General features: G+C 39.7%; 1 protein-coding gene across 1 annotated transcript; it reads left to right on the plus strand.

Annotated features, from left to right (window-relative positions):
- Window positions 1–22,161: 22,161 nt before the first annotated feature.
- Window positions 22,162–53,179, plus strand: gnaz (guanine nucleotide binding protein (G protein), alpha z polypeptide). The gene is made up of 3 exons (XM_063478653.1): window positions 22,162–22,489; window positions 37,945–39,250; window positions 51,156–53,179. The coding sequence occupies exons 2-3, from the start codon at window positions 38,528–38,530 to the stop codon at window positions 51,498–51,500; spliced, it is 1,068 nt and encodes a 355-aa protein (XP_063334723.1). The 5' UTR covers window positions 22,162–22,489; window positions 37,945–38,527; the 3' UTR covers window positions 51,501–53,179.
- Window positions 53,180–66,757: the final 13,578 nt, after the last annotated feature.

The following is a 66,757-nucleotide window of genomic DNA, read 5'->3' on the forward strand; positions in this document are numbered from 1 at the left end:
AGCAAATTAAATTGAATACCTGTGTATACTTATAAAAATAAATTCGTTTTAAGATTTTTAAAAATATTATTTTGCATAATGTGACTCCTTTGGTGATTTTTTTTAAAGGACCAAAAGCCGATAAAAGAAATGTCGTACGGTTATCAGTTTTCAGGACAATATGTTGACTGGAAATGTGAATCACCCCATAGATGCCCTTTATCAAAATATAAATAAAAGAGGGTGCAACATAGCAATATTTACTTAAATAATCAAGTCAAATATATATAAAAATATATCAGGCCTAGCTATTTGTTTATTTCTCAGTGTTTTAATTGATGATGATTACGTAAATAAAGCCATTTGTTGTGTCGCCCCCTCTGGCTCCTCGATGTAATAACCATAGTAGGGCATTCACTGTCATTCCGCTTTTAGTGGTAAAAAAACATAAACTCTATATAAGGATTAGGATTTTGCAGGTGAAATAAAGGTCAACGTGTATTGGGCTTGACCAAGTTACAAGATCTCTGCTCAAACACTCAGTGACGTTATCCATGGGCGGACTTATCCGTAGCTTAATTTATAGTTCTGTGGCCAACGCCATTTCCTGCATTTATATCAGTGCTTCTGTGTCGATGGCAACATGTAGTTACACTTCTAGGGAGGTAAATGTCCAGTTACCACATAGGGTTTGCAATTACAATGTAACTACAGCACAGACTTAACACAGAAGCATAAATCCACTGTGAATAAGCAAACAATGGAAGCATATGTTTGGTTGATGCTTGCCTGCACCACTGGAGCACTGAAAGAAAAGTTAAGACTGGCTCAGCTTTAATTTCCAAATGTTTTACGTCAGTCATGCAGCGGTAAATGTCGGGTGCCATTGTGTAACTTCATATTGCTGCCTTCTATTGTCCTTTCCTAGTAGTGATACCACAGCCTACCCACTAATAGATTATTGATTCCCTCTGTGAACATGGAATGGAGATTTTATGGGAATAAAAACACTGCAATACCCAACTGGACTAATGCCCAAGTGGCACCCAAAGACCACAAAATAATTATTATCAGTCCTGTTAAATCTATGGCTCTAGTGATGGCATTGTCTGCCGGTCTCTGACTTTGGTCCAGGCTTTATAATTGTACAGACTGCCACAAAGTCTTGTGTAAAGGATGAACATTGGGTCTTTTCTTTAACCCGTGGCTGTTATTTTTGTGTGATTTGCAGTTATTGAATTAATTTCTCTGCTTTTGTGCAGATTTTTGTGAATTTCTGGAATTTCGTTTCTGTACCTGATTTCTCCTGTAGCCAGGTTTTGCAACAGTTTATTTTTCTCATCACTCACAATTGCAGTGACACATCTATAGACTGTTTGTCCTTTTAAAGAAGCCTTATCAGTACACAACACATCTAAAAGATCAATGTATCATTAAAGCCAGGGTTTGTTGCTCTGTGAATGACACAAATGCTTTGTAAGAGTTTCTCACAGTCAATACGCCAATCTGATAAAGATGCGTTTTTGAGCAAAGGTGCACAAAAGAATGCAAATTTTACCTTTTATCCTCTGGATAGCATATATTAGTAAACTGAATGACAATCTGCCCTTTAGACTTTGAAGTCCTCAAGTGGATATTTTGGCCAGATGGTGGTAAGAGAGGAAAGGTCAGAGGGGGTCACCAAAACCATTAAGGACTCAGTCCCCAGGAGGGCCATCAAAGGCCACACAAAATGTACAAACTGATGAGATGGGGTCTTAAAGGACAGATGTCCAAAATAGAACTGGCGTATTCTTTAGGCATCATGGGTGTGGTCAGGAAATTTGATGGTAATCTGCTCAGTAGATTTCTTGTGCTACGGTGGAAATGTTGGTTTGATGGGGATGAAAGAAGAATTAGGCAATGACTCAATATATTTGACATATCTCGTGGACACTATCTTTTTTTGAGATACACTGTCACGAGCAGTCGTGCTGAAAAGTCCTGGCATTAGGCAGGGTCATGGCAGGGGTCTGATATTCACTAGGAATTTTCCATAGCTATACTTTGGATGATCAAATTGTATTCAGATGAGTGCATGGAAACAAAACTACATTATATTATAATAATAAGCATATAAACAAGGTCTTGACCTTATCTAACAAAACAAGACACATGAACGTGTAATTCACCAGATTTAATATAAGAAAATGATGGATTGATGAAAGAAAAGAAAGGGGAATGGCTCATGACCCAGATCATAAAGCAATCTGTCAAACATGTTGTTGGTTCAGTAACAGAGTGAGCATCTACAGCTGCCAATAAAACTGGCACACTGACATTAATTTCATTGATGATTTTACTGCTGACAGAAGTGTTGCGACAACAATGCCAAAGACGCAGCGAAGAATATCTTTCCAGAACAGCCCTTTCCATTTTGATGATGGGAAGAGAGGAAGGTTAACCAGACTGAGAGATAGGGAAAGAAAAAGCAGCAGAAGTACTCAGAAACTGTAACCAACCCCATAAGTGTGACAGAGAGCTCACAGACTTGTCTGAATTTTCCTGGCACACAGACAAAGAGGAAAATGAGCTGATTCCTGGAGCAATTTTGGATGAAACTACCTGTCTGACCTGCTGGGAAACAGCAGTGACCTCTTTGTCTTTGTGGGTCCTTGTTTCACGTTAATGTTTCTCATCTTCTAAACTTCTTGGGCATTAAAACCCTAACAAATACACACTTACTCTTCTCATACGAATTTCTGGAAACATTCACTGACACTCTCAAGGTCATACACAGTGTTCCCCTAATCTGAATACATTCATGCATGCAGATGTACATATTGTCTACCGAAAGCTTGAAATTTCCTTGTCTTTGATTTTATCACTAAGAATTTGCATTTGGATTTGATTTTTGTTCATTTCGAAGTGAGCAACTTTCATGTTTGACTATAATTTTTTCTATATTTTCATTTGTCTACCATTCAGTTTGACTTAAACAACATTTATTTGAAGTAAACCAAATCTGTGTGTGGCTTGTTCATTTTTAGTAGTGTGTCTTGGAAAGCTAACTTGTTGTTATCAGTATTTTTTCCTATGTGAAGAGGGAGTTGAGGATTGTGGTTATGCCAGTGTCGACACCTAATTCCATTTTGAATATTAGGTATACACGTACGTGAAGTGGCTGAATCCTAACACCTCACAACAACATAGGCTGAAAGAAGCTGCAGAGAACGCTTGAGAGAGTATGGCCTTCTGCTCATGTGTCTATAGTTTATGCATGACTGCAGACAGCTTTTAAACAAAGCACTGCAGATGATAATTTTGTTTGAGCGTCATGCAGATCAGTATAATTACTTCTGAACCTCTAAACTATGCCTTAGAAGTCTCCTATTTAGTTCTTGCTTATTTGTAACACCCACATTCAAGCTGTCAAAATACTTAGTTTTGACTGTACATATATTCATCAGAGGAAAATAAGATGCTTGAAAATAGAAGATTTTTAAGCATAGGGGTCATAAATGGGGCAGTAGGATTCCCTCTTGCCAATGAGTGCTGGGATTACCAAAGTCCATAAAGAGCTGCTTTTCTTACAGATTATGTACAATCTGTTCTCAGCACGAAAGACACATAGTCACAGAATCAGCATTAAAAAAAATCAGCTGAAATTCTAGGGCATAATCGACCAGCCTACATTCAACTGCCTCGTGAAATAAAACACGAGATTACCTCAGTCTTTCGTGAGAGCTAGTTTAGCCTTTCATTTCTTAGAAACCACTTGCTGGTTTAGTTTGAGAGGATGTTTTTTTTTTTTCTAGACACCAGCTGGAGTGGTTTCGCTTTCAGATCGGGAATGACAGAGGCAAGAAGGAACTACGTAAGACTTGTAACACTCAACCTTTCAGCGAATTAATGTTAAGTGATATTAAATAACCTTTGCAACCCCAAGCACAATAGTTACAGTAACTTTAGATTTGTCAGAACTCTTAAATTATGTATTTTGGCGCCCGTAACCATGGCGTGCTTATTTACTGAGACAGACGTCAAACAGATCTTGCTTTGTGCAGTGCTTGTGATAAAAATCTCTGTGTTCCTTGAAATCAGGAGCTGTAGTCAAAAGCTTCCTGGAACAAAAGGGTTGCTATTAGTGACAAAATACCAAGAAAATGGCTATAATTATAACAATTTCTAAGAATTACCTGCAAAGTTATTGGTAAATAATGGGCAGGTCCAGGGGCGGGGGCAATGAGAACTGAGATCTGATTGGTCCTTGAAGTGCCCCGTCCTGTCGCTAATTATTTCACAGCACTTTATTGGTCGGACCCACGATGCTGCATTGATGTCATGTGGGAATTGCAGGTTACTGATGGGAAGATCTCGTGTTTACAACTTCAAAGAACTTTATTTGTAAATGGTGAAACTGGTAATTACCTTTGGGACTTAAACGCAGCACGAGATTGCACCGGCTCACGAGAGCCGAGCAGCTGCGCTCAACCGCAAAGCTTCATGGTAATTTACCTTTCTGCAGTTTAGCTGGTGCAGTCACTGAACACGCTGTAGGATTGCTGAGCATTAGGTTTAACACTGTTGTTGCATAAACAGTTAAACTTTTGGACACCATGGGTGTGTACCAACAAGAATTGGGACTTATCAGGTACCACAAGGTTTGACTGTGGGGTTCTCAGTTTAATTAATGTGGTTCACATTTTACATCACACCTCAGATTGCCATGGTAACTTTTCCTGCAGGTCTAACCTGCTCTGGATCAGGTTATGCTCAAGATGGGAGGAATGTACAATGTCAACCCCCACTAACTGATAAATTCCCCGTATATTAGTGTCACTATTCCTAGAGGGTCCCAGGAACTGGTTGATTGAGGATGTGGTACAGTTGTATTGTTTTATAATCCTTAATATGGAGATGTGGTTTTTTGCTTGTTTGTTTAGTTTTTTTGGAAATAATTTTCTTACTCTCTGATTATTTAACACCTCCAGGTCTGCAGCTGAAAGAATAAGGCCATGAGTTTAGCACATTAAGCAACATAGACTGCTAACTTGATTAAAAACAGAATTTGGAGTCCCAGTCTCAGCTGTGTTACTTAGAGGTCTGTCAGCTTACAGTGAAGTCTCACTGACCACAGTGCTTAAAGTGCACACATTAATACAGTGCCTTTTAATAATACAATGCCAGTGTACATCACTTATCGTAGAATACACACTCACACCCGCTGCTTCTTGTCTGCAGTAGCTGTGCTGTTTTTTAACCTATATGCTTTTTATGCTTTTTTGTATGCTTTTTGTATTCTTCTAAAATTATACTTTAAGCTACTACTTTGAAATAAATATCATTCTGCTGCTAATAAACCTCTTTTATAATAACATGCTCACATCTATATTGATAAACCTCAGGCTGACTTATCAAGTTGATACCATTTGCCTGATTACCGATGTTAGAGTATAAATGAAGCCATTTAAGGTAAAGACATCCTGGCTATGTAGAACTCCCGGCTGCCTCGGAGCAGCTCCAGTCACTTTTCACCATGCAAGAAAACTTCTAGATTCATGACAAGAGATAACTAAATAGCTGTATGTCTATGAGACATCAAACAATGAGTGAGAAAATATTATGAAAATGCACTCTTCTTCTTTTTTGTTAATTACAAGGGTCAAAGAAAGAGATTATTATCAGCATGAACATCTGGTCAAAATGCAAAGAACACATCCATCAATGACTACTCCAGTATTATGGGTTTATTAAAGGTAGTTTAAACAAAGGGAACACACGCACAACACGCTGAGCTCTGACAGAGACAAAATAACTCAGCCGCCACCCCATGTGGCGGTGAAGGGAGCGCCTTTTTTGAATTATGTGTGCCGGATGAGCTCAATTAAGAAATAAAGAAACACAAGAGCCAATCAGCGATGAGAAAAATAAGGACAGGAAGTGAGGTAAGGGTGGTGAGGCATGGATAGGAAAAGGCTAAATAGAGAAGTTTATTACACTCCCATTTTTTTAGAGAGAAAAATGTTTAAAGAAACCGTAATTGGAAGTATCTTCAAGGAGGGCTGACAGGCTATAGGCCTGATAGAAATTTGATAAACTGTTCCTACAAATGATCTGCTAGTATTTGCCCATGTTGCCAGTGTCGCTGACCAAAGAGATCAGAGCCAGGATAAGACACTAAGGCAAGTGACTCACACTTCCTTTAGGACTGGATCCAGAATGTTAAAGCTGCCCATTTGTGTACGGGGAGTTTCTTATTCTGCTCTTGGGTTAAATGGAAGATTTTTACTGTTAGGAATGGAGAGATTTGGTGGTGATATCCAAGTGTTGAAACTTAGACGACTAGCAGATTTATTACTCTACAGGACTTTCCAATCCTAGAGTACACTGGATATGTGGCTAAGCTAACCCCTAAAGTGGATCACAGCACTAAAGAAGCCTAATACAGTTCTCCTCTAACCCATAATGCTGGTAAAGATAACACAAGAGACAAATCCTTGTCAAATCTTATCAGCCCAAACAGATGAACCAGTGGCCCACCACGCCTATCAAATGGCTGCTCCAAAGTTCAATCCACTGAACCTGGCAATGATGAAAAAGATTTGGACAACTGATTTATTAGTAAGTAAAGTTTAAATCACCTCCACCCATCCATTTTCTGCCACTTCTCTGGGGTTAAGTTGCGGGGGCAGCAGTCAGCAGAGAAGCCCAGATCTCCCTCAGCCCAGACAACTCCTCCAACTCATATTGAGCTGAGACATTGCTAAGCCATCCGAGAAATATATCTTCTCCAGCGAGTCCTGGGACTGCACCGCGGCATTCTCCCGGGTAGGACATACCCAGAATAGATATTCTATCCATAAAAACTATGAACAGAATCAGTGACAAAGGGCAACCCTGGCGGCTTCCAATACCCACCGAAAACAAGTCTGACCTATTGCCGGCACTATGAACCAAACTCTTGTTATGTTTATACAGGGATAGAATGACCCATAATACCTTCTGAAAGTCCACAAAGCACTTGTAGACCCCTTAGCCAAACTCCCACACACCCTCAAGTAAACCTCGGGAGGATAGAGAGCTGGTCCAGTGTTCCACAACTAGGACGAAAACTGCATTGTTCCTCCTGAATCCGAGGTTTGACTAATGAATGGACTCTCCTCTCCAGCACCCTGGCATAGACTTTCCCATGGAAGCCGAAGAGTGTGATCCCCCTGTAGCTGGAGCACATCCCGGTCCCACCTTCTTAAAGATAGGAACCACCACCCCAACCTGCCATTCCAGAGGCACTGCCGCAGACCTCCATGCAATGTTGGAGAGATGTGTCAGCCAGGACAGCTCTACAACATCCAGGAACTTAGAGCAAATCTTATCCCCAGGGGCCTTGCCAGTGTGCAGTTGTTTAACCATGTCAGTGATCAGTGGTTTAACAAAAAAGGTTTTAGCTGCTCTTTAAAAGAATCCAGTGGGAGTTTACTCTAGATCCTTGGTGCCACAGGTTGAAAGGCTCTCTCTTCACAGAGTCTGTAATTTCATACGTGGAGCAACCAAAAAATTCTGAGCATCACAAAGAGTGAGCAGCAGTGTGTTTAACCTCCTAAGACCCAAACTCTTTCATGGCATGCATTTTTAACTTCTCTTTGCTATTTGGGCTGATTGGGACCTGATGAATGTAAAGACAAAGAATTACCTGCTTTTTTTTTTTTTTTTTTTTTTACCTGATTTTTGTTTCTGAGAAAAATGAGATCCACATATTGATTGATTGATGATACTTTATTCATCCCAAGGGAAATTGGGTTAAGGCTGCCAGCCATGCCAGCGCCATCTATGAGGACATTTGTTTTAAATTTTGATAGAACAGTGACAGTATAATATCCTCGTAAGTGGATATCAGGCCCTTGTAGATCAAAACTTTGTATTTTGGTCTAGACAACCCAAACTGTGATGTCCACATATGTGGACGCCAGGTTCTAGGAGGTTAATAAGAAGATAAATAGTCTTGTCTGTTTATACTCCTTATGCGATTACAAGAATTTAAAAATCAATTCTAAAATAAATTGTGGGCCAATAAAGAGTATATAATAGGGTCGAGGTGAGCTGAGTTACTAGAACTTATTGTTAATAGTTTGGAAGGGCATTTAGTGTAGCATGGAGGTGAGAGACAGATGATTCATCTAAGCCAGTAAACAGGGCTTTGCAATTTAATTATGATCACAAAACAATGATATTTTTTTTCCCAGTCCAGTCAAAGAGACCAATTGCAATTATTGCAATTTCAAAATGTTCATTAAATAAAAGACAGAGATGTGAAATGTTTTTTTTATATGTGAGGAATCTGATAATGCATAAAGATTATGAACATTGGACAGTTGAACAAAAGGAAGTGAGCGTTTGACTGCTGTTAAGGATATAGTTCATGTGGAGATACAATCATGGCCTCAGGCTTGTTAAAATTTAAAGGTAATTGTTGGAGATCCAGTCACTAATCTAGGATAAGCAATCAACTAGGGTTCACAACAGTCTGCAGACAAGATTGCTTTGATTGGATCTACAGATAAGAGAGAGGGCATGCAGCAGTTGCACATTCTTTACGTGAGTACATATACAAATATTTGTGTTAAAAACTTTCCCCAGTAAAAGTTAAAAAACTGATTTAACTTCTTTACTCACCTAAATGTGAAAAAGTGCAGGCTCTGAAATGCACTCCAAGTAAGAAAGTAGCTCTTTGAAGCTCTTTGAAGATAGCTACCACCTATCTTTGCATAAAGCTAAATAAACCTTGTGTTATATTAATATAATAATGAAATAATATTAACACTTGAAAATTGAAAGAACTTGAAAAACTTTTTTTTTTTAAGTTTGCCTCCATGCTTACAAAGAAAAGTGAGAACAGTTGGGGCTTAAAGTGGGATTTGGCCGATCGAAAAGAATCATAACACAATAATTTCTACTGAGGGCTCATGTGAACTGTGCTGCTGCTGCTGATTTGAGGTTTATTGCTCTTTGTGGATTTACCTGATTTCCATTCCCTACATTGACAGTATGCCATTTATACTAACTTTATAATGGACCATATAACGTTGGTATAAAGGTTGAATTCAGCAAATGAATCTAAGCATCATCAGCTTAAATAAAAATTCATCTTTGCACTTGATGTAACCTAACTCAGACCATTGCATGGCTTCATGCAACCTTTAAGCAATATAAAATTTTGTTTTGCAAGACGTTTCACAAAGTGAAAAACAAAAACAAACCCATAACTTCATATCATTTAAAAAGCCAATATCTGATTTAAATAATTATGACATTACATGGAAGCTTTAAATTTTCAGTTTATCAAGCGTACCTTTAAAAATAACCTCTCTTCTTCCTCTCCTGGCCCATCTTTTTTTTAAAATCTTTCTCCATCTTTGAGTGAAGTTGTCTCTCATTCTGGAAAAAATACAGCAGCTGCACCTTTAGCTAGCAGACTGACAAACTGCACACACTTTGTGTGTTTACTGATCTTTGTTGAGCTGATCGCTCAACATTGCTCCTTTTATGCTCACTTCTCATTTGTAGCACTAGCTAGATGCCAAAGTACTGCACTACAGCTTATGGACATTTGCACCAAAAACACAGTTCCTTATTGTTCTGACCCAATTATAGAGCCCTGATTATAGAACTATAAATGCTATAAAAGTATGTGTTGTTGATAAGCCTCTGTCATCAATACACCAATAGTACTCTATTATTGTTCCCTCCATTTAGGCTCAAATTAGTTTGATGTTTCAAAGCGTGCAGCAATCAGAAATAAAAGCTTCACTCAAATGTGTTAAACCTAAAGTAACAAGCCTATTTTGAAAGTGTGAGGAGTAGAAAGTAAAGATAGTTGTGCAAAAAGGAAGGAAGTCAAAGTAACAAGTTGTCAGAAAAATACATACTCAAGTACCATAACAAAGTATTTATACTTTGTCTCTTCACATCTTTCTGGAGTTGTGACTCCTCTGAAGACTAAGGTGTGTTTATGAGGGGGGAGCTTGCTGGCCTTGCAAGGGGAGTGGCATAATGGTAACTGCCAACTTGAACCTCTAAGGCTTCTGTTGTGGGTCCTGGTTGGATTTGATAGTTTTTTCTTTAACTGCACATTGGTACTTTGTCAAGTTTATAAAACCTTTCAACACTCCCATGCAGAACTGGACGTGCACTGAACAGTTATGAGACGGGAGATCTGTGATGGGGCCTTGGAGTATCCATCCTAAATGGGTTTTGACTGCAGCAGAGACCCATAAGACATAAGATAATACATCTGACTGGAGCAATAGGAGTAATAAGGTGGGTATGGTCAAAGAAGCAGTAGAGAGGCCTTAATAGATGACAATGTGATGCTTTGAAGATGCTTTTACTTTCTATGAAGAGACAATACAAGATATGTGAGGTCTGAAAGTGCTAGTTGGCCTGCAGTTAAAGCATTCATGGTGAAAACCTTATCTAGGTGTAGGACAGGAGCGATCAGGAATCTTAAAGAACCTTGAATGGTTTCGACTTCTTGGTAAATAGAAAAGAGTGACAACTTTCAGCTTTCCCATTTAGGTGGACAAACTACAAGAACAGTACATGTTTCAAGGGTTCTTTTGCTATTATGCAGAAACATTTCACAACTTTGAGAAGTATGCTGTCACAGTCACTTTATGTATCAAAATACAATATCTGCACTATAAAGCTAGAACATTGTTAGATCTCTGATTTAACTCTCACAGGACTTGTAGGTGTTCTCTGAAGCAGCCTGGTGAGTCCTAGTACTTTTTATCTTTTCATACATCAGTGAACCCAGGACATTTACTAATGTGTTGTTCAGAGAAGCAACAATATGTACAAGTTGCTCTTTTTTGTACACATTGCAAAAGGCTCTGAAGGCTGCACTAAAACACAAAGTTTATTTGCTCTATGTAGAATTGTTTTAGGGGGAAGTATGGAGTTATAGTAACGAGGATGGTATAAATCTCTTTTCTTGATTGATACAGTTTCCAACTAAGATGAGAAAAATGGTAAGTCATATTTTATTTCGTCGTTCCCTATAGAGATGCTGTTTAAAGTGACTAGTGCATTCTGCAGGCAGGTTTTTGAAGGAGAAGAACAACATCGCAGCCATAGCGTAGTTCTGGATGTCCTTGATCACCCTTGGTGCCAAAAAGAAGAGTTTGTACACAACAAAGAAAAGTTATTAAGAGCATGGCCTTCACCTACTCTGATAAAGAATGGAGAGATAAAAGGAGATAAAGAATATCTGCCTTTAATAGTTTGAATTTATAGGGAGAAGCAATAGAAAAGGCAAGGGCTAGTCACTTAGCTTGATATTTAAAGTGCTGTCTCATTAGGGTCAAGTAAGTTACTTAGTGCCATCTGCAATATCCGGCACTGCATTTCATCTTTAGTAAAGTGTGGGAAAGAAGGGCGCTCAAGCTTGTATACACGTGCTCTACTAGTAGGTGGTCGTAGTACTGGCTGCCTTTGCAAGGCATGAGATGTAGGTGATTATGGCCTTAAAGTAGAACACTGCCTCTGCCCAGAGGAAATGGAAATAAGAGGCTGAGTGGAGCCTGCAACTAGAGAATTTGAAAGCTGATCACAACAACTCAGTAGGGGACCCTGTAATAGTGATGCAAGAAAACTAGAAGGTATCTCATCATCTTGTGCAGCAAGGATTGGTATAGTAAACTAGCTGAAGCATCGAGGACTGACAAATCATTGTAACTGGGACATGGCAGAGGAAACAGATGTAGGGTGATGGCTAACCTGCGGCGGACAAGAACTTGACTGAAAGGTTGGTGGTTTAATTACCGGGTACTGATCAGGTTGCCTTTGTATTTGGGAAACTGCTGGTTATTTACATACAGAGGGTTTGATATCTCCTGATCCAGATTTGGATATCTGAAGAATCAATGAGAATGGGGAGTGGATGAGTTAATCATAAACCAGCTTCCTTCATTGTCGCTTAAAGTTCCTTCATAAATATAATAATTAGTAAGCAGAGGATCAGGGTGTGGATCTTGTTGGCTTTGCTAGTCTTGTTTATTATCCTGCAGCCACTGTGTGTCTGTGTCAACATGCTGACATACTGTTTGGCTTCCTGTTTCACATGCAGCACCTTTAGCTCCAGGATACCAAACGTTATCATCTTGCAGGTAAGCAAAGTGTTGACTTTCGTGACCGGAACATCTGAGGGTTTCAGTTGTTCCCTGTGGATGACAGTAACATGACTCCAGCTCAAAGTACCATTTTAATTAGGGGGTTCAAATGAAAGGACTGCTGTAAAGAATACAGATGTCAATGATTCTCCAGTGTTTAAGGTTCATTTTGTTTTTAGAAGGTTAGACATTAACTTGAAGAAAAATGTATTCAGTAAACTCAAGAGAAGACCAAAATAAGCTCCCCTTCGCTGCCGTGCCATGTGAGAGTGGAAGGAAGTGCAGTCGTCTTATGTGTACCAGGTGAGTCAATTAAGGAACGTAGAAAAAACAGGAGCCAATCAGCGATGGGAAAACAAAGACAGGAAGTGAGGTAAGGGACCTGAGCCATGGACAAGCAAGGAAAGGGGTAAATAAATTATCTTTACTATAGTGATGAAGTTTAACAGCTCTGTTTTACTCGCTACGATTTTCTGTGCAGGGATATCGCCGAGGATGAATATCCTTTGCAACATAAATCCACATTACACTGAATTTAGGCTTATTCAAGGTCCTTACATGAGACTTGCCTCTACATTAATGTAGTCAAACATTTTTATTGCACTTCAGCCAACATTTAAAAGATTTATGACACAAAACTTACATTTTGACAGACAAAGTAACACAGCTGACATGACGCATTAGGAGAAAAAGAGAAACTGTTTATTTTCTCTCTTCTCTCAGAATCAGCATCTGATAATCTCATCTCCCTGAAACATAAAACACTCTGTTTAATAATAATGCATATAACACTGCAGATTTACCCCTGTGAATGTAATCAGACAGTGAAGTCTAGTTAGAGTGTAGGGATTTATTCATATATGCTGTATCTAAACCATATCATAGTTTTTAGATCAGTTACGTTAATTTATTATAAAAGTATCATGCACAGCACACCCTTTATGCAATTACTTTGCAAATTACTTTTTCCCAAGTCACAACAACAAAAAACCTTTTCTTTAAAAAAAATAACACCTTTAAGGTCAACTTAAAAGAAAGGCAGACGTGAAAAGTAAAAATGAGGTCAGAGGTCAAATATGACATGATATTTGGATCCAAACTATGATGGTATATAAAAAAAATCCCTATTCACCCATATCATTTGTTAAAAGTTGCCAAAACAAACAAAGGCAGCAGAGTTTGAAGGATAGTTTTAAAGAAATGTGACCTTATTTGACCTGGAAGAAGAGGTCAGAGGTCCAAAGTAATCTTTTATTTAAAACTGCCATATACCATGCCCTGTATTCCTATATGTTGTCAATACAAACAGTGGCAGTTTTAAATAGATCTATATTAGCATTACTATGACATTCAGATCAATTTATTAACCTTGAATGAGAGGTCAAAGGTCAATGTGACAGTTGGTTTGAAATCTTTATACAGTGCTCTCTATATGTTGACAGTGTGTACCACATCTGTAGGAATCATAGTTAAGCTAAGTCATAAGGCTTTTTGTCAATTTTTGACCAATAAATTTTTATGTCAACTTTGAAGACCTTGGTGGATGTAAGCCCAATTTTAACATGACCCCACTCTACACCCCTACAAAGTTTTATCAGAATTAATTCAAAACGTTTTGAACTATCATGTTTTAGACAGAATAACACACATGCAATCTTCTTTGTGGAGGCAATACTACTAGTACTACTACTAATAATAATAAGGAATGTTTAAAAAAAATCAAACACTATGACAATGGGCTTAAACCCTGGTACTGTCACGGCGGGGTGCGCCGGAGTGTTTTGACTTCAGGACCCAGATGCAGAGAGAGAGGCATTGCAGGAGACGTGACGTGACTTTAACCAAAAGCGAGCTTTATTTAGCTGGTTGCAGACAAAACATGAAACTAAGAAAACAAAGAGGACTATGAACACTGTGTAACTAAAAGACTATGAAACTCAGTGAAAAAACTATGAGGAAACCATGAACACTGAGTAACTATGAAACACAGTGAAGACAAGAAACCTATGACACTCTATGACTGAGAGATAACAGACGACGCGACGGTGAACACAGGAAGACTGAGGACTTAAATACACACATGAGGTGATCAGGGGAAGTGGAGACACATGAGGACACAGCTGACTAGAATCAAACATAATGGCAACACAGGGGAGAGAAAAACTAACCACATGAACCCAGAACACACGATCTACTTCAAAATAAAACAAGAAACTAGACATGGCAACACTAAGCTCACAGACCTAAAACACATGATAAATTAGACAAGAATTCAAACATTGAAACCAAGGAAACAATAAATAATGGCTGCCTTTAACCTAAACTAAATAGGAATAACACATGACCACAAAGCTAACATGAGAAAAATACAAAAATAAACTCAGAGTGCTGGGTCAGAGGCCCAGGCTGTGACAGGTACATTGTCAGTTACGTGGCTGTAACACAGTTGGCAGGTTATTCATTTTAGATCCATGTGCTTACATGTCAAATAATGCTCTTAATTAACTGATGTTTACATAAACTTTCTCTACGATTTTGTAAAAATAATATCTAGAGCAAAGACACATGAACATGTTGATCATACAATTGAAAAGCAAACGTCTCTATGTGCGGACAGTAATAGAGAGAAATATTGAAAATACTGTATTTTAAAGTCCATCCAATGGAGGAACTGAAACCATTTAGTGTTGATTATATCTCTTTGGGGCAAACTGTTGATTTATATAGCGCCAAATCACAACAACAGTCGCCTCAAGGCACTTTATATTGTACGGTAGATCGTACAACAATAGTTTCAGAGAAAACCCAACAACATATGACCCCCTATGAGCAAGCACTTTGGCGACAGTGGGAAGGAAACACTCCCTTTTAACAGGAAGAAACCTCCGGCAGAACCAGGCTCAGGGAGGGGCGGTTATCTGCTGCGACCGGTTGGGGTGAGATTACACCTTAAAAAGGATTACACAGTTTGACAGGCATAACATTTTTGAAACAACGAGGTGATTCCCAAAGAGATATTAACTAAAAATTTAGAAATGGTCTCAGTCAGTTGCGTTCCATCAGGGCAGGCAAGCCATGCAGTGCTTGTGAAATCTATCGAAGAGACGTCAGTCAAAAGCAGGTTGAAGCTGCTTGTTTGAGCAGTTGAATAGTAAATAAACATCTGTTTGTTTTCTGACAGGAGATTAGCGTGCAAGACAAGCTGTCACTGCTCTGAGATCAATTATGAGCTGCACTGTGGGAACACTAAGCACAGCTCCTAACCACCTCAGTAACCACCTCAGCCAACAAGTGTGACGCAAGAACTTGTTTAGCACATTAGTAATGAAAGCTTCTGGTCCTGCATGCAGTAACATCCAAGAATACATCACAAAAATATGAAAACCATTAAATGTTTTTTGAAACAAACACATTTCTTGAACAAAGAAAAGCTCATTAAAGGATATGTGTCTTAGCTCAAAGATACAGAGCCAACAGTAACCGATGAATAAGTGATAAAATATCTAAAAAAAACTTACTGAAAAAAGTGTTACTCCAAGATATAATCCTGTTATCTGTGAAGTTTCTTAGCCTTTAAAAGACATTTTAAAAAGCTGCCAAGTAGTAATGCAAATTTTATTTGAAAATAAAGACAACATGTAGAGCTGTGTGAGCAAACTGGAACAACACTGCTAGTTTTTTCCCTGACAAATGAGGCATTAAATGAATACAATGCCTTTAACTCATGTTTTCAAATAATCAAATCACAATTAAGCTTCACTGATATTCAAAGTTTGTTGATTAAGTCACAACTCCGACTCTGCGGCTTAATTTTTGTCCACATGGCGACAGGTGGACATGAACATATGGATCTATGAGCTGATTATGCAGTCTAACATTTAATCGTGGGATCACAATTGACTAATGTCAGTGGTTACATGGCATGAACTGATATCCCTGCGTTGGTGTTGTCTGAGCATTCAGTTAGCATTAGCCAAGAAATTAGCAAACAAACGCGACCTAAATTTAGCTAACAGCAAATCTAACTGGATAATATATTTATTATATTGTATAAATTAATAAAGAAAAAACACAAAAAAGTGCTTACCATTTGTTGTAAGAGACAGGTTAATTTATAAAAAAGTCATTTTTCTTTCTCCCCTCCTCCCCCCACATTGTAAAGCTATGAAATCACAACAATGTGATTGGGTAGCTGCAATTTTGATCCTGGACCAACATTATTACAATAACGAAGGAAGAACACCAACAGGGGAATAGCAGATACATCGGTCATATGTAGAAATGCACCATAGCCCAGTTGTGTGCATACACGATGAAGCACTTCAATGTTTACATAAAAAGTTGGTCACTGTAGCTCCAGACAGAAGGTCACAGGTTCAATCCCTGGTTCTTTCAATCCACATGTCAAAGTGTCTGTAGGCAAGGCACTGATACCCAAATGTCCATCAGTGCATCCACTGGTGCATGAGTGCGTTTGGCCTTGCAGAATTATCCCAAAAGTAAACAGAAAGCACATGCAGAATGTTTAATTAAAAAAATGAATACTATGTAGGAATCTTAAGTTAATATCTTTTTTAAACAACGGGTAGAATGAGGATAAAATGGGGAGATCTTTTGGGTGAAACACATAGTTGAAGTGGTGTTTGAAAGTCATTAAAATACCACTTTCTCCCATGGCTAAAATAATTTTATTTGGTCAGAAGCTTAAGAATAACAGCACTTAATCAAACACCACAAGAAAAATCCTCCAGATATAATGAAATGTGAAAATATGAAACAAGAAGTGCAAATTATGCCTACAAATGACACAAAAATGGGAATTATGTATTTGGTAAAGGCGAACTTCGTTAAAAGAATTTATAAAGTTCATAATTACATCAAAATATTGAACCGTTTCCTGTAATTAGCACACGTGAGCTCAGAGGTGACACATGCTTGTCTAATGTGTGTTTTTATGTCTATAGATAAATATTGCGAAAAATGAAATGAGGACCTTGGGCAAGGTTTAAAAATAGTGAAAAAGTACCAAAATATAGCTGAACCAGAATCACTTATCAGCGACAATGGACTTTTTCACACAATAAATATGATGGATTACATTGTCATAATATGTCTTCACACAGAGAGAAACACACACTATAACCATGATAATAGGCTGTATGTTTTGATGTTTTTAACTGAAAACATTTGTACCTGATTGAGGTTGCAGGTGAAGTTGCATCTATGACAATGCTTTTGGATATATAATTATGTGGTGAAACAAAAAAGAAGGAGAAGAACAAGAAACTTTCGACTGCTCCCTTATTCACCAGGGGTCACCACAGCTGGTACGTTCAAAATGTTTCCTCATGTTATGTACATGCTTGGCCACTAGGTGTCAGCATTTACAGTAAAAACAAGCTAGATGCCACACCAGAGCGCTATTCTATTTTTTTCATTGTTTGTTATTTGCTGTTATTATCAGATAAAATTCAGTTTATATAGGCCATGTTTGCTGAATTTACTCTTCATTCTAAGTTTTTAAAGTCCAGTACTGCCAACAGTGATGTTTTCAAAAGGAGAAAAAGAGGAAAAAATGTTTTCCCACTATCATTTTCACTTTATTACAGCAGCAGGTAGTCACATATCACAGATCAGATGGTGCACATCTTGCGCTCACACTGGCCCTGCTAAATGCTTCATTTCTCTGGCTGATTTAAAGCACCTGATTATACTTCTGAACTGATTAAACAGAGAGTCTGAGTACACTGTCAGTATTGTTGTACATCTGCAGAGAGCACAAACCTCCAGGTCATGTGGTTGTGAGAAAGGAAATCCTTTATGTACCCTGTCTGTTGGTTTTACAAGGCTGGCCTCTGTGATTCATTTTTTTTTAATGTGATCACTATCTAGCAATGTACGATAACCTCTCCACTTAGAATACCTGCCCCTGTGCACAAAGTCTGAAGAGAATGAATGATTGAAAGGATGATGTCATTTTCATAACTTGTGTACCTCATGGGATTCATTCCGAATTACAAAATGAATATGGCATATGTGCATGTTTGTTTTGGACTTTTTTTTGGTGCTCTGTACAACCATTTAAAGAAGCCTAAGCTTAAAAGGTTGTCCATTAGTCGTTTTATGATAAGGCTGAGGATAAGTATTACAATCCTCAGCCATAAATCACAACACAGGAACACCAGTGACACAGACTCTATGCTTGGTGTCAGAGACACTGCTCACAAAAGCGACTTTTACGTCTCTGCTTTACACTCTGTACTGATCTCTGTTCCCACAGCAAGTTTAGTTCACGCAGGAAAGAAAGTGTGTCATTACAGCTGGATGGTGACACGTCCTCATGTAAATGTTTGCTAAATTTATAGAAAGAGACACAGCTTCTTTCACAGTCTCTCGAGACAGGATCTCTGCTGCCTCGCTTTCACCTTCCTCTCAGGCAGAGTCAGGGGGTGAACGCCTGTTTGAAGTTCTCCCCCTGGGCTCCGGGGTTCTGTGGGATCCGGGTGCGCTTACACTGTTAGCACGCCTGATATGAGAGCCTGATCAAAGCTGGCTCATTCTGCCTGACCGATTTCCACAGGATTAAGGATTAGGGAGACAGGAAGCTGTGAGAGGCACAGAGACAATCTGGGAGAGACAAAAAGGAATATGGAGAGTGAAAGGGATGGAGGAATGCTGAAGTTTTATAAAACATAAAACCAATAATTGTACACAGTAATAATAAAGCAAACATTAAAATATAAAAGGATCTTTCTGCAAAACTTATTTTTAGGATTTAAAAGACAGTATAGCAAGTTTAGCCTTACTGGACTTACCTGACTAACTTCATCAAAGATTAAATGTGTCAGTTTGAACTATTTTTAACCATTTTCTCTCAGCAGTATGATTCAGCTTCCTATATGTCAGTGGTGGTTAACAAACCACCCCACAAGTGGTTTAGTACTTTAAACCCCTACCCAGCTTTTTGTTTAGTGACCACTTTTAAATGTGTGTTCATTATTTTCAGCTAACAATTAGATACTTTTAGCAAGTAGCTTCATCACTTTGCATATGGTTAGCTAAGAATTTCAGCAATTTTCTTCATTTTTAACACTTTTTAACCATCACTCATCTGTTAAGTTCACTTATATTTTTATTTTGGGCCACTATTACTGCTACATACTACTTTAAGTGAACTATTTCCGTTTAAGATGCTCTTTCTTTTTAAGATCTTGTACTCTGCAGTAGCCATGCACACACTAGCTGTTGCAGAAATAGCCCCATGGGCATGTTAAATGCTGGGTGGGAATGATTTTATAAAAGTTTGGGTATCTTCTCATACTAGCAAAGCTCTACTAGGAGACCAGGCTGTGCTAACACAAATTTTAAAAGTCACAGGCAGCCACTGAGGAGCTGCTAAGGGAGCTGATATGATCTTTTGCTACTCATCTGCAGTCTTGCTGCTATAAACAGGAACCTGAGTCTTACTTAAAGTGAAGCCTTTATGCTCCTTAGCAGCTCCCTATTATTCTATTTGTTATTACTGTTAACTTTTGATGATTCACAGTTCAAAAATAAATCCTCATTTATCTTATAGTGGCTCTTCATCCAGTGTCTGAAACAAGCTGTTTGACCTGCTCTTCCCTAAAGGCCACCCTCCCCTGTGCCACATGTCAGCCATGTGCCCGAGATGACCATATAGAGCAGCGGTCCCCAACCCCCGGGCCACGGACCGGAGTCGTGAGGCTCAGGTGTGAAATTTATGGTTTTCAGGGTTTTTATTGTTGTTTTTTATCGTTGTTTTTTATTGTTGTTTTTTATCGTTAACTTGGTTTCCCTGGGTCTTTTCTGTGTTATGAATACATTTTCTTTTCTTTTTGGTACTGGTACTGGTTTTATTTTGTTGTTTTTATCTGCGACACCTTAAAGGCCGGTCTATTGTTGGACATAAACAGGTCCGTGGCGCAAAAAAGGTTGGGGACCGCTGACATAGAGTCTAGAGCAGCCTGAACTTTTTGGCTAATAGCCTTTTAACCTCTTTATTTTAAACCTTTAGCCATGTTTAGTATGACAGTCCACCACTGTGACGATATAAATGGAAAAGCAAAACAAGCTCCCTTTAAGAAGAAAAAGAACGGTTTTGAGTCTAAAAGCAGCAAAAAAGATGAAAGCAGTGATATTTTTTTATTCTTTTTTTCTAAATTAAGAAAATATAGGATGAAAACCATTATCATTTAATTATATGAATATTACATCCAAATGATTATCTCCAGACTTAATGTCGCTGGAACAGCAGTGTGTTAATCGTGAGGCTTTCTGGTTGTTAACAGTCATGAAAAAACACAGTATGAGACTGTGTGCTGCCAAACACTGGTGCTCTTCAGTCCTCAGCGGCTTGTACAACAAGGGGAGACCAAAATAAGATCAGCGAGGTGTTTACTTAAATGAGTCAAGATGTTATGTGAACCAGAGGAAAAAAATGGTGGCAACGGTGCATATCATTTGTGTGTGTGTGTGTGTGTGTAAGTGTGAACGTTTTTGTATTCAGAGACATCAAAACGTGCCTGACGCAAATGTTTCCGTCACACCTGGAGCTTTATCTCCTCTTCTTCAACAGGTATGTCATCACAGGCTTGATATTTGAAGGTGAAATGTCAACAACAGCTACTAAGCCTAAGTGAAAACACTGACTGAGTATAAAGCCAAAACGTCTTATCTGAACAGGCAGGTTGTGTCTGTGCCGTCCTCTGTGCACCAGTGAAGCCTCAATGCAGTCTTGTCCTGTTGAATCGATGATACGGATAGGGACTCCCCACTGTGGGTGTTTGTGGTTGTGTGTACCTGACTTAGAGTGTGCTATTATACCCATGTTTTTAGTTTCAGTCACTCATTTATCAGAAAACAGTTCCCTCTGCACAGAAACCGAGATTTGGCAGATTTCTGCTGTAACCTGACAGCTGCTAAAGAGGAAGGAGCAGGGTGTTTAAGGTAAATATTGGTAGACGTTGAATGGGGTAATAAGGATAAGGAGAGACGAGGGGGAAAGTGACAGAGAGAAAGAATGGGAGCAGCACAACACGTGCCTGCTGGCCTGGATTAAAAGGCCCAGATGAAAGGTTGGCGAGAGGCAAAGTTGTTCACCCGCACCAGATGTGCACTTGCTCTGGCCTATAGCCGATTAATTATCTCATTGTTCATGACACCAGGGTTGGTGTCCAGGCAATTGCATTACACTACACACCCTGAGCAACCTGATCTGGGGATTTCTTTCCTGTTGATCGGTCTGATTTGGGTGTGTGCGTGTCTGTGTGAATCTGTGCGTTAGTAATATAAGGGGAGTCTCTTCACACACTAGTGGCATTCGTAATGACAAAGCAATCACACTCCAGCGGTGCAATCGTTACGTCTCTAGGGGTAGACTTGCGTGTGTTCTCCGTGGCCGCAGTCTAGTCAAACACGTTTGTTTTATTGTCGTTCTCAGAGATAAACGAAAAGAGGAAGAAAGACAGGAAAAGAACAACCCATTCACACCCCGCATGACACGCTGCCTCATTTGCCCAAGCCTCTATCAATTCTTTGTTATAGCCAATAGCATTAAAGGAAGTGGTCACACTGTCACAGAAACAGTTGGCACGGAAACAGCACATTACACCATCGTCCAATCCCCCTCCCATTCCTTTGTCGTCATTTCTCCCCTCCCTTCCTCTCCTCTTCTGTCCCGTTCCCTCCTCCACCTCCCTCTCTCCCTATCTTGTATGTTTTTTTTTCAGTCATCAATGAAATCACAACCAATCCTGCTGCTGCACTGTCAACAAGCAGACAGCTTTTTAAGGGGCAGATCTACTTGCCATATAAGTATATTCTAACCTTCAGGATTGCTTAAATACCAATGTGTGTTTTTCTAGCATAAAGCAAGGATGCTGTGGCTCCCCCATCAAAGCCTGCTTTCTCTCTCTCTCTCTCTCTCTCTCTCTCTCTGTTACTCTCATGATTTAATCCTGACCATTTCCCCCTTCTCTCTCTATCCCTGCTGACTCCTCCCTCCATTTCTGCCCTGCGCTCCCTCTCGCTGCCTCTCCGTCTCTGACACACTCAAACACACGCATATACACACCCTCCACCCCCATCGCTGCAGTGTCTCAACTGCCTTGAAGCAAACAAGAGAGGATATAGAACACAGACGTTAATGAGAGCGAGAGCGAGAGAGAGAAAGAGGGCCGCGGGAAGAGAGAGAGATGTATATGTGAATGTTTCACCCTGCGAACATGAGGAAGACATGAAGATGGAGCATCAGGACTAAAGGTGGCTTGTACAGAGCCTTTCTCACCAGGAAGGGCTTGTCTGCAGTATCCTTTGTAAATGGATGCTGGCTTGTGAACACGGTAAGCCTCGCCACTCTCACACCGCTTCCTATTTCGCTATTTTGGCTTGCTTTGAGACAGGAAGATGATATTTCACTGAAGCCGTTCTGCTGCTGAGGCAGACTGTATTTTCCCATAAAATGCACCAAAGCAAGCAAGCAGCCTGTCCAGTCCCCTCCTCCACCCTGTTAGCTCTGTGCCAGCGGACGCTGCTATCTGTGCTTGCAATTTGACTCATCATCTCCCCAGAGCATCCTCGATTCTTATAGAATGCTTTTATCTGCATGCAGATAAATTAATTTAATTACTGTATATATGGCAAGTGGATTGGATTAAATGTGTGTGCGTGTGTGAGGCTGTATGTTTGTATGAATGTCTCTATGCTCTGTCCAGGCCATAAGGTATAACAGAAAGAGGGGAAATGAGCGAAACCGCCATCACACACACACGATCAGGTGTTCGGTGCTTACAACTGGCTTTACGAGACACTGAATGTGAACGTGCAGTGTGGGAGTGGGAGGTGTACCATTCCTGTGGAGCTTGGTTCTGCAGACAGTGGGATAGGAAGGCAAAATGTGGCCCGACAGTGGCATGGGAACATTGTAGGATTTGCCAGTGTGGAGCTTGCTGTCCCATGAGGTAAATTTACATCAATTAATAATCTGGATGTTGAACAGGGATTTATTTGGTTTGTTTTCTGTCCAGCTGTCTGTGTCTGCCTCATGATTTTAAATCCTGACGGTGAGAAGAGGGAAAGAGGCAGAAAGCAGAGCATGTTCATTACTCAGCAGGCAAAGCAGGGCAATTTCTAACATTTTCTGTCTCAACATTTCAAATTTCCAACAGAGCATTACTGTATTTTTATTTATTTATTTATTGTAAGTGGCAGTTGGAATTTTTTGTGTAGCATCAGGAGAGCATGTGTATTTGTCTATATTGTATGTGTGTTTGTGTTACATGCTCGAGAGAGAAAAAGAGAAAGCCAAAGCAGGGAGGGGTTGAGGGGCCAGGGGTTTAACGATAGGGAGGCAGATGTGGCAGAGGGGCGGAGGTTGATGCAGCATCGAGCAAGAGAGGGAAAGAAGGAAAGGCAAGATTTCGAACAGATTGGACGGATGAGTGGGACCAAAAGACTGTGTTAATGTCACGGTGGTAGAAAGCCAGCGCTCGTTCTGGGCGAAGACAAAGTGATGGATGTGTCTGTGATAGTTCCACCAGCAAAAGCAGCAGCGCCAGTGAGGCCCTGAGACATCTGTGAAGCAAGGCGAAGATGGTGGAAATTCCACCACGCCTTCTTTCTTCTTCTTTCTTGAGGACCAGTGATCTCAGGATGGATCAGAAATGTTAGATTGATTAAAATAAGTGGAAGGAAATACTGTCGTACAGCATCTACAAATGCAGATAAACCCATTAGGGGCAGCAGGAAATTCAATCTAGTGTTCCTGTGAAACTAAATGCTTTGCATTTTCAGACAGGGCCAGACTTTTAGCACTTTTTCGATGAACGTTCTGTTTGTAAATCACATGCAATCTTCAAGTAGGATATGACTGAAATCCATGTAAAACAAAAGGTATTGGTATTAGTCATTTTGCCCACATATGTTTGACTTCAAGGGATCTGACCTGTTGTTTAGAGCTTGTAACAAAAACCTGCAGATGCATCGTGATGCTATCTCAAGGGAAGATGCCTGTCTTGGGTGAAAGAAAGAAACTGTGGGCTGTAACATTGCAGCCTGAACCAAGATTTGGTGCAAAACAGTGAACATTTTGCATTCTCCCTGCATTCTCCCTATATCTCGCATGTTTCAGCTCCAGTCAGCAACGTGCGCTGCTCTAAATACAGATTCATCTCATCTCATTTCAGCTGTGCAGTTTGTTTTTTTTCCCCACTTCTCCCTGCAACATGTTACAAATGTCAGAGGTCACCAATGACCTTGGCTTTAAAATGAGGGATGACAAGGTCCAGTGTGAAGTATAAAGGTTAATCACATGCTTACACACATGCACACGCGCGCGCACACTTAAAAATGTCATGATACCCTCATGCCGATCATTTGGACGCGAGGTCGGAGAAAACAAGCAGTTTTGTTAAGTTAAATACACAACAAGCCCAAATCAAAAGAATCAATCAAACAGAATCATCAGATTTAGGATCCCATAGGAAATTATGTGCTCACAGTTGCTCCAAGACAGTAACTAAACCAAATCAAATAATACAATATATTACAAAGGTATACAATATAAAAAAATAGCTTTAATAAATACAAATAGCTTTAATTATAAATATCCCTATATTTTACACAAAAAGAAATGTGTATATATATATATATATATATATATATATATGGCACTGAGGTGCCCCTCTTATCATATAGTACTTTATTTTCTCTGTAGATGATGAGCAGATAGCAAAGGTGTGAATACACACCTCACTAGCAACTTCTCCGTTAACGTGGCAGTGTGCGGTTACACTGCACTGCTTTTCATATTCAAACAAGAGCAATAGTGTGGCAAACCCTATGCTGAGTTGACCTCCTTCCACCTCTTTTGTTACTTGCTACATCCATTCCACTGGGTGACATAATGGCAGGGGACAGCAGGGACACACTTGGTTTTAAAGTGACAGCGGCTGTTGAGGTAGTCGCTCGCAACACCAAGCAGGCCAGCGTCACCGTCCGGTGCACTTTTAGCAATCTTTTTAACCTTGTAGGTGAGCACACCACCAGCTTGGACAATTAAACTCAGCTCTATTACAGTTAAGTACCAAGGGGGCCTGAGCGTAGCTCCCTCAGCAGCCTACTTAATAAAATGATTAATCTAAGGTGTCATTTATTTCCTGGAGGGGGACCAGCAGAATTATCACACAACTCTTACAGCGTTTGTCTTGGTAGTTGTGAGAGTGAACATGAAACCCAATCTTTATGCAGGCACAGTTAAATAAACACTAAGGAAATACGTGTCCCTAAGGTATGTGTGTGTGTGCGTGTGTGTGTGTTCGAGCTGCTTTGCCACTATGTTCAGGCGGGGCACCGCTCTGTTCAGCTGGCTCAGCATTTGTGTTTGTTTTGGGTCTTTAATCCTAGCCAGGTACTGGAACAAAGTGTCATCTCCACACAAACAGCTGTAAGACATGCTTTGGCAGCTCACTTTCAACAGGCAGCCGCTGATTGTAGAGAGGGCTAATAATCGACTTCACAGTAAAGCATCAATGAGGGAAAGCTGTCAGTGGAATCGAACAAAATCTTAGGGCGGGGTTCGGTGAATGAGTAAGGATTAGATTATCTTTGGTGTTACATAAAACAACACCAGCTCAATTCATCCTTCTCTCTCTCTCTCTCTCGTTGCCCTCCTTTCTAATCTTTGCTGGTAGTCGCATACAGGGGACTGTCTGTTTTCCTGAGGCAGGCCAGCAAGAGGGCCTTGCTTCCAGCACTCAAATCTGAGTGATGAGAGGGCACAGCAGAGGGGACTAACAGAGCAACTTTGTGTTCCACTGCGCACACATAACAGTGGTCATATGACAACAAGGAGGTGGTGGAGAGAGAGGGTGGTGGTGAGCGAGGGCTACGGCCTACGACCGACTGCTGAGGGATGTTGATCTTTAGTGAAAGAAGTGAAAGCTGATATATGCCATATATAGAGAGAGAGAAAAGGAGAGGGGCACATATGTGCCTGTGCGGCATGCTTTACAGTCTGTACTCTTAATTCAGACTTTCTGGATCACAGCCACATTTCTTTGTTTTGATGAGGGCGTGCAGGTCGCCTTTTCCAAGAAAACATCTGAAAATGACGTGAAGCTGGTGGTGTATCTCGGTGACTTCTTCACTCCACTCCTTGCTGTTTCCATAAAGTTCGGCACTTTCACACAGCCGACGCTCTAGGCTCTTTCTTCATGTAAACACACAACATACAGTTAAACTATACTCGTCTAATTGAAAAACATACTTCATCGTCATCTCCAAGACCTCCGCACCAGAAACCCACTGTAACATCAAAGATAGTTTGCGCCTAATAGTTTAAGTAGCACTTTTTTCCCTTTTCATTTGTCATTGTCCTTTCTGCTTTAATTCTACAGAGCTCATTGGGTGGGTTAATGGCTATTAAAGTGTTGCATCTGCTGCAGTGTGAGATGTTTCTCTTTTTCCTGTTCCAGTTATCAAATCACTAACAGCAGATAATGCCTGTGGGTTGTAGAAGCCTGAAAGTGTCTGTTACCCGCAATTTCCTTCTGTTAGAGAAGGCGTTTATCTTATCTGTCATGACCCAAATGAATGCTGTGCTGTAGTGAGTGTTTGAATGCAGATTACAATGTTCATAGCACCAACCTGCATTTGATCTACCTAATACGGTTCAAAAGCCGAAGAATGCCTACTGTATCCAAAAGCATGCATGCGCGTCCCTATTTGCTTTTATACGGCAGCGCGTGCACGCGAGCCTCTAGTGTCCACCTTGTGCCATCTTATCCCTTCACATCACACAGCATACAGGCTCAGCCTGTGCACAAACATGCCATTGTCATCGCTGGCTGGCCTTGTGATTCAGTGTGACCCGCTGGATTGGAGAAGGGGGAACACAGCCGCTGAGATGAGGAACATTAAACAGAGCATTATCATGGAAAAGCATCTATCATACAGCGACCTCACCCCCACCCTGTCTCCACCCTCTAAATAGCCCACTGTTTTGGGGGAGTAGAGAGAGGAGAACACTGCCCATCATTGTTTTCAGTAATGAATGAGTCGTGTCCTCACATGTGTATACTATGCAGGCATCTTCCTCAGAGGTCTGCGGTGAGGACGTGACGGAAAGTAAGAACGTGAAATGTTAAAGAAACAATTTTGAGGGCTGAATTATGAGTTTACAATAACCAGATTGAAATATGGAACTTTTTTTTTTTAGAGCATTTAAGGCCATTTTTGATCCACAGTGTTTCAAGAGTGTTTACAGAGGGAACATAAGTGATGTTGGTGATTTTGAGTTCACTTAACTGCAACCACCAGCCAATGGTTGGTCTCCTGACACGTGTTTTTGAAGCAACTGTGCGGTCATTACAGGTTCTCAGAATGCCTCCCCTCAGATGCTTCTCAGACACATGGCTGCAGACTAGACTAGTTATTCTTTGACAGCCCATTCAAATGTCTCTTCAGTGTATAAATGTTGTTAACTATCTATCAGCTCTCAGCCTGGATGATAAGGCTTACTGCTTCTTTAGTTTTCACTATAATCCAATCTCCTCTCAAGAACGCTGACGTATAAGAAGTGAGGATTATTAGCGTGTTATTAGAAAAAAAATGAGGGTTAAGCCATATGGTTAAATCTAAAGAGGTGCAAACTGCTGAATGGAGCTGAAAATCACTTAGACTCCAACCTGCATGTCATGTGAATGTGACGTAGAGTGGGGCGACCACAAAGCTCTGACTCATCACATAGAACCGGGCCTTCTAGGTTGGAAAACTTTGTTTATTTAATTCCTGTGAGATATGCAAACCAACAGAATGCCTTTCAGTTATCACGAGCGACAAGACACACAGCATGTTTATCTGAAAGCATCACATGGTCCACCATTATCTACAGAATCTGTATTAGCAGCTAGCATCAGTTTGCAGCTCAAAGCATGAAACTGACTGTCTGCTTTATGTCGCTCATTCTGCATCGTTGTGTTGCAGCACAGCCAGTCAATGAACTGAAACATGAAAATCATTCAGTGCAGCGTTCAGATAACCCAGATATTATTTACCAATTCTTTCTGTCCTATTACACGTCGCAGCTCTCTATAAACACACTCTGTGCTTTCATCCTGCTTCATCTAGCTGCTTCACATGATAATACTCGCAACAGTGAATAATCTATCAATTAGAGTCAATCTATGTTTGTTTGTTTTTTTACCCGTGGAAGCAAAGTGACAGCAATTATCTACACAACAAATGCAGTATGGTTAAAAAATCCAGCCTTTTTTATTTGTTTGTTTCCCCACAAGGATTTTTGAGAGATTTAGATTGTCATAGCCACAGTAACCAGTTCCATTTTATCTTGCTGTGTATTAGCTGTTAGATGTAAGATTTCCTGGAAACCTTCCCAGACTGGTAACATCTCCAGCACCCTTTCCAGAAGCTCGAGCAGCACTGATTTAAGACTCCTCTCAGCCCCTGCTCTGCTTCTTGGTAGGAGACCTAAACAGAATGCCACTGGGACAAATGAGAACACACAAACCCAGCAGTACAATTAAATAACATACACAAAAGAAAAATTAAGAGTGGGTTATGTAACTGCTCATACTGCTCCAAGCTAATTTGTCAGCAGCGCCGCCTGTAAATGATTACTTTTTTCACAAGGCCCATTTTAGTGTCTTTTTCTTATTTTCTGTGATAAGAAATCCTGGTTATCTGGGTCATAGTTTCCACACTGGAGCCACTCAAGTATATCAAGCTGGTAATGATGATATAAAGGCTGCAGCATCTTTCACAATATATTATTGTAACTTAAAAAAGACAGCTGCCAACAGGTTATCAGTTACTGAATGAAATGTCTTGTTTTTTGTAAATGTAACTTGAGACAATTCATTCTTAACAAATGTGATTGCCTCGTGCAGCAAAAGCTTCGGTGTCCTTGCTTGTCCTTGTGCACGTTTTCTTGCAGACACCTCCAAGCCCACATTGGAAACTGTTGCAAAACCACTAAAGGCACAATTGGAAACATTACAAATGATGAAATCAGAGTTCAGAATGAAAAAACTGCACAAACTGATCAGCAGTAACTGCACAGCACAACCGCATGCAATCACACAAAATGACAGGCGCACTTCATTGCTAAACAACAGCAAAATAAACAATAAACAGAGGATATTATGCAATAACTTGATGAATATAAAACTAATATAAAATGATCTGAAGTATCCAAAATAACAAATAAGGAAAACTAAGTAACTATAAAAAAGAGTTCACGTTTGTCACATCGAGTAAGAACAAACTGATAAATGGGACTTGACCTGCATGAATGTCACGTGACCTAATTTGCATCCTCACGAACATGCAGTAGTGGCTTTTGCTGACAAAGGGTAGCGTTATTTAGATCAAGAGGTTCAGTGTGTGGACTTAGAGGGACATGAAACAAAAGTGTCTGAATATTACAGCCTTCTCTCATTTCTTTCAAGAAGGTGACGTTGAGCGAGGCTTTTGCGTTTGAACTCTCTTCACTTATGAATAGCCAATATGTGGTTTTGGAGACACCTACTTTAGCAGGAATTACCACAAAAGCTGCTTTGTATACTTTGTAAGGCTATCTGTCTATCAGCAGACTGCCATGACACCTCACAAGAGTGCATTTGAGTTTAAAATCAATGTCAGTTTTGTAGACGAGTATTTTCTGGCTCACAAAGGGGGTGGAAATACATCAACTGCGCCACTGGTCACTCCACTTAAGCCTCTCCGCTTTTGTCTGCTATATAAACATGTAACATTTGTCAAAGATTAAAGTTTGCAAGTCATTTTGTGGCTAATGTAATAATCTCTAATATTTCTCCATATGGTATCTACTTCACTCACTCGCTTTCTCTGTATCTGAAGCCGGAGCAGCTAAAAGGCAGTTTGAGCTTTCAGACTTAATTTCAGTCATGTGTAGCGCATCAACCACAATGATGTTGTGGTCCAAAGTATTCAAGAAAATACTGTAAAAGATGTGAACCACATGCCTTCAATTCAAATGAGTTTTTACCGAGCTAAATATAAAATTCTCATCTTCTTCCAAATAAAAGACTTCCTTATTTCAAGAGTCTTTGCTGTATGAATGTGGATGTGTTTTTTTTATATTTATGGTAGAAGTAACATAAAAACATGAGCACAGCTCCAAATAATATCCATGAATGTGTCAATGCCAGACGGACAGATGAAGGCATTTTCTTATATATACCTTCATTTAGGAAAGAAAGCTTTTAAACTCATTGCATCATCACCTGTTGGTCAAATTGACTTAAGAAAACCCAGTCTGTACCAAATGGTGTTATTCATAACTTCTTGGAAGTTGCAGTCATCTCAGATTATTCACCACCTCTGTGGCAATCACATGAATTCCCTTTTGGGTTGGGCAACTGGCTTTCAGGGCTGATGGTTTTTAAGAATCTCTTACTCGAGAACACCTCAGTTTCGTTTTAGACTGGACTTTTCTATATAAGTATGACAATTACTCTGAAGGCAGAAGTGAAAAATGACATACTCAAAGGTTTGATCACTGCTTTATATTTAGAGATTAGCTTCTGTTTCATTTCTGAGGTTTCAGATATGACTATAAAAACAGGGAAAAAAAATTCTTTATCTTGATTCCAGTAAGTCGCTTACTTACCAGTAACTTCTTTTTGTGAGCAGTAAGCAAGCTTTCAGTCAGCAAAACAGATGCCTTTTGGTCAGAACACATAAGCACTGTTCCAGCACAGGGTACAAATGCTCGACTGGACTGGGCTCCAGAAAGTTGGGTGAAGTCCTCGTCTTTCTCGTGTCTTTCCCAACCCACTCCTGCGGAATTTTTGGGACTTGCGGGGCAGTCTGTCCTGTTTCAGGAGGCTGGAGTGGTCTACAAACATGCTCTGACTGGTGCTACCTGGACCCAGTGGTTCCCAGTGGAACATTACATTGGGAAAAAATGTGATATACACAACACAAGGTCATCCGCACCACCTATCAGTGGTTTTAATGCTGCGGCCTATAAGTGTTCATCAAGAAGAATTACATGTGAATTTCTGTGTGATCCTATTAGAAACACTAAATGAAATAGCTGCAGTTTCACATCACAGGTGCCACTTCCCAGATAGTTCTGCTTATATTACAGTCACACAAGGGAAATCTGGTGGGAGACTGTAGCATGACCAAAATGATTGCAAATGTGTGCAATGAACTTTAAAATGGTTTCTTCACAGACGGGGACAACTCGTACTCAGTTGCCATCTTCAAAGCAACTTTGGTGCACTAAGACTTCAATAAAATGGTAATAGGACAGAGTCAGTCTGCATTTAGTCTGTCATCACCTTGCAATTGAACTGGTCAAGATGGCAAATTGCATGCAGTCTCTTTGTGATAATGGTTAACTGTAATCATTCGATTAAAATGGCAATTCTGTTGCTGTCTACATACACAGAAATTCACAAGAATGGCCTGAAACTCATAGATTTGAATCCAAAATTCAGAAACTCCTCCATAAATGGTGATCTAGTTGGCGTACTTTACTTTAATATAGGAGTTGGAGTTGGCAATCTGTCTACGTTTATTAATTAGATAGCAGTTATTTGCAAACCTTTGCCAATTAACTTGCCTGCTTATTACCTGTTGGAGACAGTATTCTTAGGTTAGGGGTTTTTGCAATACAACAACTGATACCGAAGCCTGCTGGCCATGGATTTGACACACACACACATACACACAGCCCTGCTCACCTCATTCATAAACCATTACAAGATGACTAAAAGCACACCTGCACTTTTCACCTTTCTTTTAACATTCGACATTTTTCCTTTTCATTCATAAAAATAGTAGAATTTCCATTCTGCATATCACCAGCAGTTCTGTACTGCATTTGTCAGTCTCATCATTACACATCTCAGCACCGTCTTGGACCTTCAGTTGCCTTTTCTTTGTTATTCCGTTGACATAAGTGGTTTCATTTCATGAAACAGACTTCAGCAACATGTCTTCATTAGCTGCGTTGAGCTGCAATCAGATCTTCCAAACATGCTTTCTAATTGCTGTTCTTATCTGGAAAACTAAGTTCACTGTCAGGATCTGGTCACCACTCCAGTTTAATTTTAACTAATGTTTACCTTCTGTTTAAAAATTAAGGCTTTTAACTGATGTGACTAAAAGAAACACTTTCCCTACCTACCTATATGGTGTGATCCTTCCTGTGTGTTTAAACATCAGTATGAGATGTCAGTGTTTGTTCACATACTGTCCATTCTGGTAAGTCATCTGTAGTCGTTACATAATGCATTTTTCTTTGAACGAATTTCATGTCTGAGCAATACCATTCAGCCTCTAATGGATTAAAATCACCACTCAATCTAATGTGACTGACCCTAATTGTAAGAGCATTTTTGTGGGCTAAATAACTACAGCAGTAGGACAGTAGGAGAGGTTATACAACAGAAACCCACCGTGACTGCATATACTCATCTTGAATCAATCGTGTGATTGTAATTATTTGCAGCATGGTGAATTAATAATTAGAGGTAAGCCTCTGGGAGTAGTAGTGAAGGGGGAGATGATGGGCCGTGTGCAGCCAGAGCTGTGCAGGAAAGGCAAGAGAGTGACCAGGCTCTGTCACATGATGGCTATCAGATTTCTTCAGCCCTCATGATGCATCAAGATGCTGTCCTTTCTGCCTGGCCCCCATGGCTCTGCATTCACTCATCACTCGGCCTCCACGCTGATACTCAGTCGTTCGATGTACCCATAACACTCACTTTCTGGAAGACGGTCTGCAATAGTTCTAGTACAAATATTCAGAACTATTTTGTGCAAAATGCAGCAAAATCAAATCAATAGTTAGTGTATTTAGTCAATGCAAAAAAAACAAAAAAAAACAACAACAAAAAAAAACAGGAGAAGCTTTGTATTGTAGACTTGCAAACAGTTTTTCAATCCATTTGGAAGGTGAGCTCTTCCAATGATCTTTGAGACCTTGTAGTGGATTCATGCTGTGTTAAGCTGAGCAATTTTGCACTTTCCCAGACAAAAACTGACCAACAGGAGAGAATCACTATAATATTTTACAGTGCTCCAGTGGTGCACTGTGAGAGAGGTTCAAAGTTGGTAGTTGCAACTAAAAATACTCTATATGGACAAAAGTACTGGGTCACACCTATTAATCTTTGAATTCAGGTGTATAAAATCAAACACCGAGCCATGCAGTCTGCCTTTACAAACATTTGTGAAAGAATGAGTTGTTCTAAAGAGCTCGCTGGATTTCAATGTTGTAATTGAACAAGATGCCACCTTTTCAACAAGTCAGTTTGTGAAATGTCTTCTAATGGATATGTCACCGTCAACTGTAAGCACTGTGACACATTGTGTGTAAAAGTCACCAGTGCTCTGTGGACTCAGTTTCTTTAGTTACAAACCTCCTCTGGCATTAACATCAGCACAACAAATTTCCCCTGAGAGCTTCATTGCACAGGTTTCCATGGTTAAACAGCTCCTGTAGGTGTGATGTGTAGGTGTCCCACATTTGTCCATGTAGTGCAACTGTGGCCAACTAAGCAACCTATAGGGCGAGACATGAAAGCACACAACAATCAAAAATACATTGGCGTAATAAAAAAAATACAAAAACAAACCCAAGTGGAATAAGTGGAGGCAACAAAAAAAGAAAACAAAGTTACTAACTCACATTTGAAATGATTTATTACAGCAGCAGGATACAGTTAGAGTTTGCCATCTAGTGCAAATATTCAATTCAGTTCAGGTGTGTAACAATTCACAACAACGGTCGCCCCAAGGTAAAGATCCTGCGGTATTCTGGAGAAAACCCCAACATTCAAGCGATCCCTTATGATCAAGCACTGTGCAATGGTGGGAAGTAAAAACTCCCAGAGAACCAGACTCGGGGAGGGGCGACCATCTGCTATAACTGGTTGGTGATGGTGGTGGATGAAGAGAAAGAGAAAAGAAGAAAGAGAGCTGTGGCAAAACACAGACTAAGGGAAAAAGAAGACAAAAATTTGATAAAAATTGTGAAGTGATGAGTAAATATCCTCCTGGAGCCTACCGGTGGATGTTGGGGTTGTGGAATGGTTGAATCTGCAGGCAGCAATGCTGAAATGTCACGATGGGAAATTCATCAGCTTAAATACACAGAAAAAAACTGGTGAGGTGTGCTTGAGATATGGCGTGAGGAGACTGAGGCACGCTACATGTATGACCCTGTGTGACTCGAGCTGACTGCTTGAACCGGCTCAAAGGCTTCACGTCATTTGTGACATCAGAAATGTTGCTTGTGTGTGTCCTCCAGAGGTCTTTTTGTCAACAGCGGCATGCAGTTTACAAGACTGCTGAAAGCCCACAGTCTGTAGGCGCCTTTAGTTTCATTTGTCTTCATGTATTCTTGAACTGGCTCCATGATGTTGAGATCAGGTCACAGTGTCATCTGTTGTATATTGCCTGGATATATTTGGGGTTGTTGTCATGCTGTGGAATGAATTTGGAGCCTTTGTGATAGTATTGTGTCAGGTTACAATTACATTTTAAGTCTTTGCGCCAAACTCTTTGTAAGTTTTACCAAAGCCTGAGATGCATCCTTGTAAAGTAAAGTTGGCACTGTAAGCATGATGTGAAATCCTGATATAGAAATGATATTTTCTTGACCTTTAAAAGCTAATTATTTATTTGCTGTCGCTTGCATTTGGAGCTATTTCGACTTTAAACTAGACTGTATAATTTGTTACAAAGAGTAAGCATGTTTTCATCCTCTAGGCACTTTCCTAATTAATTTGTGTTTGTTTTTTGTTAAAATTTTGTGGGTTCCTGCTGCGATATGCTCTCGTTATCCATGTGTAAGGAAGAAAAAGGCCACGTTCCTCTCCGTGCAGTGTGTATAATATTACTTCACCAGTGCACTACTTCCACAGAAATTATCAAATAAGAGGTATAACTTCAAAAAGTGCAGAAATGTCAGAGCTGCATATTTGTGAAATAACAAAATGGAATGACTTCGCACGCAGCTTTAATGTGTTTCATAGGCTCTAAAAATCAGTGATGTGCATTAACCGGTTTGGCTGGCTTTGCCATTTTGAGAGGGTAGTAAGGTGCCTGAAGCCAGGAAACAACTCTCTTCTCTGTCTGTGTCATGATGCTTTATTATGGCTTTGTTCTGCTTTGTTGTCCTCTGTCTTTTGAAGAGTGGACGCCACGCACCAGAGTAAAAAAAGGTGCTCTCCTTCTCTTTGTGTGTGTCTAAAGATGATACCAATATTCCGCCATTGCTTAGTCTGTTCCAGTGTGCACCCATTTGTTGCTGAATCCAATAGAAACAACAGTAGCACAGTTATTTTTGCTTCTAATTATTCACGTCAGCCTCTGAACATTTGAGACATTTATGTAAATTCATGCAACCAAGCTTCTTCCAATGCAGTATTTGTTTTATTTAAATAAAAGTAATGCCATATGCAAATAATGTATGAAAACGGGAGACGAACGAAAACTATTTGCATGTGAAATATGAAAGATAGCCACACATATGGCTGGGCAAAGAGTAAGAGCTTTGCAGTAGCATGAAAGCATGAGAGGCACCTGCTGGCTCGAGCCTGTTATTTTCCACTTTGATAGTAAATAAGCATTTCACCTTGTTTTACTGAACACCAGCGCAGAAAGAGTGCAGGCAGAGACACTGGCTTGTGAGGGAACTAGCATGAGATGCTGTTGTTTGCAAGAGAAAACACATTTATTTTGTTTACACTGCATCACTTCCCTTTCAAACAGTGGATAGTGTTTGTTTTTTTTTAGTTTCTCTCGCCTGGTTCAATCCTATGTTTGACCTTGATTGTGTATAAAATGAGTCTGTGTGTGGTACTGTTAAGTGGATAGGCAGGGTTAGCTTGCCTCAGAGTAAGTGGTAACAAAAGACTCCTGTTAAGGGAAGTAATCTGAAGAGGCAGAACATGGGTATTATGACAATGTTTAAATGGGAAGTGTGCAGGTTAGTAAGCATGCTTTCAGTAACTATCTGTTAGATCAAGGAAGAATCAATAGTGAATTCATTTTTTATTTCTTCTTCTCAGTTTTGCATAAAAATGCAGATAATAACGTCATACTAGGCTAGAGCTTGGCTTGGCATAAAAACTAAAAGCAGTGCTATCCCTACTCCCTCGAGCTCAGAAATAAATCTACCAGCACCTTTAGAGCTCCCTTATTCAAACACCTACCATAAGTACGTCTATGGCCTTTAGTATGCAGCTTGTTTGGATAACCACTTAGTCCCAGTCTTCGAGCAAAATGTTAATAGTTACAATCAGAGACGTTTTTAAAAGTAAGCACACTTACTGCTTTCATAGAAAGAAGAGGGAAAGAGGACGCCAGATACTAATAATAAAATACATAGATTAACTGACCATCAGTAAGTGTTAGCATCTCTATAAAAGCAGGAGTTTTGGCAGTTTGCAGGTCTGGAGCATTCAAGTGTGTGTTAACACAATGCCACCATCTTCTTGAGAGTGGACATCCCAGCAAATTCACCCAGGGCAATGCTCAGAAAAAAAAAAATAATAAAATAAAAATAAAAATAACCCAACTCGAACTACATCTTAGTTAAAGTTCATGACAGCACAATTAGAAAACTGAATAAGTATAGCTTTTTTGAAGGGTTGCTAATAGAAAGCTTCTTCTCTCTAAATTGAACATGGTAGCACAGCTTAGGTTTGCAAAGGTGAATCTCAACAAACTACAGGACTTCTGTAACAATGTCCTTTGGACAGATAAGACCAGAGTGGAGATCTCTGGCTAAGATGCAAAGCTCTACATTTGGTGAAAACCAAAGGCGGCATATCAGCACACTGTGTGGGCATCCCACATACCAAGCATGGTGGTTTAGGGCAAATGATTCAGGCTTGTTTTGCAGCCACACAACCTGGGCACCGTGTAGTCAGTGAATGGACCATGAACTCCTTTGTGTACCAAAGTATTCTAGCGTCAAATGTGAAGCCATCTATCTGACAGCTCAAGCTTTGCTAAAATTGGGTCATGCAAGACAATTATCCCAAGCACAGCAGCAAGTCTACAACAGAATGTTTGCAAAAGGAAAGATCAAGTTGTTGCAATGACCGAGTCAAAGTCCAGATCGCAAACTGATTGAAGTGTTGTGGTAAGACCTTAAGAGAGTTGTGCAGAAACGAATTCTTGCAAACCTCAATGAACTGAAGCAACGTTGTAAAGAAGAGTGGAGCAAAATTCCTCCACAACAATGTGACAGACTGACAACAACAACAAAAAAAAGATTACTTCAAGTTTTTACTGCAAAAAGTCTAACTACAAAATGTAAAACATGGTATTTTAACAGTAAATACTATGACTGATTTAAAATGCATTGCCAAATGGAGCTTAATAAGTTTTTAACACTGCGGGGGGGGGGGGGTTGGAGGCATTTTAAATGTAACTTTCGCCTTTATAACCATAGCCTTAAGATAGTAAGAAAAAAAATGCAATCCATTACAAGCAAATGAAAACAAATTGTTTATAATTGCACAAAAAATGGTCACGATATGAACCTCACTCCCCTGGGAGAGAGTCTGTTGTCAGCTGATCTGTTTGTGTAGGTACCAGACAAAGTGGGTAAGTGTTAATTCCTCCAGTGGTAACTATTTCTGCTGAAGTAAGCTTCTAACCTCCAGAAAAACAAAAACATATATAATGTTGAATTGTCCCTTCAGCACAATTGTTATTAATAAAACTGTTCCTATTTATCTTGAACATGTAACTCACGACTCCTCTCTGTCTTGTGTCTTGGCAGATTTGGAGGCCTTCAGTTGACTGGGAAATATCTCACCACAGGAAGACCAAGCAAAACAGGCCAAAGATAAAACTTTGGTGGATGATTTCAGAGGCTGAAGAAGGGCAAAACACTGCAAGAGCCATGTGGGAAGAGAGTGAAAGGGGTTTGCTATTTGCTCGCATCAAGCCTAAACACTTTCTCTACTGACATACACTGAACGTTCTCGAACCTTCCTCCAGAACATTTCCTCAGGGGGAGCCCCTACTATGAACCCCAGGCTTCAGTAGGCAGTCAGACCTCAGAGCCAGCCACTGTGTGGGCATCCCACAAGTCTGGGTTCTGCCCACACAGAACTCACAGACTGCCCCTGAACAAAAAGCATGAAACACTCCTGAGTCACTCGTCAGTGTGGTAGCTTTCCTGTCTTGTCCTCAACTAGTCTATTGTGAAATATCTTCTTTCTCTATCTCTGAAGGCTCGTACACAAAATCCCCTCTTCAATCCTTCTACCACCACATATTCAGTCACCACTTCATTACTATTTGCTTCCCCATCAAGTAGCAGCACGAGTTCCTTTGGGTTTACCACGTGGTGGAGGACCATGGGATGCCGTCAGAGCTCGGAGGAGAAGGAAGCGGCGCGGCGCTCGCGGCGGATTGACCGCCACTTGCGCTCAGAGAGTCAGCGGCAGCGGCGTGAGATCAAACTGTTGTTGCTGGGCACCAGCAACTCTGGCAAGAGCACCATAGTCAAACAGATGAAAATCATCCACAGTGGAGGCTTCAATCTGGAAGCCTGCAAGGAGTACAAGCCACTCATCTTGTACAATGCCATCGACTCTCTCACCCGCATCATCCGTGCTCTCAGCACTCTTAAAATTGACTTTCACAATCCTGACCGCGCCTATGATGCTGTGCAGCTCTTTGCCCTTACAGGGCCAGCTGAGAGCAAGGGGGAGATTACTCCAGAGCTGCTAGGGGTAATGAAACGTCTGTGGGCAGACTCAGGGGTCCAGGAGTGCTTTCAACGATCCAATGAATACCACTTAGAGGACAACACTGCCTACTACCTAAATGACCTGGACCGCATTTCTGCACCCGAGTACATCCCCACTGTCGAGGACATCCTACGATCCCGTGACATGACCACTGGGATTGTGGAGAACAAGTTCACCTTCAAGGAGCTCACCTTCAAGATGGTAGACGTGGGCGGACAGCGTTCGGAGAGAAAGAAGTGGATTCATTGCTTCGAGGGCGTCACAGCAATCATTTTCTGTGTTGAGCTAAGCGGCTATGACCTCAAACTCTACGAGGACAACCAGACGGTAAGAAAATTCAGCTTTAAAAAGGCCCAACTTTTGTTCTGACAGTGCAAATGCACTTATGCACAGATGCCTGAACAAATGCAGACAGGCAGCAGCCACTCAGAGTAGTGTGAAGAGGGACGAGGCAAATATCTACCCAATTTGCACATATTCAGTAATTATTATCTCTTGTTAAAAGTTAATTGCAGTCATGAGAGAGGGATGTTTCTCACCATCAGATTAGAACATTAAAGTGGAGACAATTCATCTCTTTTATACAACAAACACCATTTATCCGATTTACTGTGTGGATTTTAGGTACCATTTATCTTATCAGCAGCATCCTAGTCTGTAAGATTACTTCTGATTCTTTGACAGGTAAACTTAAAAGCAGAGATATCTAATAATCACTTGCCATGTAGTTCAGTTTCATAGCTTGGATATTCATGCTATGAAACAATCAATGTAAGAAATGGCTTCTGAAAAGTCATTTTTGCTGTGTCACTTCCTCTCTGTGCATCCCCTTCTAGAGCACAGATAAGCCTCCTGTGGTCACATGGATCCACCGAGACACACGTGATTTTAGTTCGTGCCATATACTGTTTGCTATAACATCACTCTGAAAGTATTTAGGGAGATGTTCAAAACACTTTTTAGAATCGGTGCTGTTAGATATTTGCTGCCAATTAAGGTAACAATTGTGTAGTTTGATTACTGAGTTTCCTGGAACAATTAAGAAATAAAGATTACTCAGTAAAGCCATTGAGGCTTACATAACTTGTATGTTTACTCTGGTCTCCTCTAAACCAATAAAATTATTAATTGCACATTTTCCTGAAAACCCTGGCAGGCAACTCTTAATAGAGACAAACTGGAGGGAGCAAATGCACAGTATCCAAATTTAGGGAATTTTGGTTGCATGATCTCTTCTAAGGAAAACAAAGATTTTTTGTCATTTTTATTTTTCAACAGGCAAAGGATCTAGGACTACTTAATTCTCTGCATAAATCCAGATTCCAAAATAGTTGTCTCGATTAAAACATGAAGCTCTTCTCCTACCTTGGGCTAAATGTGCAAAAAACCCACCCAAAAAGAGTAAACTGTGGGTCCACTTTGTGCATTTGTTTTCTGTGTGGGAACATTTTGTAATGCTGCCACTTTACAGTGTAAAATTTGCAAAACACACCACTGAGCAAAACCAAACCATGTGCTGCTGTTGACAGGTGCTGCTGTTACAGCTGTGACGCCAATGAAATTTCTGATAACTGCTTGTGCAACAAATGTAATTACCACAATAAACAAAAATGAACTTAGCCACATTAATTCAGACTGGTAGCCACGTGCGACATGGTACCCAAGGCTACTTAAAACACATCCTGAATGATACTGCTTTACTGAACTTCATTTATAGTTTTAGTTTTCAATTTAGAAAGCCTTATCTACATTTTAAGTTCCTTATCTAATGTTTTGGATGGTGAAATGGATTCTCTTTGCCTTAATGTAGTAATCACAGTTATTTTAAATCTGTCTAAAAGAGGGGAATGGCTTGTGTTTGTTATCTTCTCTTCGTGGTTTTGGAATTTAAATGATTTCTTCTCCATAGCATATTCATCATCTTATCTGAGTGTTTTAGAAAAGTTACTTCTTGTTTAACTGCCTCCAGGATAATGGAGGATCAACAATATAATTGTATTTGGTTATGAGGGGAGATCGTCTTTTGCTTCACTTTTTCCACGATCCCAGCATCCACGTTCACCTTGATGTTTTACAGTCAACTCTAGAAATAGCTCAAGCGCAGAGGAAACTTGGTCATTGCTGTAAGTGGACTGGCCTGATAATGCATGGGTTACCCGGATAAAACAGGGTGTACATCGAGCCAGGTTGGAACATGAAATCAATTAGCTTTATAGGTTAAAAATAAAGTCTGAGGAGAAAATGCAGTATGGTGTTAATTGAGTTCACAGAATAAAGTGTGAGGTTGTACCTGTGAGAATTAGCAGATTGTGCAGGCACTGTATAGCAATGGGAGTTAACTGGTGCAAGGAAAAACAACTTTTATTATTCAAACAAAGGCGAGGAAAGCTATCAGAGTGTATAAATCCAAAGGAAGGTGAGTTATATGGATTGTCAGGAAAATGCATGGTATACTTATGAATTTAAAAACCAAAAATGCACTCATCAGCCACTTGATTGGGGACACCTTGCTAGTATTGGGTTGGACCTCTTTTGCCTTCAGAACTGCTTTAATGCTTTGTGGCATAGACTCAATAAAGTGTTGGAAAGGTTCCTCAAAGATTTTGATCCACATTGACATAATAGCATCACAAAGTTGTTGCAGAGTCGGCTCCCACTCTATTGCGACTCAACGGTGCTCTACTAGATTGGGATCTGGCTGCTGTGGAGGCCATTTGAGTACAGTGATCTGTGTCTTGAACACCGCCATGTTCAAGAAAGCAGTTTGAGATGATTGGAACTTTGTGTCATGGCAGAAGATACACTGTGGCCATAAAAGTATGGACATGGTCAATAGCAGTATCCAGATAGACTGTGGAGCTGTTACTAAAGGGCCCAAAGTGTACAAAGAAAATATCTCCCACACCATTACACCACCAGCAGCATTCTCAACCTTTGATACAAGGTAGGCTGTATCCATCTTTTTATGTTGTTTACAAGAAATTCTGACCCTACCATCACAAAATTGAGACTCATCAGACCAGACTACATTTTTCCAATTTTCTCTTGTTCAATTTTGGTGAGCCTCTGCGAACTGATAGCTTCAGTTTTCCGTTCTTAGATGACAGGAGTGGTACAAGGTTTGGATTCAGAGATGCTCTTTTGCTTACATCAACTGTAACAAGTGGTCATTGCAGTTACCGTTGCCTTTTTGTCAGCTCAAAGCAGTTCGGCCATTCTCCCCTGACCTCTGATATCAACAAGGCATTTTGACCAGAGAACTGCCGCTCACAGGACATTTTCTCTGTAAATCCTAGAGACGGCTGTGTGTGAAAATCCCACAAAAGACCTGAAATACTACAGCCATGCCACAGTCAAAGCCACTTAAATTACCTGTCTTGATGATGTCACATACCTCTATGTCATTGACTGATTACATATTTGTATTAATAAGCAGTTGAACAGGTAACAGGTGTACCTAATGAAGTGCCTGGTGTGTATAACTAGTTTTGGAGATATGCTGCCTCATCTGATTCAACCTGTATTTGTGTTCAGTTAGTACAATTTGTACGTATTTATACATGCCATTTACCATCATTGCCCTCAATGTAAAGTTGTGTTGACTATGAATACACAGTTCTATTCTTTAGTTGGACAATTAATGCAATGCACACTTGTGTCAAGGGGAATTCTTGGTTGGAAAAGCAAGAGGAAAGATGTCCATGCTCTTTGGCTCAAAGTAATAATTTAATCGTTAAGCATTTTTGCAAAAGCAAGTTTTGATCTTTCTCGGGCAACTTGACAAAGAGAAGAAAGAAAAGGCATTTTTAGAAGCTCTAATTTACACAGATCATTGTGAGCTCCGGCAGGTGAATGGGAACAACCTCATATAGCATTCCTTAAATAAAAAGTTTTTACGTGAAAGCTTAGGGCCAACCCAGTGTGTATGAGGTGTGCTACATGCTAAACAAGTTGTCAGTCTATCAGCTAACCCACATGCTGTGAAGTGACAGCGCTAATCACCGAGTCACATCAATCATACTCGTCAAAATTACACATGAGAGCGTGTAACTAATATTGCTTTATATAACCATTGTCAACAATAATTTGTTAACTCTAGTGAAAACTAATAAAAAATAATGCTTATTACTAATGTTCTAATTTATGGTAGTTTGTATTGTTTACTGTACTGTAGCTATAAGATGTGGATGACATCGGCACACATTATATTTTATGTGCCATTTTAAGCATCTCTTAGTGGTTAATACATGCTGCCATTTTAAAACAAAAGTTTGATAATCAGGTAGTTTTCAGTCCAAAAGTATCAAATACTGCAGTTGTCTCAAAGCGGATAGTATCTAACATACAAACGAGGCGTACTTTGAGGTTTGTGCTGTATCAGCAAGACTAATCTCACGATTCATATGGGTTCATGTGATGAGACAAACCAAAACCAGTAGTATTACAGTGCTGAAAAATCTGGTTAAAAATCTAAAGCTCTGCACAAAGTTTAAAACTACATTAGCATACAGGCAAGGTAAGCTGCTCAAAAACAGCCAGAGAAGAACAAGTTAACATGTTTGTTACACAGAGAAATTGTGTGTCTGAATTAATCTACCAAAGCTACCCGACTCTTTGTGAAAAGTAATTACCCCTTAAATCTAATACTTGGTTGAAAAAATGCAATCAAGTGTTGGTGATAACTGACGATGAGTCTTTCACATTACTTTGGAGGAATTTTGGCCCACTCTTCCTTGCAGAATTGTTTTAATTCATTCACCTTAGAGGACTTTTCAAGCATAAAAGGTCTCTTCTAAGGTGATGCTAGTGCATCTCAATCTAATTTAAATCCAGACTAGGCCACTTTAAAAACCTTCATTCAGAGGTGGACTTGCTGCTGTTGGACATAAACTAATATCTGGATATTTTCCTTCAGGATTTTCTGGTAGAGAACAGAACTCATGGTTCTGTCAATTACAGCAATTCGTCCAGGTCCTGAAGCAGAAACCAGACCCAGACCATCACACTACCATCTCCATGTTTGACTGCCAGTGTGATGCTCTTTTTACAAAATGCTGTGTTAGTTTTACTCCCGATGTAACGGGACTCAAACCCTCCAAAAGTTCAACTTTGGAACTCATGGATGCCACTTTTGCCCTGTCTCTTTCTCATTGTTGAATCATGAACTCTGACCTTAACTGAGGAAAGTGAGGCCTACAGATCATTAGATGTTGTTCTGTACTTTACTGTCATTTACTTTTTGTGGTTAAAAAAAAGCAAAAATTAAAAAAAAGTGCAGATTCTGACAAAAATGCTGATTACAAAGCGAAACATTGGTGACTTTCAAAGCATTAAAACTAAACTGAATTAGTATTCAGTACAGAATGCAGGGCACACGTGTGTGAAGCAGGAAGTGTAAGACTCTTATGTAACAAGCAGTGTCAAAACTCTATGGCGTGTCTTACAACAGACACAACAAGCAGTGTCAAAAGTCTATGGCTTGTCTTACAACAGACACAACAAAGACTATACATGTCCAAAGTCTGTCGTTTATACAGCGCTACATATAAAATACATATGTATAACAGATATTTATATCGGATACTTAGTGGTTTAAAATTGAGGAACTTGGGTAAAAACTCTGTCAATTTAGTACAGCTGCCACACCACACCCAATAAAGCTACATGATCATCAGGTTGCAGTATTACACCACAGCTACATCGCAAAGGTTGCTGGAAACAAGCAGCTTCCGTTCAGGGGAAACATTTTTTACACATTTCTGAGAAATGTTATATTTTCCATCTTTTTAACTCAGGCTATAGGGAGTCAGCAATGTAGACTCCAAAGATTTAGATAACAAGGCATGACCACATCCTTGCTTTAACATTTTGCAAGATAATCTGCAATAAAGTTGAAATCAAAAGCAGCAAAATGAATTATAATAATGTTGTTAGAGCAGCTGGCTCCATAATGAGGCATTGTAAAGGTCTTTAAATATCTCTGACCTTGTTAAAAGCATGTCAGTAACGCTGAATAAATTTGCACGAAGGTTACTGCGCAGTATGCAAATTATTTGCGTAGACTCATTCATTTTTTTTTTTTATTGCATCACAAATATCGAACATTTTATTCAATGAAAACTCTTGGAAAGATTATTAACATCTACATTAGAAGTGCCACAATTGAGTCACAGCATGTAAAACCATTAGTTCGTGTGAATTAAAACTTTGCATTACAACAAGTTTCTCATGAACAAAAACAGGGTACTGATTCAATAGTCCTACCCAGGAGTGACTCATCAGTTTTCATTTAAGTGCATCTCTGACTCACTGATTTCTCAGAGTAAGGTGGAAGTGCTGTAAGTTTGAACCCAGTCATCGCAGGATGGTTTAATAGAAAAGTTTGCCCTGAGGCTTCGTAAGAAATATGTAAGAAATATATTAAATATAGTGACAAACAACACAAGAGGACTGAAAAGGGAAGCTGAATTGCACAACCAAATTTGGTGTGTGGTCGTTGTTGGTGTTCTTAACAGTCATTAGAACTTTTGAGACATTCATCAGTTTTTTCTGCGCATGTTTACAAATAAATTTAAGCTGCTTTCAAGAACAAAAGGTCCCATTTTATTGTGATACCTTAATGCTGTGACCGGTGATCACTTAAGTGGTTTCAGCATTCAGGATTCATACAAGCTGAAAAAAATCAGAACTCATCTGACCGATAAAACACTGGTTCCGTTTCCATGCACCAACTCGCGCAAGACAGAAAATACACCATAATAATTACAGTATATTTACCCATCATCCCATTCCCTGATGCATTTTCGCTGTCCCATCCCTGTCTTCATAATGAATCGGTTACCACGGCTACTGTTGCTTAGCAACAGGCCAGTCAAATGCTCCTAATCCTGTGCTGTTGACAGTGAGCTGTGACTAGAGAAGGGAGGATGAGAAGGGAAAGGAGGAGGGGGGGGGGGGGGCTGGTGGTACAATAAACAGCAGCGCTGGAGAGAATAGATGAAGTTTCATGCATGTATTGTGTTCCTGTTCGAGTGTTTGTGTTATTATGAATATGTAGCGCAGGTTTATATGCAACAGCTGACGCCGAGCAACTGCAGTCAATTCTTTTTATCTGTGAGGGGAAAATGAAAAGCATAGATATGAGATTAGCGCTTGCTTAAGCTTGTGTTTGCCAAACATGAGCACAGACACCGACTGTACTGTCAGCTCTACTTCTATTGTTTCATTTATTATTTCAGTAATCTCTCAAACGGGAATTCATTACCTGTCACATAAAAGGAGGCTGGAAATCAACGAATAGGGTTTCACATTTTTGATGTGGACCTTTGTCGTGTGTGCCTTATCTTTCGAGCTACAGCAGAGATGATGTGCGAACGGGCCTGGATGTAAAACATTTTCCCTGATCGGTGACTTTGAATAGCAGTGGCTGTTTTTCAGAATCGCTCGGGCATTAAATGTGTTTCAGACAGATAGTTTTTTTCAGAAATATTTCCAGCCCCGTGCTTCTTAACTGGCTAATGGGTTATCAAAGGCATTACCATCATGTTTCTGAATTGCTTCGTATAAAATAATGATGTTTTGGAAAAAGAGCTTTCCATTATATGACTAAGAATACAGAAGATATATATGGCCCTTGTTATAGCGACATACAAGCCTAGTACCTGTCATGCCCTCTATATTTTTCTTAGAGTGCTTTGAACTTTGTCTTATTCACATCATTGTCATAATAAGGTGACAGACAAAAATATTTAAAAAAAATAGCCTAGATGAATTTGTTAAATTTGTTTAGCTCATGTTCAACTTTTTTTTTTTTAAAAAAGTGCTTCTGGTCATGTGTACAAATACATTGTGTTTATGTTTGTTTGCCTGTTCTTAACGGCTACACCCTGCAGTGTTGCTGCCCACAGTAACAACATTAGTAATTAAAAAGAGAGCGGAAACAGAAAGGGAGCGGCCTGAATAATGCAACTCTCAGGTGCAAGAGGGAAAAAAAAGAAATATGTTGACAGAAAAAAAGTAACCTTGGCAGATAGATGCAGGGCGTCATTTCTTGTCAGGCAGTGACATGTAAATTTAACCTTAATGAGTAATGGAGAGATGGCTGCACACTTAAATGGCTTGTATTTGGGAAACAAAGCAATGACACAGTGATGAACTTCCTCATTAATACTTAAGCTTAATTAAGGCCCACACCGCTCTCTTGAGTACTCTGGCAGGAGGAGGTGAGGGGAAAGCAGCGTGTGTGTGCGTGTGTGTGCGTGCACATGTGTGTGAGCATGTCTGCATCAGTGGGTGCTTGAAGCAAAGGAGGGGGTCTGCGTACTTTGGGGACCCCCCAACCCTGCTCTCCTTCCACCCCCCGTTAGGAAACACTTGCTGTAAAGTGATAGGTGGCCAGGTGAGGAGACTTGAGAGTCCCTTGGCTCAGCTGGCTGTCTTCTGCTATACTCTCTTTACCATCTGGGCTCTTGTTTTGACACCCTGGAAAAAGGAGAAGTGAACTCAAACAGCCTGACAGGACTGTGTGCGGTATACAATGTTTAGGTCTCAGCACCCGGGATGCATACTTGTGAAGGAAGGAGAGCTTGTGATTCAATCTGATTAGGTAGCGACATGGGACTGGTAACAGAAAGGAAAACAGACAGACAATAAAAGAAAAAGGCACTTAAATGCTTCAGTGCAGAGCAGATTTGGCAAACACACTCTTATGCAATTTGTATTGAACACTAAAGCCAAAATTATTTCCTTCTTCCTGTTGTGTTTCATTTTGATTTTTTCAAGCAATTAGCTGATTTTTGGATGGGACAATAAGGCTTTAAAAAGACATTTAGACAGAGCTCGGTGAGTTGATCACCTTCTGTTACAACAGATTTTCTTTTTTACTTTTGAGGCGGCTTCCTTCAGTGGTGCATTTATTATTGGATACTCTGTCAAACTGTTGCATTGAAAGCAAAAATGACTGCCAGGGAGCCATTTAATGATTCTCAAAGTTAATGGTTTAGTGCATACTTTGATTTTTGAGTTTTTCTTTAGCTTTCTACTACACTATTTCAGTTATGGTCAAAAAAGCATATATTATTCTGGCTTTACAGTTCACTCTTTACAGTCTGTGAAGATTACAGCTTTCACCAGACTAGCTTGCTTTCATTTCATCTGGCTAACTATCACCACTCAATTCACTTTATCACAGCTATTTCTCAAACTAATTTTTTCAACATGCAGGGGTGCCTCCAGGATTTTTAAAGTGGGGTGGCACAAGCTGTGCCAATAACCAGTAAAAGGAGGGTCATTGGAAATTTTTAAAGTCTTAAATGAAAACCCAGGAAAGCAGAAATATGTGCACAGATCTGCTTCCTTAAACATGGATTAGAAGATGTCGCTACCTAGTAACATAATCTAGTTAGAAAAATCAAAATATTTTACATTTTACTGAGTGCTAGAAGAGTTAGACTGGTTGGCAACTACCTACCAAGCAGTGGTTGTTAGGGAAAAGTGAATATTCCTTAAAGGTCTCTGGAGGTTGCTGTCAGTGGCTGAAATTGAAATTGATTGCCAAAATCCCAGTTGTAAAGACTTAGAGACCAGCCTGGTAGAGACCCCTGGTAACGACCAGTCACATGTTTTCCTGTTGCTGAGTGGATGCTGGAAGTTGCCTGCTGTTGCTAGGTGAAAATAGTTGCACTATAGCACTGCACCGACAACCTCCTTCTAATTGCTTTGGTCTCTAGAAGATTGCAGCCATTGCCCATTGGAAGATGTTTAGTTGTGTGCAAACAATAGCCAGCTATTTGCTAAGCGGTAGTGATACTGTGAAACTTTGCCCTCAAAGCAAAATTAGAATATTTTGAAATGTGATGGTTTCATGGTTTAGGCACGGCATTTACTATGGTCTGTGTTTCCAATCTGTGTCGCACTTTTCAAAGTTTCATTACTGCTCCATGGTTAGTTACAGAGTTTGCAAAAAGTTGGCGTCTTCCGTACAAACTACGGATGACTGCGGTAATCTGCTAGCAATGAAAGCAATCACAAAGAGGTTTTTAGTAGAGCTCCCGCTTTGCCACCAATTTCACCAAACAACAGCCAGCAATCCACACACCCACTAGCAAACAGTCACGGAGTGCTCATTTTTCCTTAGCGACAGTGGTTGCCAGGTGGCAGTCAACTGGTCTGTGTGACTGAGGCCTTAGAGGACGACAGGCAATGGACCAAACCAGTGTAAAGTATTGTATTCACGTATTGTTTCCCATTCAGGATTCAACTAGTAGCTTGATGTACTATTATTTAACATTACATAATTATCTATTTACAGTGCCTTGATGAAGACAGTTGTTGTGCCAGCACCTCTGTTAATAAGGCTTAAAAGGTGGCTGCTGGTCAGGAAGAGGCAGAATGTACAAGGAACCAGGACTGAAACTTCGGACTGTTTGTATCAGAAATTCTGTTTCAGTTTCACAGTCAATACACCCCTGGTGGCATTTCTGCTCTTTCAGTGAACTGCAAAACAATTAGCATAAGGAAGGGTACTGTAGTCAAAATGAATAATCACTGGATGTACAAAAAATAAAACTAGCTAAAGTATAAACAATATATAGAGGTTAATTAGGGGGTAAATATCAAGCCTGAGGAAACTTTGGTTAAAGTGTATGGAGATTGTGATGTATATGTGAGTGAGTGTGCTTTTATTGCTTAAAACTAGCACTGAAACCAATAAAATAATTATAAGAAAACATAAAAAATGCACTAACACAGTCTTTGCATATGAATGCGGTCTTCTTGGCACACATTAACAGCTTTAAATGCATTTTTTGGAGCAGTATCTAAGGGCTACCTGCAATACAAGTTTCTCATAACTGCAGTCTTTTCATCATTATCCAAAAATAATGCACTTACACCACTGAATTATGAGGGTTTACTTTGAATCTGGCAGCGATTGCCTAATCCTGTGCTATTTCCCTCAGTATCTCTTTTTTCATGCTGTGCAGATCTTGTGATTTGCTCAGAGCATCATGTTGTTTCTGTAACCTTTTAAACAGCAGCGTTTCATCTGACAACCTCCCAGTCACAAGCTACTGGCCACTCGCCACATGCCAGCAGATGCCATGAACAGATCAGCTTTCTCTTTCTTAGCTTTGCCTTATACAATCAACATCACATGAGCACAGCTGTAAGAAAGTGCACACATACACATGTTCGCAGGCTTTTTGTTTTTTCTTAAGCACCCTAACCTGCATGTTTTTAAAGATTACTGCAACACGCTATCAAAAATGACTACTGTGGTAGTCTCATTTCTCTCGCTAGTAGTCCTCTCTGCTCAACCCTTACTTTAACTCATGACTAACGGATTTGTCTGCAGGATACAGCAGGCATCAGCGATTTCCATCAGACAGTTGTGAAATCTATTTTTTTATCTCACTTTAGAGAAAATGAATGTGACATCTAATGTGGTCCTACGGCTAAATGTGATAATTGACCCACTTTTTGAAAAGCCCCAATGTTATTTATTAAAGTTTAAGGCTGAAGGTGAACTTTGTCATCAAGCCACAACAGTTATAGCATGCTAGGAAAAAAAAGTTTTCAGCATCCAAATGAACCATAACGGAAAAGAGGTAGGCACTGAGAGGAAGAAATCAGTGTTGTTCTTATTATCCTTCTGTAAGCTTTCCTAAGTCTCAGCTGCACAGTGTTTCTGTTATGACAAACTATATAAGGCCATAGAAGTGTGTTCCACATGAGCCACTCACATTTTCTTATATGTGAGCTACTCTTTAGGGAATAAGTTAGTTTGTTTGACTAAAGACTTGAACACGTTTTCCCTGACTGATCATTTCACCGTGTAGGACTTGGATTAAGCAAGCAGCGGAAGAAGAGATAATCTGCAGTTTTAGAGGAGAGCATGAGAGTTCAAACAAAGGTCTGCGGCTGTCTTAGTCTCAAGTCTGTGTTGACATAACAGAGAAGGCGTACCTTTGGCTAGTCTAGTAGATGTCTGTGACATGTGCTGGATGATTTCAGACTTAACATGTCCTCATTTACCTGAAATCTTGTCACGGGCTACCAGAATGAGTCCAGTTCGGTTAGTCTATGTTCTTAAGTCTTCACAATGCGAAAATCTGGGCTGGTTTGAGCTGTTATTACAAACTAAATGCTACATTTTCTTTTTTGTGAAAGTCATTTTTCTCATGATCTAATCCCTTTCCCCCCCTACTTTTCTTCCCTTTTCTCCTCCACACAGAGCCGTATGGCTGAGAGCTTGCGTCTGTTCGACTCCATCTGCAACAACAACTGGTTCACCAACACGTCGCTCATCCTCTTCCTCAACAAGAAGGACCTGTTGGCTGAGAAGATAAAACGCATTCCCCTGACAGTGTGCTTCCCCGATTACAAAGGTCAAAACACCTACGAGGAGGCAGCTGTCTATGTGCAACGGCAGTTCGAGGACCTCAACCGCAACAAGGAGACCAAGGAGATCTATTCGCACTTCACCTGTGCCACCGACACCAGCAACATCCAGTTCGTGTTTGATGCTGTCACGGACGTGATCATCCAGAACAATCTGAAATACATTGGGCTATGCTAGGACCTGACACGGGTGGGGTGGGGTGGTGGTAGGGGGTGAAAAGCGGGCTGCCGTTAGCCTGCCGCGAGGCTGGATAAACAAAGGCATGTTAGCCTGCCGGGCAGTTTATCTCTTTGAAGAGGGGGCAACAGAAGACTGGAAAGGAAATGAGTTAGTAAGACAGTGAGGGATGGACAATACTGTAGATTCAAGTGTTTCAATGGAAACAACAGAGCTGATGTTCCATGGTTGAGGTGGGATTTCTACCCTACATGTTTGCACTGAATATGAGTATGCAGAGACACCCAAACACATGCACACCAACACGCATCCTTATAGTTTGCTCACACGTGCGATCTTCAGTCAGACACTGGTTTGACAAGGCAACACTGGAAAATTTTTAGAAAGCTGCCCCCAACTGCCTGTCAAACCTGAAACCTGTAATAGCGGTTTCCAATTACCGTTGTCTCCTTTGTTTCGTTTGCCTGAGTCGGTTAATGCTGCTTAATTGAAAATAATTTCTGCAGAATCAATGCTCTCTTTTGGCTTTTCACCCAAACAATAGTAAACGGCAAGGGCACCTGAGGAGACACAGATATAGAGACAGAGAGAGAGCCTGTATTTCTGGGGAAAAAAGAAGTCAGTAAACATGACGTCACAGGTTTTCTGCCTAAAAGAGGAAACTGCCACAGTCTAAAGTCGAAGTGAAATATGTTTTCTACGCACCATTTCTGTTCTTTCCTTATCAGCTGTCTGTTGTTGTTCTTTTCCTCTCTTTCTTTTATCTTTTTGCGCTTCAAAAAAAAAAGAAAAGAAAAAAAGAACATGTCTCTCAAACCAGCTTTTACAGCAGGTCCCTGACTTATAATACCAGGAGTATGTTACACTCGGAAGAGTCAAAAGTATTTTTCATTACCGTTTCCAGCAAGAGACAAAAAAAAAAAGCAGTGCCAAGATCAGTTTGTAAATAAATCTGGATCCCATCCTTTATGTTAATTTTTTTTTCTTTTTTTGGTTTAGTTTTTATGGATGAAGACATTAAATCATGCATGATTTTGTTACTTTGGGATACTAATATATTTTCTTTGGGATTATGTTCCTCTTTTCCTAGGTTCTAAATAATATATTCCCAAAAATATATATTAAAGTCAAACACTGTGTACGATTGTACAGTTGTCAGAGAGGAATCTATTGAAAAGAGTTATATAAATATAATAATGATGATCAGAATTTTTATGGTGACAATGCTAACGGCGATGATGAATATACTGGTGATGAAGATAACCTCACTACAGAAGCTTGGGGGTGAAAGGGGAGACTGTAGAAGAACCTGAAAACAAAGAAGCAAACTTTCAAAGTTCAATCGTCCTTGCATTATCTAAATGGAAATTGTTAAACCAGTCAGTCAGTATGATGTGTAAATATACTGTAAGGTACACTCTTTGTTCAAACAACATGAAAAATAACGGTTGAGTTGGGATGCTGTGAGTGTGATAAAGAGAGAGTGAGAGACAGAGGAGGAAGATCCCACTCCACTCCTCCTCTTACCCTTTCTTTTTTTAGTTCAGAGAACAACTCAGCCAAGGGCTTGACTTTACAGGATGTCCACTTCAACAACAGACTAAAACAATGAAACAAACAAACAAAAAAAGACGTATAAAAGGACAATAACTATTAATAAAACAACTTATGCAAATTTTTATGGTGTAGTAAATGTGTTTTTGGGTGGTGATTGTGTCAACAGTGTTTTAAATGTGTTTGGGAGGGGAATGTTTATAGAGGACGGACTGCCGCAGGCCCTCCATATTCTTTCGTAATTATGCTGCATCGAGTGATTTTTTTGCAACTCGGAATAGAGCACCCTGTCTGAAACTTTGCTTCCATCTTCAGTGTCCAAACGATGACAAAAAAGTGTTTGTCCTCCTCGTACAATGTAGCCACTGGGCCAAGCAGAACTCGGACCTAAAGTATGCAATTAAATCACTGCAGAATGAACTTGGCCTACGTGTGATTGGGTGACGGTGCACAGCAGCACGCAGACTTCATTCTAATTAGTGTATAAACTCCAGCATCACCCAACGGGTCTGCCAGCTGGGCTGATAGAGTCCACAAATATTTTTGGCTTTTTGCACTTCTTAGTTTTTAGTCAAGTACTCATTTCAAACTTCCCATACTCTAAATGAAGAAGATATGCTATTAGAAAATACTATCACTGTATTCAAACCTATAATAGGAGGATATGACCCTGTGGCCATCCTACTACGCTCAAGTGGAGCAAACTTTTTCGTGTTTGATTTAGCATTCAGTATGTCACACAGGGGACCATGCGTTAAATAAAACTACTACTATTTTGCCTTTTACATCCTGCTCCTTTCATCATGATCTACATCCATGTGTGGGAAATGTCTTCAGGTCATGGGGATATTGTTTTGTGGACTGATTGAACCAACAGTGGGAATCTGTTTGAGGGATGAACATAAATAAAATTCATTTCTGAGAAGGCTGAAATTGTGCCTTATGACTGTCATGTGGTTGGTGCCAACTTTGAAAACTGAGAGAGAAGTCGCTGCAAAAAGAAAAAAAAGGTCAAAGTCCTGCATTTCTTTCATTAATTTGTTTATTAATTCAAATGAGACTGGAGTTTAAATAAAATTTGAAGTACAAACTGGTCGGCCTTATGCTGTCAGAGGTAGCACTAAGCAGCTCATTGTGACACTGACAGAGGTTTTTAAAGAAAAATAACACAAAAAGTAGCAGTAAAATGTTTCAACACACTCAACAAACCTTGTGTGATGTGTACAGATCTGGGTTTTTTGGTCTAATAACTCTTAAGAAATAGCGCTAGAAATGATCGCAAACAGTTTAACTTGCCAAGACTCATGACAGCTTAAAATTTGTAGCCAGAACAAAGTCAGATTTTGGACTGACCTGTCAGACAGCAGCCTCTATGATCAAAATAGCTGGCATATTTCATCCCTGCAGAAGAAACTGGAAGAAATGCTCAGGACTTCACCAGTACATGTGACATGATAATTTTTTCAGTACATTGTGTATATACATTGTAAAAAGATGCAAAAATAATCATTCCCCAAGAAAATTAACAAAGAGTGATCTAGAGTAACAAAAATTAGGATGGTAACAGGACTAAAATAAAGATGATGGAAGGTTCCCTAACTTTTTAATGGTCAGTGTTCCCAACATTTTGAGATATTTAAAAAAAAGAATATAAAATCTTGCGATCTGCTATATTTTAAACTTCCCAAAATGAAAAAAAATCTATCAAAATATTACACGAAACTTTGTCACCTAGTAGTCTGTATGGGTCAGTGCGTTCTCATATGAATTCAGAGGTCAAGGTCAGGTTTTTGCTGTTTTACGTGATAATAATGGAAATACATGGAAACAGATTGACGGGCCTGTAAAAAAAATATTACCGGCTTATAACAAAACCTCTGACTGTTTTTACTTTTAGATTGTGAAGCATTGCCCATAAATCTAAGACTTAAACGGGGGCCAGAAACCTCCGGTTTGTCATCAGTATTGGGACATACAATATATAATAAGGAAAAAGGACTGAGGCATTTCTAAAAATAAGAAGTAGTTCAAAAAACAACCACAGGCACAGAAAGAGACATTTTTGGCCATATGATGACAGCTCTGAAACAATAAATATCTGTAATTCCTGGCATGCTCCAGCCCTGTCTATTTGTAGGCCTCCTGAATCATTCAGACATTTTTCAAAGAAAGAGAAGGAAAACAAAGCCTTTCCCACTAACTGGTCTTGTCTGTTTCCATGTTGTTGACCAGAACTAACCAGACCTCTATAAGTACACTTCCTCACGCCATTCCCACTAGGTATGTCTTGTGATTCCGCTTGTCCTCAGCTCAACTCTTTTAACTTACTTCAGCTGACTTTTCCCTGTGTCTCCGCACTGACCTCCACATTTATTCTTGCACTCTATTTCCCTCAGGGCGCTCTCTCCCTCTTTCCCCCTAAGCTTTCCTATCTGCTCCCACCTGCTTCTTGGCTGTAAACAGCCTTGTGAATCAAATGGACAAACTTCAAGCAGCTGTAGGAAAATTCCACAGGTCTGGCTTTCTTGGAAGTTTTAGTATTTCATCTCTGTCTTTCTTTGCCTGTATCTGGTGGCAAATCTGCCATTTACCACTTTAAATCCAGTCGATCCTCTCACCTCATCTCAGCACTGCTCAGCTTACTCCTCCCTCCTCTGTTTGCTTTGTAAAAAGAATGATGACAGCCAAGCCTCATCCTTCAAACTAACCTTTGGACACTGTCTCCTCCTCTGACCCCTGTAACACAAGCTTAACGCCCTAAATGAAGTTCTGAAAAACAGACTTAACTTCTGTCCTCTTGAAACGACCTCCTGCTTGCTGTCCCGGACCACTGCTGCTGATCTGCACTACTTCCTAATGAGTATTATCAACCGTCCCTGACATCTGGCTGTGAACCATCTGCCTTTGAGTCAGCTCTCTGAGCTACTGTTACCCTCACAAAACATCCTCTGGACCCTGTGACATCAGCTGTCAAAAACAATAACTTATTGCCAAATATTAAGTTATTTTTTAAAATTTTAGCAATGTCATTCTACTGGATTTTAATGGGTGGATAATGCATACTTATCAGTGTATGGGTAGAGAGGTGAGCTCAATTTAAAAGCAAGATTTACATTCTGTTACATCATTTTGTGAAAGCCCAATAAAAGCTCAATCATAAATTACAGAGTAATAAATTTAGAACTTACATTTATTTATTTTTCCGGAAAATGAACGAGCAAGTGTGCAGGTCCTCTTCTTTGACGATCTACAGCACACTGCCAGGATCACTATAACTGCAAACATCCAGAGGTTAAGCAGCTACAATGCATGCTTATCATTTAGTAATTTGTGAGCATGCTTTGTTTTATTAAATTATGCTAACCAGAAACAACATGCGGTTGATTGTATTGGCGTTAGTTATGCAAGCATTAGTCAAGAACTAGAACACAATTATGATAATTACAGTAATATAATAATATCTGATGATGGTAGATGTTAAAAACATAAATAAATCCAGAATTCAAAAAGTTTCTGCAATGCATCATGGTGGAGGCGCAACTTTGTGTGCCGAGATTTAGGCTAAAAAACAAAACTCAAAGGATTACGAACTCAGCGGGCCGATATTATCAACCAGTATCAGCTGTCTATAAATACTGATATTAATCTATCAGTATCGATATTTATTTATCGATATCATTCTATTAATATCCGTATTCATCGGGATGATAAGGGAAAAATAGAAAAAGAATGAAGAGATGATTGAAGAGATCACCATTCAGATGTTACGAGTGTAGATGGGTTTGCATAGCTTGTCCACCAGAGGGCACTATGCAACTGCCCTGTTTGTAACAACCAGCTGATCCAAGCAGCGTGAACAAGTGAATAAATATCTACACATCACAAGTGTACGAGAAAAATCAGTTTACATTTTGTGTCTGAAAGAAAACAAATATTGCTGATAAATTGATTATTAAATTACCAAATATCAATCTTAAAAATTGTACATCAAGTTGGATGGTTATGCACCATCAATATCTATAAAGAAAAACTTGTAATTCTAATCTTTCTAATAGTGGTTCAAATGTTTCTATCACAAGAAAAACAATGTCCAGCACAACAAGTCTTTATTATACTGGTATGACAGGCAAAAGCAGAACTCTCTGCTGCAGCTTGGGTGTACTGAAAACAGGCCTTAACAGGTCTGAAGTGGTGGGGAAGGCCTTGGTCAAGTCCATATCACAGTGCCTCTGGGCATCAGATAAAATATGCCAACATTCCTCTGCTGAAGCAGAGGGTATAAAATAATATTTCACTCAGCTGCAGTTTGGCTGTGATTGCACAACGCCAGGCAATATAGACTGAATCATAAAAAAGGCTGAGGGTTAGGGCCCAGTCATACTAGTCTTAAATTTGAAGCTTAAATCCATTCCGGTAAATGGTTTCCATATTTAACTTTGTACCAAGCCGTTAGTTATGTTCACAGTATGGGCAATAAAGTTACAAAATGGCCAAACACTGGCAGCTACGTTGTCACTGAGTTGCAGTTAAACTGTTGCGCAAAATGCAGGATTGCATTTGTGAACTTTTCACTTCCTATTCAGTTAATGTTGCAACAGTAAATCACCAAAACACTTGTTTCACAGGGTTCCTCAGTCTCAGTGACTGAACGAGCAAAAACCTCTGACAAAAAACAAACAAAAAAAGACGTCTGACAGTAAATTCACCACCACCAATCCAATGAAACCACAAAACTAACACCAGCACCACCAACCCACAGCAACCCTCGTCGGCTTTCTGCTTCCAATGCGTGTCCCTGCAGCAGTGCCAACTGACGAGGTGTCAGAAATTGTCAGACTGACAGATATAGAGACAGTCACACTAACACAAGGCCAGCAGGAACTGATCAGTGAAATAGTGATGCACAGTAGCTGCTTTGCCATTTGTCTTATTCTGCAATGAATCACTTCCTCCTTTTTTTATTATTTTGGTTCCAGGAAAACACATACAGGACGAAGTAGCTTCTGTGTTTAGCTTTGGTCAAGGTGTGATAGTCTAATGCTGTTAGCCAGTTAAAAATACTTTTTTCTGTCTTTTGTGTGTCTGTGTGTGTGTGTGGGGGGGGGGGCATTTGTCTGCCAAACTCTATGAAAAGCTCTTCTCCGCACTGTGCTTTTATGAACTGCACGCTCTTTATTATTGTAACACTTCTCCAGCTCTGTGGAGAAACAACACTCTGTCTGTTCACATTTTCTATGCCGGCCTCGGTTAATTGCCATAATGTGCTCCTAGTCTGTTGCAATTACTTTTCCCCCCTAAAACATTTAAATGCTTGGGTGTCGGCAAAATGGCCTGCAGGCATTATTAAGGTGTCAGAAAACATACTAACTCCACCCTTCATTTGCTGTACTGCTGACAAACTTGTTTTTGACTGGGAGGCTCTGTTTATGAATGAACAGTATGTCTGTTATGCATTGACCTTGTGACCTTGATTTGCTGATTGCTCTGCACTAAATAATTTTCATCATTAGTTGAAAATTGACATCTGTCTATTATTGCAATATAGCCTGTATATAAAAGATGTACATAACCACCAAGACATCACGCCTTGGTTAATGAAGTCCTGTCTTTCAACTGTAACTTGGTGTTATGAAACTTAGCAGTGGTGGATCTGACAGTAGGACCCTTATGCCAATCCTTTATCTTCCATTTTGAATCTAATGAAGGCTACAATTAAGTTGTGTTAAATAAAACATGAAATTAGCAATTGAGACTATAAACACAGTAAACTGGGCAGTTTCCCCACAGATCTCAAAACAGCTTCTTTTTGCAACCAGAGGAGTTACTCTAAAGAAATCAGACTGGCTTTTGGTTGGCCAACTTATCTATGCGATTAGGGTTACATCGCCACCTGCTGCTTCGGCATGCTGTGGACATTAATATTTTCATGTGGACAGTAGAAAAATCCTCATTTTAATGCACTCAGAATAACCCTTTTAACACAATGCAGCGACAGAACAGATGCAAAAGTGAGAGAAACTGAAGCATGTGAAGGCTTGCACTGAGATGTGGTGAAAAGAAGCATAGAAACAGATGCAGGTAATGTGTGTTTTAACTGAACAATAATACTGTAGATATACATTTGCTATTAGTTGTAACCATAGCTGTTCCATCACATTTATCTCTCCCTAACTCACTTCCATTGAGTTTTCTGAGCTTTCTTTAAAACTTATTTTATTCAACTTTCATTGTGTTTTTTTCCCCACTTTTATGTTTTATTCAGTTTGTGTTTTGCGTGCTTTTCAGCATTTTTCTATTATTTTTTCACGGGTTCTGTACAATTAACTGATTTGCTATGGATTTGGGTTCTTTCAGATTGACAGTGTGATGGATTTTGAAGGATACACTTTGACAAGTTGAAGTAACACTCCTTATTTTCTTCCTGAACCTGGTCCACAGAGTAAAGAATCTTCTCTACTTGAAAAAGTAGCTAATTTATGATTGATAATTGCTGAAAATCCTGTTTTTAATCCACATCAAGATTGCAGCTGCAACCATATTCCAGTTCATTTTCTTTTTATCTCCCTTTCCATGGTGACCCTGCATTTTATAACCCCACTTAAGGACCAGAATCATTTCCAGCCTCTCTGAGACCTTTCATTGTCATCTGTTCCATTACTTCACAAAGATCACAAAGATGCGAGTTCAGAGAAGCAATCCACCTATAATTAACAGGCTTACTGGTTTCCAAATTCTGGGCAGTCTGCCCTCCAGTCTAAAAATGCCTCGGATGCCTTATCACTAACATCATCTGACCTAACCTTTTGGATCATTTTGGCTTTGATTTTTCCATCCATCCATTCATCTAAAAAAAAAGCACTTTTCACTAAGATTTGCTTATGTCTGATAGCTTTTTAACAATCACTTAGTTTCTGTTTTGTTTTGTTTGTTTTACAGCCAGGTTGATTCCACGTGTGTGCAGCTCTAAGTCATTTATGTTCTTTTCTTTGCTGAGAAGATAAATTTATCCAAAGGTAGACAATACAAACTAATCTAATCCAATGCAAGTTCACAATCTGAACCCCTTATCCTGCTCAGGATTACTTCCCTAGCACGCATTCAGGAAAATGTGAGGTAACTGCATCCACCAGGACATTTGGTGCTGATAAAAGCATTTGTCTTTATTCAAAGTCCATATAATATAGGCCAAAAGCATCTATTCACAGAAACACTTTGTCCATGTAATAGTTATCAAATGCCACTATATGGGCTACTACAGGGTCATAAATGATACTTAATCTGTCTCTGACGTATGAAAAACTGATACTAGCCAAGCCGCCGTCCTAACAGCACCTCTCCTGACAGCTATTTTAGAAACATAATGTAAAACATTCACCTTCTCAAAATTGTACATTTGCAGCGTCTATGTAGGAATAACAACCCCAGAAGTCCTGTGTCCATGAGGCCCAGGCTGTTTTGATGGACAAAAGGAGCCTACATAATATAAGACAGGTGATTTTAATTTGTGGCAAATAATAACTTACCAAATCATCCAAATAACTTATCTGGAAACTTATCCTGGAAATCCAAATGCATGTTAACAACAACAACTTGGTTACAGCATTAGTTTAACATGTGCTTACTTTTTAACTTTGATATCAAAATGTTTACGCACATAAAAATATTTATGTTGGACTCGATAAGTCTGAACATAGTAGCTTATCTGGCATCACACACCCCGGTCGTTACTAAAGGAGAGCTGAGCATAAACTAAGAACACGTACACTGAGTATAAAAGTAAATTATCTCCTGGAACGGGATCAGAAGATGACTGTGACAAGAAGGTTTGAGTGTTTTATGCCTAGAAGTAAATCTAAAAACAACCATATCATAGCTGTTTTAGGCACCGTGGAAATAGTTCTCAAAGTGGGTGATTTTTTTTCCCCCACAGAAAAAAGAGAAGAAAATAAACCAGTTGGACCATAAAAGCAGGAGACTAAAGCTCAAAGAGTTCAGAAAAGCATCACGTAATTGGTTTAAGGTAGTTGGCAGAATGAATGAACGGACCTCTGGGGCTGGTTTTACAAAGATAGATTAGACTGGTCTGTATGGTTAGATAAAGTCTCACATTTCCACAATGGAAGTCAGACCATTTAACAAAAACAACAATGGACTAATTTTCAGCCAAAGAAACACCTTAACCCCAGACTAACTAACTCTATTATAATAATATAATGTAATAATATACCAACCATTTGTACCCAAAGACAAAGAAAAGGGAAAACTGTTGATATGCAAGTTGCCTGTAGTTTCCTTGTATGCTGTATTATAAATTATATTAGCGAAATTCAATTCAACTTTTCAATTTAATTTTATTTATTTGGCACCAAATCACAACAACAGTCACCTTGTATTATAAGCTAGAGAACCTAAAACAATAAAGAGAAAACCCCAACAATTAAACAACTCTATGAGCAAGCGATTTTGGTGACAGTGTGAAGGAAAAACTCCCTTTTAACAGGAAGAAACCTCTGGCAGAACCAGGCTCAGGGAGGGCCAGACATCTGCTGTGATCGATTGGGTGTGATGGGAGGAAAACAGGACAAGAGACACACTGTGTAAGAAAGCAAGAGATACATAATAACTAGTGATTAAATCCAGATAGGTGTTTCAACATATAATGGGTGAAAAAAAGGTGAGTAAAGAAGAAACTGAGTGCATCATGAGAAGCCCCCCAGCATCCTGGACCTATTACAGCAGGGGTGGGCAATTCCAGGCCCCGAGGGCCAGTGTCCTGCAGGTTTTAGATCTCACCTTGGGTCAACACACCTGAATCACATGATTAGTTCGTTACCAGGCCTCTGGAGAACTTCAGGACATGTTGAGGAGCTAATTTAGCCATTTAAATCAGCTGTGTTGGTTCAAGGACACATCTAAAACCTGCAGGGACACCGGCCCTTGAGGCCTGGAGTTGCCCACCCCTGTATTACAGTATAACCAAGGGAGGATTCAGGGTCACCTGATCCTGCCCTAACTATATGCTTTATCAAACAGGAAAGTTTTAAATCTAATCTTAAAAGTAGAGAGGGTGTCTGTCTCTTGAATCCAAATTAGGATCTGATCCAAATTAGCTTGTGTTTTATTTTTCCATTGATTAATATCAACCTGTCCACTGTTTATTCCCTAGACCAGAGGTGGCAGCTCATATATATTTTCAACACTATATGTTTTATGATCCTCCTCTTAATTTACCCATAATTCACTGCACTATTGTCCTGCTTAAGATAGTCAGAGTCTAAAGTTCTTATATGTGTATGTGTATGTGAACTATGACTGCTTTATCAAAGCCATAGTCAAAATCTGTTCCCTGAAACGCCCGTGTACTCCTCTCATAGGCTCTGTCTGTAATGAAGGTTTTACTTTGGTTTTTTTAGCTGCTGCCATGTCTAATGTTGGTGCTGTTTCAAATTTAAGCAAAACTTTTGCTAATGCCACTATCTCAATGTTTATCTTTCAAAGGCAGAAAGAAAATTGTATCCCAGATGTGATTATTTGAGATCTCAAGACATCTATATGTCACCTTCAGACTCCAGAAGTTATCCTGTCCTTTTCTTAGGTAACAGTAATGTAAAAATAGCTCAGTACAGGTGAAGGTTATGCTTTCAAAAGTAGAAATACTTTCTTTGTATATAACTATTGGATGTGGCTGATACAATACTACATATGGTATAACATTACTAAATCTGCTTCATCTACTTAAGAGCAGTAAAGGTGTTCTATCACATAAACTTACTTAAATCTTTTTGTCTTTTTTTAAAAAACTATTTGGCTCTTTGGGATTTAAACAGACATAAAATTACTCATGTCAGAGAAAGATTATGAAGAACCTCGCGAACCTGAATGGATAAGTGTTTAAGAAAATGAATAGGAAGAAGTTAAACAATGTGGCCCCAGCTAAAGGAGATACATTTCCACAAATTGGATACATTTCCACAGCAAACTGTAGGAAGAAACAAAAGAAACTGGAAAAGTATAGATCTTGAATGAATGCCGTTGATGTCCAGCTAAGAAACGCCTCTGAACTACCTGTTAAATATAAAGTAGTAGACAATATTATCTCCTTTTTTGGCTTCCAGAGTTCTTTCAGTTATTTCTCTTGTTCAGTGACGCACCACTTTTGCAGAGTTGTGCTACTATGCCACCTTGTGGATAATATAATATAACATGTCTAGTCTGTCTGTCACAGAGTGAACACAGAGGGGCATACAACCATTCACACCTAATTTAGAATCACCAGCTAACTTAACATGCATGTCTTTAGACTGTCAGGGGAACCCAGAGTACACAGACACCATAACACACCATCATATTCATAGTCGAAAACAGTAAAAAATAAAGGTTTAAAGTTTAATGACAGCCCTGTGCCCTTAAATATCAATGTTGCACATTCTGCCTCCAAAGTTTTCATGTTTAATTTTTATATTTTCGCTAGCATCACACTGTTAAGGATGAGTAGTGGCTAGATGATAAAAGAGACTTAGATACTACCACAGGGGGCTGAACAGCAACACTAGATGCTATATGCCTCCGTTCTGCTCATGTGAACACCCATGTGATCAGATGGAGAGGACTTTGTAGTTTTAAACATAAAGGGGAACTGCATCTCCAGTGATAGCAGCAGATCCTGTTTGCAAGCTCCAGCTGGTCACCCTGAAGCTCTTACTTCACCCAAGTTTACTACATTTCAAGACATCAACAGTTCCCTAGGTGTTAACATTGCCTCACTGTTGCATGAAATGGGGTCATGCTCATAGATGGTTTTTTGATAACCATTTTTGACCTGCAGGTGAACACTGGCAGTTAGTAGTAGACACTCTTCTCCAGCGGCTGGTTCCTGAGCAACCTGGACTATCAAGGCTGTCTGTGTGGCAAGCAGATTAGGACCCTAATGCAGGACTAAGGAACACGGGAGGCAAACTAAAATGCAGCTTTGTTAACTTAAAGTGAGTTCAAAATAATCCAGGTCAAAAACATAAGGAAGCCAAAATCTACAAATCTTCCAGGAACCCGCACTGTGAGAGCGGACACAACTATAAGTGAGAGCCCGACAAAGAACAGAAGAAAACTGAGGGTCTAAATGAGATAATTAGCATAGAGCGGAGACACTTGGGAACACAGGTGAACAGAATCTGACCAGAGAAGACAGGGCATGCAAACTGAACAAAACACATGCGAGAAGAGGGACTATCAAAATAAAATAGGAAGTAACGAACACTGAGACGAGGACTAAGGCATGTCAGCCAGACACAGAGGCACAAAGGAGGCCGAAATAACCTGGGATTCATAAACTAGACTGACACCTAGAAATGCTACTACAAGAAAGTATGAAACCAGAGCACAACAAACTCCAAGAAAACTCCTACGTCAAAGACTCATAATGCTGACCTGAAACCAAATTAGAATCATGAAACAAAGATGATCAAAAATACAAAGGTATGTATTAACTACTCACTATAGGTGTGTGGGTGATATAACTATATATCACCTATACACTAGAACTAGAACTAGCATAACTACCTCAGCCATGATTATTTTTTTCAATAACTAAAATAATTTAAACTTTACACATAAATATGCAAGGTCCTGCTTCTGTCCCAAGACAACCTGTGCTAGACAGTTATCTCTGTGTCTTAGAGTGACCCCATGAAAGACTTGGGGATACTTTAAACTTGCTTAAAGGGGATAAAACATTTTAACTTATTCTTGTAAAACGATTTAAAACTACAGATTGATTTGAAAACGCTGTTGATTCAGAGATCTTCTGCATACTTTTAACAAGCTGTTATTTAAGTTACCGCTTTCTTCCTATCAGCTTGAAGTAGTCTGGACATTCTCCTCTGACCTCTGTCATCAACAAAGTATTTTCAAACACAGAACTGTGACTCAATGGATATTTCCCATTATTCAGACCATTCTCTGTGGCTCTATGGCTGCCTAAAAATTCCCAGTAGGTCAGCAGTTTGTGAAATACTCAGACTACCAACAATCTTAGTACACTCAAAGTCACTTAGATCACCTGGCTTCCCCATTCTGATGACCGAATTGATCTTCTGTATTTTTCTTGACCATGTCTACCTTAATGGACTGAGTTGCTGGATGTGAATGGCTGACTGGATATTTGCTTTAATGAGCAGCTGACCAGGTGTGCCTAAGAAAGCATCCAGTGAGTGTATATTGCAGTTTGATGCCTTTAAAAATATTTTTTCACATCATCAAAACTAAGTAGTAATTCTATTTTCCTTTCTCTTTTCTAAAACTAACTATTATAGGCAGCTTTAAGGCATATTATTTATTTATTACATATTATTAAGGCAGTGTCTCACAGTAATGCTTGTATTTTGTCAGTTCTTTTGTGTTGGCATACGTCTTCTTCAGGATTATATTTCTCCCATTTTCCTAATAATAGGAGATAAGGTAAAGATCAGTTAGAGACAGTATCTGTAAATAATGTGAGATTTGTACAGCCACAATGTTTACACTATACGAGAAAGAGGATTTTTTACAATTAACCAACTTTCACAACTTCTAGGCACACAGCACTGAACACCGTGGGTGTCCCATTGGGTTCATCACTTATTTGGAAATATTTCCATTGTTGTTTGGGCTACACTCAGAGTAGTGCATATTTGGAGCTTAATTTTGCATATTTGGATTTTCAATTTTCTTGTGTTTCCGTCAGTTGCATGTTTTTTCTTAGGTTGCAGCCCACTTTGTTCTCAGAGTCACCACACAATAGGGCTCTCTGCAGACACCAGCGACACAGAGATATGCTCATAAGGCATCACATCTGCATTGAGCGCTGGAGATCACAGTTTATTTACCCAAGACTATTTTTTCACACTAGACTCACCCTCCCACAAATGATTGCTTTTTGGCACTATTCAGTAGTGTTTGTTTGTAGTCTTGCAGCACACTGATAGGATCATCTTTTGTGCTTTAAATACCAAGATGTCCCTGCCACGTTATAGATTGAGTCTTCGTGAACAGAAGCCGAGAGACATAAAACTACAAAGAAAACACTACCCCATCTGGAGACTTTTGATGGTTGAAGTCTCTGCTTGTGTTTTAAAATCAGGACCAAATTCAGCGTATGCAACTGAGCCTTAATCCCCAAAGAGCATGGCCTCATTCCAGTGATTGATTCTCATTCAAGTGAATATTGATTGTGCTCATTCAGAGAGTTCAAGCAGCCATTTGTAACAGTAACAGTCTGATATCTCCTCCTTTATGCCTCTTCCTCTCGCTGTCCTGGCTGTATTCAGTATCAGTAGGATGCTGTGGTGTAATAGTTACAAAAGCCTACAGACAAGGTTCAAGGTAAATAATACTTTTTATCAGAGCTCATAAATATAATCGGTATCATAACCATATAGTATTATAATCATTGTCATCATGCCAGCCCTACCAGGCCATTACTGCTGGAGCTGTCCAGGGTACTCTAGTGTTTAGCTCATCATTACCTAACATCCTAATCTAATAGATAGACAGAGCAACCTTTTTCTCTAAAGCTCACTCTGCAGGGCACAATCCCTCACGTACTGCTGAAGCTTTAAGGCACACAGCGGTCTCTCTTAATTTGATGCTAGCAAACATCTCAGCTTCTGTTACTCTGACAAACTGCAGCCTGCATGGCAGACAGATTGTACTAAATACAGGTGTTACTT

This window comes from Pelmatolapia mariae, linkage group LG7 (assembly GCF_036321145.2).
Source record: "Pelmatolapia mariae isolate MD_Pm_ZW linkage group LG7, Pm_UMD_F_2, whole genome shotgun sequence".
Lineage (NCBI taxonomy): Eukaryota > Metazoa > Chordata > Actinopteri > Cichliformes > Cichlidae > Pelmatolapia > Pelmatolapia mariae.

Coding starts and splice junctions, on each gene's coding strand:
- gnaz (XM_063478653.1), top strand. CDS start 38,528: ATGGGATGCCGTCAGAGCTCGGAGGAGAAGGAAGCGGCGCGGCGCTCG. Junction 39,251..51,155: donor TCTACGAGGACAACCAGACG/GTAAGAAAATTC, acceptor TCCTCCACACAG/AGCCGTATGGCTGAGAGCTT.